Source organism: Cannabis sativa, chromosome X (genome assembly GCF_029168945.1).
Source record: "Cannabis sativa cultivar Pink pepper isolate KNU-18-1 chromosome X, ASM2916894v1, whole genome shotgun sequence".
In the NCBI taxonomy this organism is placed as follows: domain Eukaryota; kingdom Viridiplantae; phylum Streptophyta; class Magnoliopsida; order Rosales; family Cannabaceae; genus Cannabis; species Cannabis sativa.
The window spans coordinates 57,895,529-57,967,617 of NC_083610.1; the positions used below are offsets into that span (position 1 = coordinate 57,895,529).

Consider the following 72,089-nt stretch of genomic DNA (forward strand, 5'->3'; position numbering starts at 1 on the left):
TGAAAGTGCAAAAAATTGTATTTGTGAAAAATAGATAAAATAGTTGAGAAAAATGACAAAACCCAAACTATTGTGGGGCCCATTAAGTGGCCGGCCATCAAAGGGGATTTCACTCTATTTTTTTAACTGTTTATTCCTAATAATTCAACCTTAACCCTATTGAAGAATAATATGAAAGAAAGACTATGGTCTCATTATCCAACTAATGCCTCCAAAGCTAAAAACCTAGTTTTCTCTCTAGGCTGATGAGAGCTCTTCCTCTTCTTCTTTTTCAATTCAAAACACCATAGCCTCTTCTTCACAAACAAAAATTCAGCCATTAGTGATTGAGTACATGCCCACACATAACAAGTTGGTCCTCAATTATAGTGTGTAATACTGTGAAGAATCCAAATTCAAGAGAAGGAGTTTCGGGCTCAGATCTTGGTGATACTCTGCTACAGAAAGGATACAAGGGTTAGAGATCTGAGTGAAAGGAGCCATTATAATTCTGATGCATCCACTGTAAGGTTTCTCAAACTTTATATGTGTTTATTTACATTGTTTTAAAAACTCATATTTAGGATGTTAAATAACATACATGGTAGTAAATCTAGATCCTAGTAAAATATAATCCAACAACTGGTATCAGAGCCATGGTAATGATTTACTTTCATGAAATATGGATTAAAACGATGTTTGTGCTAATTTGGATGGTTTCATGATGGTTTATGTGCTCATTTGATGATTGTATGGAAATCGCAATGTATGTTGAAAAATATTTTTTGTTTTGTTCTGGAAATATTTTTACTGAAAATTAGACGAAAACTTAATGAATTTAGGCTTTTACAGAAATCAATTTGGATTTTTTATGAATTAGTTATGATTTTTTGAATTTGGATCAAAATATCTGAAACCGAGCAACACGTTGTGCGCGCGCGGATAAGGTCTGACACGGCTTCAGACACGCCCATGTTTGAATTCACTCCGCCAAGGGCTGTCCTAAGCCCCTCCGGACCGAGGTTTGCCCCCCAAGAAGCTACTAGCAGCCCTTTTCTCACCCATGTGCAGCCTATTGTGCGCATGTTTATATGTTCAAAAGTTTAATTCCTTGATTTGTCAGTTCACTGGATTTAGACTGGCATGATAATCAGCGATAGGTATACTTACACCTGGGATAAGTGTTATGTTCTTTCCAAGGAATTTGCAAAGTTTACCAGTATCAAATGTATGGAGTATACATTGGAAGGGACCGATATTGAACTTGGATTAGATATGATAAATTTACCGTAATATCTATTCAATTCAATATCACCTGTTTGATCTAAGATCAAATGATCTTAATCTTGACATGGTTAGGTTTGATCTCAAGAGCACTATTTATGTTCTTTGATTTGTTAGTTAAGCCTACTTTTTGGTCAGGGTGATACGTACATTTTGGGAACATGGTAGTACAATTGAGTGGGAGCGCTAATCATAAATATGGAATCTATAGCTTCTATCCAGACATAGAAGTGAAACGATGATTTCCTTCGAGCTAGGCTAAATAGAGATAAATGATGGAGTCCTCATTTTAGTGATTATATTAGTTCACTAAAATATCATTTATAGATGGCCAAGTATTTTAAGGATAAAATACATTGAAAGGGTGTAACGGTAATTTTGTCCCTATACAATGTAGATCATCTATAGAGGATCATTGATTATTGGGATTATAACAATGGATAATTAATAGAGTATCTATATCGTGGAACATATAGAGCGTTCTATGTAACTGAGACTGCAATTCCAAGTTCTATGGTGGATGCAATGAGGAATTAATAAGGTAGTGAATTTACTTGGTAAATTATATCGTGGAACATATAGAGCGTTCTATGTAACTGAGACTGCAATTCCAAGTTCTATGGTGGATGCAATGAGGAATTAATAAGGTAGTGAATTTACTTGGTAAATTCTAGATCTGCTTATTGAAAGCTCGGTTATATAGGTCCATGGTCCCCATACTAGTTGAGACAAACTGCTTGTAAGACTCAGTTAGTTGATTTTTGTTAATCAATTATGATTCTAAAATTAGACTATGTTTAGTTTATGAATTTTTCACTAAGATATGGCTTGATTGTGAAGAAATAGTGTTTTGGGGTTTATTTTGTTAATTAAGAGACTTTATGGAGTCTAATTAATAAATATTATAACTGACAATTTTATTTGATAGTTATTTTAATTATTAAATAAATAATTTTGGTATTTATAGGGTTGAAAGTGCAAAAAGTTGTATTTGTGAAAAATAGATAAAATAGTTGAGAAAAATGACAACCCAAACTATTGTGGGCCCCATTAAGTGGCCGGCCATCAAAGGGGTTTTCACTCTATTTTTATCAATTTTTTATTCCTAATAATTTAACCCTAACCCTATTGAAGAATAGTATAAAAGGAAGGCTATGGTCTCATTATCCAACTAATGCCTCAAAAGCTAAAAACCTAGTTTTCTCTCTAGGTTGATGAGAGCTCTTCCTTTTCTTCTTCTTCAATTCGAAACACCATAGCCTCTTCTTCACAAACCAAAATTCAGCCATTAGTGATTAAGTACATGCCCACACATAACAAGCTGGTCCTCAATCACAGTGTGTAAGACTGTGAAGAATCCAAATTCAAGAGAAGGAGTTTCGCGCTCAGATCTTGGTGATACTCTGCTACATGAAGGATACAAGTGTTAGAGATCTGAGTGGAAGGAGCCATTATAATTCTGCTACACCCACTGTAAGGTTTCTCAAACTTTATATGTTTTTATTTACATTGTTTTAGAAATTCATATTTAGGATGTTAAATAACATACATGGTAGTAAATCTAGATCCTGGTAAAATATAATCCAAGAACCCTTTCTTAGAGCAGCTCTCCTTTTGTTATGTACTTGATGATGAGGTCCATCCAGTCCAGTTCTTGATCATTGGTAGCCACTATCTCTTTGGTTTTGATGCTAGGTTTTCGACAAGTACCACCCCCAGCCTTTCTACCTCGTTGTCCGAGGCTAGGTTAGCTAAGTAGTCTGCCTGAGCATTCTTTTCTCGCGGGATTCGCTCCACTTTGTATTCTTTAAATTCTTAGAGCAATTTCCTGACAACCGCCACATAAGTGGCCATCTTTTCTCCACGGGTTTGGTATTCTCCTAACACTTGGTTGACCACTAGATGTGAATCACTGTAAACTTCTACTTTTTTGGCTCCTACAACCTTGGCCAATCTCAATCCTGCGATTAAGGCTTCATATTCGGCTACATTGTTAGAAGCTGGGAACGTGAGCCGCAGAGCGGCCTGGAGTCATAACCCATCTAGTGAGATCATTGCTATTCCGGCACGAGAGCCACTTTCATTTGACGCCCCATTGACATATACCTTCCATGCTAGTATTTTCTGAGCTGACATACTAGCGTTGGCCTCCGTCTCGTTACACTCCACGATGAAGTCCACCAGTGCCTGTCCTTTTATAGAGATGCGCGGAACATATTGTATGTTGAATTGGCTTAACTCCATGGCCCATTTAAGGATTCGTCCTGAGGCCTAAGGCTTCTGTAGAACCTGCCGGAGTGGGTGGTTCATAAATACTTTGATGGAATAGACCTGGAAGTAGGGCCTGAGTTTTCTTGAAGCAATCAGGAGGCAGAAAGCTACTTTTTCAATTAGGGGGTACAAAGTTTCGGCCCATATCATGCGTTTGCTAACATAGTATACCGGGTGTTGAACTTTTTCTTCCTCCAGGACCAGAGCTGCACTGACGACGTTCTCGGAGACGGCTAAATATAAGAACACGTCTTCTCTGTGAACTAGTTTCGATAGTATTGGTGGTTTGGCCATGTGCTCTTTCAATTTTCTGAATGCCTCCTCGCATTCTTTAGTCCATTTGAATTTTTGACATTTCTTTAAAATATTGATGAACGGGATGCATTTGTCAGTTGAGCGGGAGATGAATCGACTTAGGGCAACAACCTTCCCCATTAAGCTTTGCACATCCTTGTGTTTCTTCAGGGAGGGCATGTTTTGTTGGGTTTTATGCCCTAAATAAAACTCATTTCAATATAATCAGATTTACTTATTAATATAGATCAGAAATAACATTTAATGTTGCATGATTCACATGATTTATTTCATGATTATATGTACATAATGTATGAATTCGTCTGAAACCCTTTTCACATACTTGATCCTGTTTATTGTGTCGTCAACACATTGGAAAGTAAACATGACTATGTGAATAAAGTTTCCTAGATTTATCAGACACAGGGTTTTACTGATATGATAATCTACAACAGAGTTTACTTGCATTTGGAGAAGTGCTATGTTCTTTCCAGAGCATTGGTTAAAGTAAAGCTCAGGTTGGATGCATGGAGTATGCATCGGAAGGGACCGATATTGAACTTTGACTTAGATTTAATTAAACCTACCGTAAAATCTATTCAAGTCAATATCGCCTAGTTGATCCTAGATCAAATGATCTTAATCCTGTTATGATTAGGCTCAATCTTGAAAGGCTATTCGTGTTCTTTGATTTGTTAGTTAAGCCTACTTTTAAGTCAGGGTGATACGTACATTTTGGGAACACGGTAGTGCAATTGAGTGGGAGCGCTATCATAAACATGGAATCTATAGCTTCTATCTGGCGAATAGTAAGCAAAGGATGATCTCCTTCGAGCTTGACCAAACGAACATAAATGGTGGAGTACTCATTTCACATAAGCTGAAATATCATTTATACGGGGTCAAGTGTTTTAAGGAATAAATACATTGTAGGGTGTAACGATAATTTAATCCCTTTACAATGTAGATCATTCATATAGAGGATCATTGATCACATTAGGATTATAACAATGGATAACTAATGATGTGTCTATATGGTGGAACATATAGAGCATTCTATATACTGAGAGTGTAATTCTAAGTTCTATGCGTGGATTCAACGAAGAATTAATAAGTTAGTGAATTTTAGTGCTAAATTCTTGATCTACTTATTGGAAGCTCGGTTATATAGACCCATGGTCCCCCCACTAGTTGAGATAATATTGCTTGTAAGACTCATATAATTGGTTTTGATTAATCAATTATAATTCTCAAATTAGACTATGTCTATTTGTGAATTTTTCACTAAGTAAGGGCGAAATTGTAAAGAAAGAGTTTATAGGGGCATATTTGTTAATTATGATACTTTGTATGGTTCAATTAGAAAATATGATAAATGACAATATTATTTAATAATTATTTATAGTTATTAAATAGTTAGAATTGGCATTTAAATGGTTGAATTAGGAAATTGGCATTTTTGAGAAAATCAGATACAAAAGGTGTTAAAATTGTAAAATTGCAAAAAGCAAGGCCCAATCCATTAGTGTATGGCCGGCCACCTATTGTAGTATTTTAAGTTGATTTTTTCATTATTTTAATGCCATATAATTCAAATCTAACCCTAGTGGAATGCTATAAATAGATAGTGAAGGCTTCAGGAAAACCACTTCTTCTGATTCAGAAAAACTGAGCCTCTCTCTCTCCCTATCTTTAGATACCACTTCTTCTTTCTCTTCCTTTGAATTTCGAACTACCTTAGTGTATGAGTAGTGCCCACACACATCAAGTGATACCTCAATCATAGTGAGGAAGATCGTGAAGAAAGATCATCAGCAAAGGAGTTTCAGCATCAAAGAATCAGAGAAAGAGATCCAGGTTCAGATATTGATAATGCTCTGCTACAGAAAGGAATCAAGGGCTAGATATCTGAACGGAAGGAGTCATTATATTCCGCTGCACCCAATGTAAGGTTTCCTAAACTTTATATGTGTTTATTTCATCGTTTTAGAATGTTAATATTTAGGGTGTTAATCAACATACTTGTGAGTAGATCTAAGATCCTGGTAAAATAATTCCAACATGTTTAACAAGGCCTATATTTTTTTAGGGTTCACCTCTATCCTAGGCTGACTTACGATGAACCCCAGAAATTTTCCTAATTTGACGCCAAAAGTGCAATTTTTGGGATTAAGTTTCATCCCATACCTCCAGACTACCTTAAAGCACTTTGTGAGGTCGTCTGCATGGCCCATGCACATTCTAGATTTGACCAACATGTTGTCTACGTATACTTCAATGTTCCATCTCAGGAGACCTTTGAGTATTTGGTTGACCATGCGCTGGTAAGTTGCTCCAGAGTTCTTTAATCCGAAGGGCATGACCAGGTAGCAGTATACCCCCTTGTCGGTCCTGAAGCTAGTACATTCTTGATCAGTGACATGCATTTTAATTTGATGGTAGCTCGAATAGGCATCCATAAGGGATAGCAACTCAAAACTCGAGGTGGCGTCCACCATCTGATCAATCTGGGGCAACGAGAAGCAGTCCTTTGGGCATGCCTTGTGAAGATCAGCAAAGTCTATAAAGACTCGCCATGTCCCATTCGATTTAGGTACCAGAACTGGGTTGGCCAATCATTCTGGGTAGTATACATCCCGGATGAAGCCGTTGGATAACAACTTATCCACTTCTTTTTCCAGGGCATCGACCTTCACTGGATTTAGCGGGCGTCTTTTTTGTTGTACCGGAGGCATATCTGGGTTGACATTCAGGACATGAGTGATTACGTAGGGGCTTATCCCGATCATATCCCCATGGCACCAGGGAAAGACGTCCGTAGCTGCCTTTATAGTGTCGATGATCTTACTCCGCTCCTCTGATTCTAGATTTTTTCCTAGACGAATAACTTTAGATGGGTCGAGGTCGCACACTCTCACTTCCTCGATGTCCTCCATAGGTTGTAAAGTCACTTCGGACCCGATACGGGGGTCCAATTTGTCATGTTCTTCTGCAAAAGGCTCTTCGCCCCCTCATACCACCAAAACTAATAGATGTACGACAGTGTTGTAACATTGCCTTGCTTCTCCTTGGTTCCCCCACACTATTCCTGTTGGAATTATTTTACCAGGATCTTAGATTTACTAACAAGTATGTTATTAAAATCCTAAATATGAACTTCTAAAACGATATGAAATAAACACATATAAAGTATAACAAACCTTACAGTTGTTGCAGCGGAATATAGTATCTCCTTCCACTCAGATCTCTAACCCTTGTATCCTTTCTGTAGCAGAGTATCACCAAGATCTGAGTCTGAATCTCCTTCTCTTGAAACTGGATTCTTCACAGCCTTACACACTATGATTGAGTACTACTTGATGTGTGTGGGCACTCACTCATTTACTATAGGCTCGGTTTAGAGAAGAGGAAGAGAGAGAGAAGGTGGTTTCGGCTAGGGTAGGAAGGAGGCTCAAATTTTATCTGAATGAATGAGATGCATCATCTTTTCCCTAAAGCCATCACTACCTATTAATAGGAAACAACCTAGGGTTAAGTTAAATTTAATTAGCATTAAAATATTAGAAAAATAAATGGTAAAATCCATACATAGAGGCCGGCCAAGGAATGGATAATGGGCCCCACTTTGCAATTTTTCTATTTTGTCATTTTTCCATCTTATTTTCTCAAAAATGCCAATTTTCCAATTTAACCACTTAAATGCCAATTCTAATTATTTAATAACTAAAAATTAATTATTAAATAATATTGTCATTTAATATATTTATTAATTAGACTAATCGAAGTCTCTTTATTAACAAATTAAACCCTAGAAACTCTTTCTTCACAATTACGCCCTTGCTTAGTGAAAAAATTCATAAACTAGACATAGTCTAATTTTAGAATTATAATTGATTAATTAAAATCAATTAACTGAGTCTTACAAGCAGTACTGTCTCAACTAGTATGGGGACCATGGGCCTATATATCTGAGCTTCCAACAAGCAAACCCAGAATTTACCAAGTAAATTCACTGACTTATTAATTCCTTGTTGCATCCACCATAGAACTTGCACTCTCAGTTATATAGAACGCTTTATATGTTCCCCGATATAGATACGCTATCAGTTATCCATTGTTATAATCTCAATAATCAATGATCCTCTATAGATGATTTACATTGTATAGGGATCAAATTACCGTTACACCCTTCAATGTATTTTATCCTCAAAACACTTAGCCACCTATAATTGATATTTTAGTGAACTAAACATAATCACTGAAATGAATACTCAACCATTTATCTCTATTTAGCCAAACTCGAAGGAAATCATCATTTCACTTCTATGCGCTGATAAAAGCTATAGATTCCATATCTATGTTTAGCGCTCCCACTCAATTGCACTACCATGTTCCCAAAATGTACGTATCACCCTGACCAAAAAGTAGGCTTAACTAACAAATCAAAGAACATGTATAATACTCTTGAGATCGAACCTAACCATATCAGGATTAAAATCATTTGATGTAGGATCAACTAGGTGATATTGAATTGAATAGATATTGCGGTAAGTTTAACATATCTGAATCAAAGGTTCAATATCGGTCCCTTCCGATGCATACTCCATGCATCCAACCCAAGCTTTACTTTAACTAATGCTCAGGAAAGGACATAGCACTTGTCCAAGGTGCAAGTAAACTATGTTGTAGATTATCATATCAGTTAAACCCTGTGTACTGATAAATCTAGGAATATATATTTAATCACATAATCTTGATTACTTTCCACTGTGCTGACGACACAATAAACAAGAATATAAATTTGATAAGGATTTGGATGAATTTGTAAATCAAATAAACAAATATATGATAACATGAACCAAATGACACACAAATAAGTGATGAAAATACTTCAGTTTCTTTATTGATATTTAAATAATAAAGATTACATTGAAATGGAGTTTTATTTAGGGCATAAAACCCAACAAACTCCCACTTGCACTAATATAAAACAATCAGTACATTTCAATTAATCCTAAATTCTGATGGTGCTTTTCAAATGCAGTTCCTGCCAAGACTTTGGTGAATGGATCAGCTAGGTTGTCCTCTGTGTCCACTTTCTCCACGAGTACATCTCCTCTTGCCACATACTCTTTGATGATGTGATATTTCCTTTCTATGTGCTTGCTTCTCTTGTGGCTTCGAGGCTCTTTACTGGTTGCTATGGCTCCAGTGTTATCACAAAGCAAAACTAGTTATTTTTCCATTCTAGGGACGACACCAAGTCCTGTGAAGAACTTTCTAAGCCAGACAAGTTCTTTTGCAGCCTCTGCAGCAGCTATGTATTTTGCCTCCATGGTAGAGTCTGAAATTGCAGTTTGTTTAGCACTTCTCCAAACCACTGCTCCATCCCCAAGAGTAAACACAATCCCAGATATAGATTTCCTGTCATCAAGACATGCTTGGAAATCTGAATCGGTATAGGCTACGGGATTTAAAGCACCACCCTTGTAGACTAACACAAATTGTCTTGTACTCTTCAAGTACTTACAGATATGCTTAACAACATTCCAATGTTCTTGTCCTGGATTTGTCTGACACCTGCTCACAATTCCCACCGCATAACAGATGTCAGGTCTAGTGCATAACATAGCATACATAAGACTTCCAACTACAGAAGCATAAGGAACCCTTATCATGTCCTCTATCTCTTAGGGATCAGTGGGACACTGTTCCTTAGATAGACGGATACCAAATCTAAAAGGCATGGTTGCCCCTTTGGTGTTGGTCATTGAGAATCTCTCTAAAACCTTATCTATGTAAGTTGTTTGAGAGAGAGCAAGGGATCTGTTCTTCCAATTTTTGATAATCTGAATACCAAGAACATAGGCAGCTTCACCCAATTCTTTCATTTCGAATTGGTGTCTAGCCATTCCTTGATGTCAGTCATTTTCTTGATATTGTTGCCAATAATCAAAATGTCGTCAACATAAAGGACCAGGAATGCTACCACTTGGTTTTCCTTGATTTGGTAAACACGAGGTTCATCTTCATTCTGAAGAAAGCCATAGGTCTTAATGATTTCATCAAACCTTTTGTTCAAGGAGCGAGAAGCTTGCTTAAGTCCATAATTGGACCTATTGAGTTTGCAAACCTTTTTTTCGTGCCCTGGAAGAACATAGCCTTCTGGTTGCTCCATATAGATGGTTTCTTCAAGAATTCTATTAAGGAAAGCTGTCTTGACATCCATTTGCCAGATTTCATAATCGAAAGCTGCAGCTATGGAGAGAAGAATTCAGATGGATTAGAGCATGGCGACCGGACTAAAAGTTTCCTCATAGTCCACGCCTTCTCTTCGCGTGTAACCCTTGGCAACCAGTCTAGCTTTAAAAGTTTCGACTTCGCCTCCAGCGCCTCTTTTCTTCTTGTAGACCCACTTACATCCGATTGGACGATAGTCATCGGGTGCGTCTACATATTCCCAGACTTTGTTCTTTTTCATGGAATCCATTTCTAAATCCATGACGGCTGACCATTGTTTCTGTTCTAGACTTGCCATTGCCTGTTTATAGGTTAATGGATCGTCATCAATACCGTCACCAACGACCCTATTGATTTTATCATCCAAGACATAATGAGATGGTTTAGTAGAAACCCTCCCACTACGATGAGGAGCGGTGATCTTCTGAACAGAAACTTTAGTGGTATTTCTCTCGATTGTATCAACTTGTAAAGGTTCAACCGAGGAAGTGGGATTATCCTCTACTTGAGTAGAAGAGGATGGAACATTAGAAGGAGTTATATCCGAAAGCATTTCCTCCAATACTACTTTGTTTTGTGGTTTGAATTCTTAATATAGTCATCTTCAAGGAAAGTAGCGTTTGTGGAAACAAACACTTTATCATCCTTGCGACTATAAAATAGTCCACCCCTAGTCTCTTTAGAATTTCCAACAAACATGCAAACCTCATTTCGCTTTTCAAGTTTGCCATCTTTCTTTCTTAAGACATGAGCAGGGCACCCCAAGATTCTACAATGGCGTAAACTAGGTGTACGACAATTCCATAATTCTAAAGGTGCCTTCGGGACTAATTTAGATGGAACAACATTTAAAATGTCGGTTGTCATCTGAATTGCATATCCCCAGAAGGACGTAGGTAGAGTTGAGATGCTAAGCATGGACCTAACCATTTCCAAAAGCGTGCGATTTCTTCTTTCTGCAATTCCATTTTGATGTGGAGTGCTAGGGGCAGTCAATTGGAATTCAATGCCAAGTTCGATCAAATGATCTTTGAACTGCATATCCATATATTCTCCACCCCTATCAGTTCGCAAGATCTTTAAGGTTTTACCCAATTGGTTTTGAGCCAACGCTAGAAATTCGTGAAACTTTTCAAACGTTTCAGATTTCTTATGCATAAGGTAAATATGACCATATCTAGAGTAATCGTCAATGAAAGTTACAAAGTACTCATAACCACCTCTAGCTTTGACATTCAGTGGTCCGTAAAAATCTGAATGTATTATACCTAGTTGTTCTTTGGCACACTCTTCCTTTGCAGAGAAAGAACGTTTTGTCATTTTGCCTTTTAGGCAAGATTCACAAACTGGTAATTCACCTAAGGTGACATTTTTCAATGGACCACCTTTGGTTAATCTGTGAAGTCTATCATAGTCTATATGACCAAGACGTAAGTGCCATAGATATGTTTCATCATCATTATCGATCTTTTGCTTTTTGTGGTTTCTAGATTTAGCTACTTTAAACAGTTCGTTATGAAGCGCAAATGGTTCGTCTGGTCTTAGAACATAAAGCCCATGTTCCATGGATGCAAGAAAATTTGAATGTCATTTCGAGAAATGGTAGAACCAGAACTCAAAAAATCTAGTTTGTATTGTTGCAATTGTAAACATGAAACAGAAATCAAGTTTCTACTGAAATTTGGAATGAATAAGACATTGTCTAATTCCAAAATTCTGTTTTGAAACTTGAGTTTGGCTTTTCCTCTAGCTCTAACCGATACCATTTTGCCATTACCAACTTTAAGTTTCAACTCTCTGAATTTCAAATAATTCCAGTTTTCAAGCAATTGCAATGAACAACTTACATGGTTTATAGATCCAGGATCAAGAATCCAGATGGATTTATCATTCTCGAAAACACATGATTCAAAAACTAAAGCATCACTGCTTAATCGTTTTTAAATTGTTCTTATTGCTGGTTCAATCTATTGAGAAGGATAATCTGAGAAAGTGGAATCACTTTCTCGATTCTTTTCAACTGAGCTTGAAGTAGTACGCTTGTCGGAGCTATGAACTCTTTGCTCTTAAGATTGAACAATTTCCAGCTTAGCTACCTTCTGGAATTTCATGTTCATCATGAGCAAGTGTGAAGTATTACTCTGACCAGGAGTCATATTCACACCTTCAAGTTTATTCCTAAAGGCATATTCTAGATGAGTGTTGGGATGTGGGTTGTACATTTTTGGAACTACAAATATCAATAAATAAAAGTAAATCATTTGGTTCAATAAATTCATACACAAGTTCAGAAAATAACAAGTAATCAGATATGTTTGCGAAAATACTAAAACTAAACATATTTATTATTTTCCAAGGTTTCTAACGTAATGAAATACAGTGTCCCGGTAGGCGAGAGTCAAAGATAAAATTAGTTGAATAGAGTAGTCAGCTCATCTAAAATGGATACCATTTTAGCAACCTTTTATTCGATCAAAATGAGAATCCAACGTTGTCCTGGTAGGGGAGAGTTAAGGTTATTCTCATTTTATGAGCTTCTACCATTGTTTCATGTTTTGTAAATTTATCTCTAAGTAGTCACCGTAGGAGAGAGTCTAAGAGAGACGAAAACTTACAAAACACTTATCAAATGAGATCTTACGGTGTTAAATACTTTCAACGAATAACCATCCATAAGGGGGACGAAGTCTTGCGTCTCGAGATTATATTGAAAGCATTTAACTATTGTAAGACCAACAATGGAGATCAAATATCTCTTGATTAAAGCTCATTATTTAAAATAATGTATTTTTAATTAATCATTTATTTTAATCCATATATTTTAATAATGAAAATTAATTAATTTAAAGTTGGTCCAAAATTAATTAAAAAAAATTAATTTTCAACTTTAATTTAATTTTCATTATTTAATTTTCAAAAATCATTATATAATAAAATATAAAATTTCAAAAATTATAAAATATAATAAAATAAATACTTTGAAAAATATCTAATTTAAGTTGTTCTAAAATAATAAAACTTTCAACTTAAAATATTTTTCAAAAATTTAATTAAATAACAAATTAAGTTACTAACCACTTAATTTGAAAAATATTCCATTTTAAGTTGACCCAAAGTTAACAAACTTTCAACTTAAAAAATATTCCAAGAATCTCTCAATAACTAATTCCTAGAATTCCTCAACTTAATTTTGAAATTCAAAAAATATTTAAATTACCGTTACACCCTTCAATGCATTTTATCCTTAAAATACTTAGCCGCCTATAAATGATATTTCAGTGAACTAAACATAATCACTGAAATGAGTACTCAACCATTTATCTCTATTTAGCAAAGCTCGAAGGAAATCATCATTTCACTTTTATGCGCTGATAGAAGCTATAGATTCCATATCTATATTTAGTGCTCCCACTCAATTGCACTACCATATTCCCAAAATGTACGTATCACCCTGACCAAAAATTAGGCTTAACTAACAAATCAAAGAACATGTATAATACTCTTGAGATCGAACCTAACCATATCAGGATTAAGATCATTTGATCTAGGATCAACTAGGTGATATTGAATTGAAAATATATTACGGTAAGTTTGACATATCTGATTCAAAGGTTCAATATCGGCCCCTTCCGATGCATACTCCATGCATCCAACTCAAGCTTTACTTTAACCAATGCCCTAGAAAGGACATAGCAGTTATCCAAGGTGCAAGTAAACTATGTTGTAGATTATCATATCAGTTAAACCCTGTGTACTGATAAATCTAGGATTATATATTTAATCACATAATCTTAATTACTTTCCACTGTGCTAGAGACACAATAAACAAGAATATAAATGTGATAAGGATTTGGATTGTTATCCCAAATTTGGCATTCTGACGTGGCATCACGAGAATAGTGACACGTGGAGTCCACTTGGAGCATCTGCTCAGACCGATAGACCGAGCAGGACGCCTCACTGGCACATCACGAATGAAATATTCAACGAGCCGTGCAAGGCGGTCAACACTCAGCGAATTTAGCTTTCGCATCATGAGTCATCAGCTCAATCCCTACAATTCAGGGATCAACTTACGTGGATGTGGCATACACACGATCCCACTATCAATGTACTCAGCCTCAATCCCACGATCCTTGCATTCAGCATTGATCACACGATCTTTCTGTTTATGCGCATTGTAACGAGAGAGGAAACTCTTCCTCCTCAAGTTTCCCAGCCCTATAAATAGTGAGGAATGTTCACTGGGCAAAGGACCGAAAATTTGTAAGTCGATACGCAGTTAAGCTAAGGCTATATTATTATCTAAGAATTATATATTCAAAGATAATTTTGTAAGAGCTATAAGAAAAGGAAACTTCTTCCTTGTTCTTAAGTCAATACAAATAACGAGGATTAGGCTATTACCGAACTGCTCGAGGCTGAACCTCTATAAAATTCTTGTGTATTATTATTGCTTTCTTATATATATTCATTACGACATATTGTTTATTGCTTATTAAAAAGACTCATTTTCGTTGGCTAAAAGCGAAGTCAACATGGATGAATTTATAAATCAAATAAACAAATAAATGATAACATGAACCAAATGACACACAAATAAGTGATGAAAATACTTCTGTTTCTTTATTGATATTTAAATAATAAAGATTACATTGAAATGGAGTTTTATTTAGGGCATAAAACCCAACAATTCCTACTCTATCCTTGCGTGTAGGGAACTTAAGGCGCAAGTGTCGAATGGAGGTAATTGTTCCAAAGTCGACTAGGGTTGGCCTGCCAAGGATGACGTTGTAGGCGGTAGGGTAGTCCACCACCACGAAGATGCAATATTTAAAGGTGCTTTGTGGGGTGTCAGAACACAAGGTGAGTAGGAGTCTCACCTTTCCCATCGGGATGAGAGTTGTCCCGTTGAACCCTATGAGCTGTGGACCGTTGGGAGCTTGATGGTCGTGAAAGCATCTTTAAACGGAAAAATTCACGGAGCTTCCATTATCCACCAATATCCTGGCCACAACCTTATTGGGGATGGGAGTCTCTATGAACAGGGGGTCATGGTGAGGGAAACACATTGGCTTTGCGTCTTCCTCCGTGAAAGTGATGGGCTGATCCATGAGCCTAGGCCTCTGAGCTGGGAGTTGAGTGACCTCCCATACCTCTTCATCATGCTTTAGGGCTCCAACGTAGCGCTTAAACTCGTTCCTGGTGGTTCCTCTAACATGAGGCCCTTCGGAGATCATAGCAACTCTCCCATTCGACCGGGGTGGCAGTTCAGGCGTCTACTGAGGGGGCACTCCTTTAGGAGGCACCTGACCCTCGAGCGTACCCCCAGTTCCTCCTTGAGGTAAGGGACCTCTGACTTGGGCTAAATTTAAGTTGGGTAGCCTATTGTTGATCCACTCATACAAGTGGCCTAATCGGATTAGGTTTTCAATTTCATCCTTCAGATTTTTACACTCGTTTGTGATGTGGCCGATGTTGTTGTGATAGTCGCATCTTTTGTTGGGGTTCCTCTGGGAGCTATCCCTATACAAGGGTGGAGGCTTCTGATAATGCGTATTTTTTTAGGTGGCAAAGTACACACGTTCTTGAGAATCTGTGAGCTCAGTGTACTACGTGTATTGGGGAGTATACCCCCTTTGTTGCCTCGGTTTACGTGCTACCTTTAGAAGATCTCTTACTTCGGGAGCTTTGCTGAGCTCCTACCATACTGATGGCTGGTGCGGAGTGGGACGGAAGCTGGACGCTCACCCCAGAGGGATCGCTTACGGGCACCCCAAAGTGCGACAGTGCTGGAGTTAAGGTGAGGTTTTGGTTTTATCTGTTGGGTTATGTGCCCTAAATAAAACCCATTTCAATATAATCAGATTTACTAATTAATAAAAGATCAAAAATCATTTTATGTTGCATGGTTCACATGATTTATTTCATGATTATGTTTAATGTATAAATTCTATTAAGTCCAGAACATATGTAAATATGTATATATTTGTTCATGATTATAGTGTCTTCAGCACAGTGGAATATAATCATGATTATATGTTCAAAATTTTAATTTCCATGATTTGTCAGTTCACTGGATTTAGACTGGCATGATAATCAGCGATAAGGTATACTTACACCTTAGATAAGGGTTATGTCCTTTCCAGGGCATTGGCAAAGTTTACCAGTATTGGATGTATGGAGTATACATTGGAAGGGACCGATATTGAACTTAGATAAGATATCATAAACATACTATTATATCTTTCTAAATCAATATTAGTGGTTGATCTTAGGTCTATGGATCTTAATCATGATATGGTTAGGTTCAGCTTAGTTGTATTATTTATATTCTTTGAGTTGTTCGTGGAAGCTAACTTTTAGTTCTGGTGGATACTTACATCTTGGGAACATGGTAGTTCAATTGAGTGGGAGCGCTGATCATAGAAATATGGAATCTATAGCTTCTATAGGTATTTAGAAGTGAAACGATGATTTCCTTCAAGCTTGACTGAATAGAGATAAATGATTGAGATCTCATTTCAGTAATTATATTAGTTTACTGAAATATCATTTATAGGTAGCTAAGTATTTTAAGGATAAAATACATTGAAGGGTAGAACGGTAAATTTATCCCTATTAAGTGTAGATCATCTATAAAGGATCTTTGACTATTAAGATTGTAATAATGGATAATCATAACATATCTATATCATGGTATATATAGAGCGTTCTATATAATTGAGAGTGATATTCAATTCCAAATCTATAGTGGCGCAAGGCAAAATTAATAAGTTGAGAATTTACTTGGTGAATTCTATATCTACTTATTGAAAGCTCAGTTATATAGGCCCATGGTCCCTTCACTAGTTGAGATAATACTGCTTGCAGACTCAGTTAATTAATTTTAATTAATCAATTATAATTCTAAAATTAGACTATGTCTTATTTATGAATTTTCACTAAGCAATGGCTTAATTGTTAATAAGAGAGGTTTTGGGGTCAATTTGTTAATTAAGAGAGTTTGTATGGTCTAATTAATAAATTACATAAATGAAAATTTTATTTAGTAATTAATTATAATTATTAAATAAATAGTTTTGGCATTTATAGGATTGAATCGGAAAATATGGTATTATTGAAAATAAGAATAATTGGTTGAAATAAAGTGGAGAAAATCTAACTAGAAATTGGTCCATTAAGTGTACGACCATGAAGTTGATTTTTGTATAATATTTTATTCTTTTTTAATCCTTATAATTCAACCCTAAGCCCTAGTTGAAACACTATAAAAGAAACATGATACCCTCACTCATGCAACTTTTGTCAACTTGACTATTCAACCAACCTAGATGAGAGAGTTCCTTCCTTAGTGATTCAAACCTCCTTCATTGTTCTTCACCTATTTGAAACCTATAGTGAATGAGTGTCGTGCCCACACATAGCAAGTCAAGTACTCAATCATAGTGAGTAAGACGGTGGTAACCAAACCCGAAGGAAAGAAAGAGATCCAAGTTCAGATCTTGATAATGCTCTGCTACAGAAAGGAATCAAGGGCTAGAGATCTTGAACGGAAGGAGTCATTATATTCTGCTGTAATCAATGTAAGGTTTTCTTAAATCCTTATGTGTTTATTTTCATTGTTTTAGAGAATTCAAATTTAGGATGTTAATTCAACATACTTGTTAGTAAATCTAGATCTTGATAAAATATTCCCAACAGTATCTTGGAGTAGCAGAGAACTATTTTCCGCTTGTTTGGGGAGTGGCAGGAGGTGGAGCTCTAAGAAGTTGTGCTCCTGGTGTATCGTGACACTCCCATCGGGTAATATCCTCCGTAAGCCACAATCTGGGCCTCTTCCATATTAATGTATTTCTGGACTCTCTTCTAAAAGTCCTGGAGGCTAGCCGCTCCTTCCTATTGCAACTCATTCCAAAAAAGGGTTCCTGTACAGATTCCAGCTTGAAGCAGGGCCAGCTATTGTCCATCATCCACCTTTTTGGTTTTCGAGGCCTCCTCCTTGAATCTCTTTATGAACTTCTTCAGGGTTTTCGCAGGTAGTTGTTTTATATTGGGTAGGGCACTGACCTCAAGGTTGATCTTTCGTGCCGCCACGAACTGCTGCAGAAAACTCACTTGCAACTTGTTCCAACAGTCTACTGATCTTGGCTCCAGTTTCTTGAACCATTCTTCGACAGACCCGCTCAGTGTCAGTGGAAAGCATAGACGCTTTGCATCATTACTAACCCTCATGATGGTAATTACCCTATTGAATCGGGACAAATGGTCACTGGGGTCTGAGTCTCCTATGTAGGTTGCCATTTCAGGCATTTTAAAATTTTTGGGGAGTTCCGCCTCTAGGATGTTTCAGACGCAAGGCTCCCGGTCCTCGCAATCAAAATCTGAGTCATCCCCCTTTTATCTCCGGGCGACTCTAGCAATGTCTTTGCGGAGGATCACCAACTCGGCAAAGATTCCCTCATTCAAGGCGTCCCTTGACACCGGTACCGCATACCTTTTCTTTTCGAGGTGGTTTCTCAAGTCACCATGTTTTTCGTTAATTTTTTATCTTATATCAACGGGGGTGCCTTCGACCTTTCCTCCCCTTTCCCTGGGCTCCTAGTGCACAGACACGCTCTTTTGATCCTCTCGGTCCTGAGGGCCAAGACTCTCTCAAGGGAGCTTGCCCCTCTGCGGACCTTTTCCTTTCGGGAAATCAGAGCGCACCTTTCTAGGATCTTGGGCCTTTTTATTTCTCCTAGGGATTGAAGTGGGATTTTTCCTAGGATTTTCCTCAAAAGGGTACCGTATAGGACTTGGCTCCCTAGTTTTGGGCCTTTGGGTTCTTGGCAAGGACTCTTCTTGTGTTTCTTCTAGTCCTGCAGGCACGACTTTGGGATTCACATGAATTCCAGCTATATCCATGGCCTTTTGCATGGCAACCATTATTTCTTATATCCTTCTACTTTTCTCTTTTTGGGCAGCCAGTTCGGCCTCATGATCAGCCGCTTTTTGCATTAGGACTAATAACTCAGTGTAGCTACTATCGTCATAAGCATCGTACCCTTCGGGATTTTCTTCATACTCCTCATCGTTTGACTCATCTTGTTCCTCAAAGCCCACATTTACTCCTGAGGTCGCCTCTTCACTTTTGGGTTCTAAGGATCCTGGGAAGACGAGGTTGGCCTGTGTGGTTCTGAGTTTCAACCATTGAAGCTTAGATTCTTGACTGTTGTTTCTCGAACAACGTTTCCCTCAGCTCTTAATGAAAGCACTAAAATATTGACTGAGATTTTCGGTAACCAATTAAATGAGATAATAATGAGAGCTTTGGGATAATTAATGCTAATAATTTTTACGTGGTTCAAGCATTAATGAGCTGTAGTCCACGAGTCTCTGTTATTAATGAGAGTACTTACTTAAAGAGAATGTTCTTTGTGTGTTTTTTCTCTCTTTTTTCTGATCCCCTTCCTCATTTTCTCAAGGGTATTTATAAAGATTAGTGGGAATAGTCGAAAAGGGGTAACTTGTCTTTGAGAGCCAGCTATGGATAAGCGCAAGTTTCCAAAAGATACAAAATAAGGCATGCATAACCTACATAGTAGGCATCGTAGAGGTTAGGTGAGATTAGCCTTCATCCTTCCTTGATTGATGTGATTCTTCATAATGGAGTCGTCACTAGCTCCTTTGATTATAGTGTAATCGCCCTAAATCAGGCTTACGATGTCTGACATGTTCTCTTATGGGCGTTTCCAGATGCTTTTACCATGCTGCATTAAATGCGAGGTGACTGTTCAAGTAGCTCCTTGTCATCCTGGAGGTACCTTCCTATATCTTAACTCCCAGAGGAGAAGGCGTGCCTTTTGCACTTGTTCGGGAGCTAACGCCATGAACCATACTTGTTGCCTCTCCATACGACTTTTAACTTATCACCGGGTGAGGTGTCTTCTTTGTCCGCATGTCATATATAGCAGTGACCACGTATATTAGGAATAAACTGAGGCAACAATTAGGATTATAACAATGGTTAGTGTATCTATATCATGGAGCATATAGAACGCTCTCTATAATTGAGAGTGCAATTCTAAATCTATAGTGGTGCAAGGAGGAATTAATATTGGGTTTTATGTCCTAAATAAAACTTCATTTCAATGTAATCTTTATCATTCAAATATCAATAAAGAAACAGAAGTATTTTCATCACTTATTGTGTCATTTGGTTCATGTTATCATTTATTTGTTTATTTGATTTATAAATTCATCCAAAGCCTTATCACATTTATATTCTTGTTTATTGTGTCATCAGCACAGTGGAAAGTAATCAAGATTATGTGATTAAATATATATTCCTAGATTTATCAGTACACAGGGTTTAACTGATATGATAATCTACAACATAGTTTACTTGCACCTTGGATAAGTGCTATGTCCTTTCCAGCGCATTGGTTAAAGTAAAGCTTGGGTTGGATGCATGGAGTATGCATTGGAAGGGACCAATATTGAACTTTGAATCAGATATGATAAACTTACCGTAATATCTATTCATTTCAATATCACCTAGTTGATCCTAGATCAAATGATCTTAATCCTGACATGGTTAGGTTCGATCTCATGAGTATTATACATGTTCTTTGATTTGTAAGTTAAGCCTACTTTCTGGTCAGGGTGATACGTACATTTTGGGAACATGGTAGTGCAATTGAGTGGGAGCGCTAAACATACATATGGAATCTATAGCTTCTATCAGGGCATAGAAATGAAATGATGATTTCCTTCGAGCTTGGCTAAACAGAGATAAATGGTTGAGTAATCATTTTAGTGATTATGTTTAGTTCAATGAAATATCATTTATAGGTGGCTAAGTGTTTTAAGGATAAAATACATTGAAGGGTGTAACGGTAAATTAATCCCTATACAATGTAAATCATCTATAGAGGATCATTGATTATTGGGATTATAACAATGGATAACTGATAGTGTATCTATATCGTGGAACATATAGAGTGTTCTATATAACTGAGAGTGCCATTCCAAGTTCTATGGTGGATGGAACAAGGAATTAATAAGTCAGTGAATTTACTTGGTAAATTTTGGGTCTGCTTATTGGAAGCTCATATATATATATAGGCCCTGTTGGAATTATTTTACAATGATCTTATATTTACTAACAAGTATGTTGTTTAACATCCTAAATATGAACTTCTAAAACGATATGAAATAAACACATATAAAGTATAAGAAACCTTACAGTGGTTGCAGCGGAATATAATGTCTCCTTCCACTCAGATCTCTAACCCTTGTATCCTTTCTGTAGCAGAGTATCACCAAGATCTGAGCCCGAATGTCCTTCTCTTGAATCTGGATTCTTCACAGCCTTACACACTATGATTGAGATATCACTTGATGTGTGTGGGCACTCACTCACTCACTATAGGGCTTCGGTTTTCAGAAGAGAGGAAGAGAGAGAGAAGGTGACGGCTAGGGTATAGGAAGAAGGCTTTGAATTTTTCTTTGAAGGAATGAGATGCATCCTCTTTTTCATGAAGCCATCACTACCTATTTATAGCAAACAACCTAGGGTTAGGTTAGATTCATTTGGCATTAAAATAATGAAAAAAAAATAAATGATAAATTGCACTATAAGTGGCCGGCCATGTATGGACAATGGGCCCCACTTTGCAAATTTGCAATTTTGTCATTTTTCGGTCTCATTTTCTCAAACACGCCAATTTTCCAATTTGACCATTTAAATGCCAATTCTAATTATTAAATAATCAAAAATTAATTATTAAATAATATTATCATTTAATATATTTATTAATTAGACTAATCAAAGTCTCTTAATTAACAAATGAACCCTAGAAACTCTTTCTTCACAATTTAGCCTTTGCTTAGTGAAAATTCACAAACTAGACATAGTCTAATTTTAGAATTATAATTGATTAATCAAAATCAATTAACTGAGTCTTACAAGCAGTATTGTCTCAACTAGTATGGGGACCATGGGCCTATATATCTGAACTTCCAATAAGCAAACCCAGAACTTACCAAGTAAATTCACTAACTTATTAATTCCTTATTGCATCCACTGATAGAACTTGGAATTGCACTCTCAGTTATATAGAACGCTCTATATGTTCCACGATATAGATACACTATCAGTTATCCATTGTTATAATCCCAATAATCAATGGTCCTCTATAGATGATTTACATTGTATAGGGATTAAATTACCGTTACACCCTTCAATGTATTTTATCCTTAAAACACTTAGCCACCTATAAATGATATTTCAGTGAACTAAACATAATCACTGAAATGAGTACTCAACCATTTATCTCTGTTTAGCCAAGCTCGAAGGAAATCATCATTTCACTTCTATGTGCTAGATAGAAGCTATAGATTCCATATCTATGTTTAGCGATCCCACTCAATTGCACTACCATGTTCCCAAGATGTACGTATCACCCTGACCAAAAAGTAGGCTTAACTAACAAGTCAAAGAACATGTATAATACTCTTGATATCGAACCTAACCATGTCAGGATTAAGATCATTTGATCTAGGATCAACTAGGTGATATTGAATTGAATAGATATTACGGTAAGTTTAATATATTTGAATCAAAGGTCAATATCGGTCCCTTCCGATGCATACTCCATGCATCCAACCCAAGCTTTACTTTAACTAATGCCCTGGAAAGAACATAGCACTTATCCACGGTGCAAGTAAACTATGTTGTAGATTTTCATATCAGTTAAACCCTCTATGTACTGATAAATCTAGGAATATATATTTAATCACATAATCTTGATTACTTTCCACTGTCCTGGCGACACAATAAACAATAATATAAATGTGATATGGATTTGTATGAATTTATAAATCAAATAAACATATAAATGATAACATGAACCAAATGACACACACAGTGATGAAAATACTTCTGTTTCTTTATTGATATTAAAAAGATAAAGATTACATTGAAATAGAGTTTTATTTAGGGCATAAAACCCAACAAACTACCACTTGCACTAATATAAAACAATCAGTACATTTCAATTAATCCTTGATTCTGACAGTGCTTTTCAAATTAGTTCTTGCCAAGACTTTGGTGAATGGATCAGCTAGGTTGTCCTCTGTGTCCACTTTCTCCACGAGTACATCTCCTCTTGCCACATACTCTTTGATGATGTGATATTTCCTTTCTATGTGCTTGCTTCTCTTGTGGCTTCGAGGCTCTTTACTGGTTGCTATGGCTCCAGTGTTATCACAAAGCAAAACTAGTTATTTTTCCATTCTAGGGACGACACCAAGTCCTGTGAAGAACTTTCTAAGCCAGACAAGTTCTTTTGCAGCCTCTGCAGCAGCTATGTATTCTGCCTCCATGGTAGAGTCTGAAATCGCGGTTTGTTTAGCACTTCTCCAAACCACTGCTCCACCCCCAAGAGTAAACACCATCCCAAATGTAGATTTCCTGTCATCAATACATCCCTGGAAATCTGAATCGGTATAGCCTACGGGATTCAAAGCACCACCCTTGTAGACTAACACGAATTGCCTTGTATTTTTCAAGTACTTCAAGATATGCTTAACAGCATTGCAATGTTCCTGTCCTGGATTTGTCTGATACCTGCTCACGATTCCTAGTGCATAACAGATGTCAGGTCTAGTGCATAGCATTGCATACATTAGACACCCAACTGCAGAAGCATAAGGAACCCTTCTCATGTCCTCTATCTCTTAGGGATCAGTGGGACACTGTTCCTTAGATAGACGGATACCAAATCTAGAAGGCATAGTATCCCCTTTAGTGTTGGTCATTGAGAATCTCTCTAAAACTTTATTTATGTAAGTTGTTTGAGAGAGAGCAAGGGATCTGTTCTTCCGGTTTCTAATAATCTGAATACCAAGAACATAGGCAGCTTCACCCAAATCTTTCATTTTGAATTGAGTGTCTAGCCATTCCTTGATGTCAGTCATTTTCTTGACATTATTGCCAATGATCAAAATGTCGTCAACATAAAGGACCAGGAATACTACCACTTGGTTTTCCTTGAGTTGATAAACACAAGGTTCATCTTCATTATGAAGAAAGTCGTAGGTCTTGAAAATTTCATCAAACCTTTTGTTCCAGGAGCGATAAGCTTGCTTAAGTCCATAATTGGACCTATTGAGTTTGCAAACTTTCTTTTCTTGCCCTGGAAGAACATAGCCTTCTGGTTGCTCCATATAGATGGTTTCTTCAAGAATTCCATTAAGGAAAGCTGTCTTGACATCCATTTGCCAGATTTCATAATCGAAAGCGGCTGCAATGGAGAGAAGAATTTTGATGGATTTGAGCATGGCGACCGGACTAAAAGTTTCCTCATAGTCCACGCCTTCTCTTTGGGTGTAACCCTAGGCGACCAGTCTAGCTTTAAAAGTTTCGACTTAGCCTCCAGCGCCTCTTTTCTTCTTGTAGACCCACTTACATCTGATTGGACGATAGTCATCAGGTGCGTCTACATATTCCCAGACTTTGTTCTTTTTCATGGAATCCATTTCTGAATCCATGCCGGTTGACCATCGTTTCCGTTCTGGACTTGCCATTACATGTTTATAGGTTAATGGGTCGTCATCAATACCGTCACCAATGACCATATTGATTTCACCATCCAAGCCATAACCAGATTGTTTAGTAGAAACCCTCCCACTACGACGAGGAGCGGTGATCTTCTGAACAAGAACTTGAGTGGTAGTTCTCTCAGTTGTATCAACTTGTAAAGGTTCAACCGAGGAAGTGGGATTATCCTCTACTTGAGTAGAAGAGGATGGAACATTAGAAAGAGTTATATCTGAAAGCATTTCCTCCAATACTACTTTGCTTTGTGGTTTGAAATTCTTGATATAGTCATCTTCAAGGAAAGTAGCGTTTGTGGAAATAAACACTTTATCATCCTTGCGACTATAAAATAGTCCACCCCTAGTCTCTTTATAATTTCCAACAAACATGCAAACTTCAGTTCGCTTTTCAAGTTTCCCATCTTTCTTTCTTAAGACATGAGCAGGGCACCCCTAGATTCTATAATGGCGTAAACTAGGTGTACGACCATTCCATAGTTCTAAAGGTATCTTAGGGACTGATTTAGATGGAACAACATTTAAAAATGTTGTTCGCCATCTGAATTGCATATCCCCAGAAGGACGTAGGTAGAGTTGAGTAGCTAAGCATGGACCTAACCATTTCCAAAAGCGTGCTATTTCTTCTTTCTGCAACTCCATTTTGTTGTGGAGTGCTAGGGGCAGTTAATTAGGATTCAATGCCAAGTTCGATCAAAAGATCTTTGAACTGCATATCCATATATTCTCTACCCCTATCAGTTCGCAAGATCTTTAAAGTTTTACCCAATTGGTTTTGAGCCAATGCAAGAAATTCCTAAAACTTTTCAAACGTTTCAGATTTCTTATGCATAAGGTAAATGTGACCATATCTAGAGTAATCGTCAATGAAAGTGACAAAGTACTCATAACCACCTCTAGCTTTGACATTCAGTGGTCCGCAAAGATCTGAATGTACTTTGCCTAGTGGTTCCTTGGCACGCTCTCCCTTTGCAGAGAAAGAACGTTTGGTCATCTTTCCTTCTAAGCAAGACTCGCATACAGGTCATTCACCTAAGACGACATTTTTCAATGCACCGTCTTTGGTTAACCTATTGAGTGTGTCATAGCCTATGTGACCTAAACGTAAATGCCATAGATATGTTTCATCATCATTATCGATCTTTTGCTTTTTGTGGTTTCTAGGTTTAGCTACTATAAACAGTTCGTTATGAAGCGCAAATGGTTTGTCTGGTCGTAAAACATAAAGCCCCTGTTCCATGGATGCAACACAAATTTGAATGTCATTTCGAGATATGGTAGAACCAAAACTCGAAAAATCTAATTTGTATTGTTGCAATTGTAAGCATGAAACAGAAACCAAGTTTCTACTGAAATTTGGAATGAATAAGACATTGTCTAATTCCAAAATTCTGTTTTGAAACTTGAGTTTGGCTTTTCCTCTAGCTCTAACCGATACCATTTCGCCATTACCAACTTTAAGTTTCAACTCTCCAAATTTCAAATAATTCCATTTTTCAAGCAATTGCAATGAACAACTTACATGGTTTGTAGATCCAGAATCAAGAATCCAGATGGATTTATCATTCTCTAAAACACATGATTCAAAAACTAAAGCATCACTGCTTAATCGTTTTTGAATTGTTGTTATTGTTGGTTCAATCTGTTGTGAAGGATAATCCGAGGAAGTGAGATCACTTTCTCTATTCTTCTCAACTGAGCTTGAAGCAGTAGGATTGTTGGAGTTATGAACTCTTTGCTCTTCAGATTGAACAATTCCTAACTTTGCTGCTTTGTGGAATTTCATGTTCATTATGAGCAAGTGTGAAGTATTACTCTGACCAGGAGTCTTATTCACACTTTCAAGTTCATTCCTAAAGGCAATTTCTATATGAGTGTTGGGATGTGGGTTGTACATTTTGGCACTACAAATATCAATAAACAGAAGTAAGCTTTTGGTTCAATAAATTCATACACAAGTTCAAAAAATAACAAGTAATCAAATATGTTTGCAAAAATACCAAAAACTAGACATATTTATTATTTTCCAAGGTTTCCAACATAATGAAATACAGTGTCCCGGTAGGCGAGAGTCAAAGATAACATTAGTTGAATAGAGTAGTCAGCTCATCTAAAATGGATACCATTTTAGCAACCTTTTATTCGATCAAAATGAGAATCCAACATTGTCCCGGTAGGCGAAAGTCAAGGTTATTCTCATTTTATGAGCTTCCACCATTGTTTCGTGTTCTGTAAGTTTATCTCTAAGTAGTCACCGTAGGGGAGAGTCTAATAGAGACGAAAACTTACAAAACACTTATCAAATGAGATCTTATGGTGTTAAATACTTTCAACGAATAACCATCCATAAGGGGGACGAAGTCTAGCGTCTCGAGGTTATATTGAAAGCATTTAGCAATTGTAAGACCAACAATGGAGATCGAATATCTCTTGATTAAAGCTCATTATTTAAAACAATGTATTTTTAATTAATCATTTATTTTAATAATGAAAATTAATTAATTTAAAGTTGATCTAAAATTAATTAAAAAATTAATTTTCAACTTTAATTTAATTTTCAATATTTAATTTTCAAAAATCATTATATATAAAAAAATATATATATAAAATTTCGAAAAATATTTAAAAAATAATAAAATAAATATTTTGAAAAATATCTAATTTAAGTTGTTCTAAAATAACTAGATTTTCAACTTAAATTATTTCAAACAAAAAATTTAATTAAATAACAAATTAAGTTGTAACTACTTAATTTAAAAAATATTCCATTTTAAGTTGATCTAAAATTTAACAAATTTTCAACTTAAAAAATATCTTAAGAATCTTCAATAACTAATTACTAGAATTCCTCAACTTAATTTTGAAATTCAAAAGATATTCAAATTTAAGTTGATAAAAAAAATTAGTTAAAAATAACTAATTTACAACTTAAATAGGAATATTTAATGAAATAATAAAAAAAATAAGCTTCAAAAGGAATCTAGTTAGTTATAATTCTATATTTAATTAAATACAAGAAAAATACATATAGTTTATCTTGAATTAATTTCATTAAACTAAGTGTGTTTTTCTTAAATTAATCTCAAAATATTCGAATGAAAAATAATTCCATTTATTTTGAAATTAATTATGTTGTTAATCAATTTTATTACGTTAAACTAATTTAATTAACCTAGTACAGTCATTCAAATCAGGCAAATGGACCTTCACACTTGGGGTTGTTCATGTGAGGGAGGGTTGGGTTTAGTATGTCGTACCCACTGCTATTGGCCCCCTAACTCCCACACAAGGCCCAAAAGAGAGGAATTTAACCTTAAAATGAACAACTGTTATTAATTGAATAGGCCTAAATAAAATCTATCATGGCTTGACATTTTATTTAGCAACCTAGTCCATTTTAATTAAAAATAAATGAACCACATATATGCATCTAAACATAATGTAAACATATAGGCTCACACAGGCACACAAATTTAGATGGATCCTATCATGTTACTAGGTCATACACAGATGAAAGAAGAATGTAAAATTTACCTGTTACAAATTATTATCTTGACCTATTGACAATTGAACCATGGGTTAAAATCACATCAATGGATCTGTCAACAAGTTAACCATGGCAATTTAGATCAAGTAATGATAGGTTTTATAAAACTTACAAACAAGTTAAAACACATACTCCTGCAACAAGTTGGATAGTTGGATATAGGATTTATTTAATTTTAAATTAATTAATTTATTTAATAATTTTCGAAAAATAAATAAATAAAAAAAATATATTTTTTTCGGTCAAATTAAATAATTAAATAAAAAAAATTTAACATTAAACCTATAATTTTGAAAAATTAGGTTTCAACTACCCTAAATATCTTTTTCAAAAAAAAATGCTAACTACCTTTCAAATTTCATGTTATTTAAAAAATTAAATATTCAATAAAATAAAATGATAATTTAATATCATTTTTCTGATTTTATAATTTAATTTAAATGAAAAAAAATAAAAAAAATTTAAAAGTTAGCATAATATCCTATTTCTATTCAAAATATCATGATTAAACTAATCTTATTTTAAATTTAAATAAGGTCAAATTATTTAAAAAATAGAATAATTTTTTTAAAAAAAAATATCTGACCTTAAATTTAAAAAATAAGATAAAATAATCAAATTTTAAAAATAAGATAATTAATTAAGCAAAAAGATAGATTTTTACCTATTTCAAATTCAAATTTCACTAATATCTTAAATTAATTTTTTTGAAAAAAATAATAATTTAATTCTGATAATTAGATTTGAAATTTGAAAAGTAAAAATTAAAATACAAAACTACACAAAAAATCGAAAATTAATTTCATGAAAAAGCATGAAAAAATGAAGAAAAACGAAAAAAATTGTGAGCTGTACGGATGGTATGCACAGCATACCACCTGCGCGCACACAACAGGTGACACAGCTAAGAAACATCAGTGCTGGAGGCTACACGCAGCCTTTCCGCACGCGGACGAGGGGCATTAGGACAACCCGAGCATGTTTCCTCGGACAGGGCCTGTCCGAACATGCTTCTGACCGAGTGAAGCTCGGTGTCCGCGCGTGTGAGGGTGTGTCACCACCCCTATCTTTTTTCAAAACTTCAAAAAATCATAACTAATTCAAATAAAATCGAAATGAAGTTCTGTAAAAAAGTGAATTATTTAATATTTCCCAAACTATCCAACAAAAATAATTCTAGAAACGAAAATTCAATTATTTTTCATAAAATTTCACAAGCATCAATCAATCATCAAATAACACACAGATTAACATGAAACCATCCAAATCACACACAAATCGTTTTAAGTCCAAATTTCTTGAAAGTAAATCAATTACCATGGCTCTGAGGCCAGTTGTTGGAATTATTTTATCAGGATCTTAGATTTACTAACAAGTATGTTGTTTAACATCCTAAATATGAACTTCTAAAATGATATGAAATAAACACATATAAAGTATAAGAAACCTTACAGTGGTTGCAGCGGAAGATAATGTCTCCTTCCACTCAGATCTTTAACCCTTGTATCCTTTCTGTAGCAGAGTATCACCAAGATCTGAGTCCGAATTTCCCTCTCTAGAAACTGGATTCTTCACAGCCTTACACACTATGATTGAGATATCACTTGATGTGTGTGGGCACTCACTCACTCACTATAGGGCTTCAGTTTTTAGAAGAGAGGAAGAGAGAGAGAAGGTGACGGCTAGGGTATAGGAAGAAGGCTTTGAATTTTTCTCTGAAGGAATGAGATGCATCCTCTTTTTCCTAAAGCCATCACTACCTATTTATAATAAATCACCCAGGGTTAGGTTAGATTTATTTGGCATTAAAATAATGAAAAAATAAATGATAAATTGCACTTTAAGTGGCCAGCCATGTATGGATAATGGGCCTCACTTTGCAATTTTGCCATTTTATCATTTTTCCATGTCATTTTCTCAAAAACGCTAATTTTCCAATTTAACCATTTAAATGTCAATTCTAATTATTTAATAACCAAAAATTAATTATTAAATAATATTATCATTTAATATATTTATTAATTAGACTAATCAAAGTCTCTTAATTAACAAATGAACCCTAGAAACTCTTTCTTCACAATTTAGCCCTTGCATAGTGAAAATTCACAAACTAGACATAGTCTAATTTTAGAATTATAATTGATTAATCAAAATCAATTAACTGAGTCTTACAAGCAGTATTGTCTCAACTATTATGGGAACCATGGGCCTATATATCTGAGCTTCCAATAAGCAGACCCAGAACTTACCAAGTAAATTCACTAACTTATTAATTCCTTGTTGCATCCACTCATAGAACTTGGAATTGCACTCTCAATTATATAGAACGCTCTATATGTTCCACGATATAGATACGCTATCAGTTATCCATTGTTATAATCCCAATAATCAATGATACTCTATAGATGATTTACATTGTATAGGGATTAAATTACCGCTACACCCTTCAATGTATTTTATCCTTAAAACACTTAGCCACCTATAAATGATATTTCAGTGAACTAAACATAATCACTGAAATGAGTACTCAACCATTTATCTCTGTTTAGCCAAGCTTGAATGAAATCATTATTTTACTTCTATGTGCTAGATAGAAGCTATAGATTCCATATCTATGTTTAGCGCTTCCACTCAATTGCACTACCATGTTCCCAAAATGTACGTATCATACTGACCAAAAAGTAGGCTTAACTAACAAATCAAAGAACATATATAATACTCTTGAGATCGAACCTAACCATGCCAGGATGAAGATCATTTGATCTAAGATCAACTAGGTGATATTGAATTGAATAGATATTACGGTAAGTTTAATATATCTAAATCAAAGTTCAATATCGGTCCCTTCCGATGCATATTCCATGCATCCAACCCAAGCTTTACTTTAACCAATGCCCTGGAAAGAACATAGCACTTATCCACGGTGCAAGTAAAGTATGTTGTAGATTGTCATATCAGTTAAACCCTTTGTGTACTGATAAATCCAGGAATATATATTTAATCACATAATCTTGATTACTTTCCACTGTGCTGACGACACAATAAACAAGAATATAAATGTGATATGGATTTGGATTAATTTATAAATCAAATAAACATATAAATGATAACATGAACCAAATGACACACAAAGTGATGAAAATACTTCTGTTTCTTTATTGATATTAAAAAGATAAAGATTATATTGAAATAGAGTTTTATTTAGGGCATAAAACCCAACAGGCTCATGGTCCTCGTACCAGTTGAGACAATACTACTTGCAAGACTCAATTAATTGATTTTGATTAATCAATTATAATTCTAAAATTAGACTAAGTCTAGTTTATAAATTTTCACTAAGCAAGGGCTTAATTGTGAAGAAAGAATTTTTAGAGTTAATTTGTTAATTAAGAGACATTGATAAGTCTATTTAATAAATATATTAAATGATAATATTATTTAATAATTAGTTTTTAGTTATTAAATAATTAGAATTTGCATTTAAATGGTTAAATTGGAAAATTGGCATTTTTGAGAAAATAAGATGAGAAAATGAGAAAATAGCAAAATTGCAAAGTGGAGCCCAACATCCAAACCATGGCCGGCCACTCTATCGCAATTTACCATTTAATTTTTTCATTATTTTAATGCTAAATAAATCTAACCTAACCCTAGGTGGTTTCCTATGAATAGGTAGTGATGACTTAAGGGAAAAGATGATGCATCTCGTTCCTTCAAATAAAATTTTGAGCCTCCTTCCTAACCCTAGCCGAAACCATACTCTTTCTCTTCCTCTCTTCTAAACTAAGCCTATAGTGAAAGAGTGAGTGCCCACACACATCAAGTAGTACTCAATCATAGTGTGTAAGGCTGTGAAGAATCCAGTTTCAAGAGAAGGAGATTCGGACTCAGATCTTGGTGATACTCTGCTACAGAAAGGATACAAAGGTTAGAGATCTGAGTGGAAGGAGACATTATATTCCGCTGCAACAACTGTAAGGTTTCTTATACTTTGTATGTGTTTATTTCATATCATTTTAGAAGTTCATATTTAGGATGTTAATAACATACTTGTTAGTAAATCTAAGATCCTGGTAAAATAATTCCAACAATTAATAAGTTAGAGAATTTACTTGGTAAATTCTAGATCTACTTATTGGAAGCTCAGTTATGTAGGCTCATGGTCCCCATACTAGTTGAGACAATACTGCTTGTAAGACTCAGTTAATTGATTTTAAATAATCAATTATAATTCTAAATTAGACTATGTCTTATTCATGAATTTTCACTTAGTTATGGCTTGATTGTGAAGAATAAGAATTTTAGGGTTTATTTGTTAATTAAGAGACTTTGAGGAGTCTAATTAATAAATAATATAAATGATAATTTTATTTGATAATTAATTAAAATTATTAAATAAATAATTTTGGTATTTATAGGATTAAAATTAAAAAAATATGGCATTTGTGAAATAATAGATAAATGGTTAAAAAAATGGCAAAAGTATAATTAGTGGGGCCTACTATCATGGCCAGCCACTTATCTCTTATTTTTGGTCAATTTTTATCATTTTTTATTTCATATAAATCAATCCTAACCCTAAGTGAATTAGTATAAAAAGAAAAGAATAGTCTCATAATCAAACTAATGACTCTAAACCTAGTTTACAACATGTCAAACAACTAGAGAGTTTTGAGACTTCTTCTTCTTCTTTCTAATTTCGAATCCTTGAGTGTTCATCACAAATAATTTCGAGCCTTAGTGATTGAGTGCATGTCCACCCATAGCAAGTTAGTACTCAATCATAGTGTGTAAGACTATGAAGAATCCAAACAACTGAAGGAGAATCGGGCTCAGATCTTGATAATACTCTGCGATAGAAAGGAATAAGGGTTAGAGATCTAAGTGGAAGGAGATATTTTTTATATTTTGCTGCAACCAATGTAGGGTTTCTTATACTTTATAAGTATTTAAGTTTTATTGTTTTAGAAATTCATATTTAGGATGTTAAAAACATACTTGTTAGTAAATCTAGATCCTGGTAAAATATATTTCAACAATAATTAGTTAGTGGTTATTATATTGTTTATTAAATTAAAATGTGTAGGATCTAATATTAAAATGCAATAATAATAATAATAATAATAATAATAATAATAATAATAATAATAATAAATACACAAAAATAATAAAAAAAAATTATAAAAATACGGTTGTACAAAATTTTAATATTTTTTTTTGTAAAAAATTTAATCTTTTTATGTATTTTTATGTTATATTCTTGTTAATTTGTCATTAATTTTTTTGTTATTTGTATGTTATTTTTGTTGTTGGTTTAATGTTATTTTTTTAGTTATTTTATTTAGTTATCCTAATAATGTATCACTTTTGGTTGCATATGGCATTTGGCATTTGGCATTTGACATTTCTCATTCTCATCTACAACCGGTCCACAACTACAAGTGGCCAACTTAATCCACGCGGTGGCTAAAGTGAGGAATGTGTAAAAATCGACCCTGGGCGAATTGTCTCCTTCCAGGCGCCACATAAAATTTGCACTGTGAAAAAAGAGAGGGAGGGTAACCGAGGGTCCCACAACACATGCATTCATTTGACCACGTTGGCCTAGAAAGCATGAGCTTACGCCACCCGGCGTATGTTAGCCTTATCCAAACAGGACCCCTCTTCGTCTTCACCAGTTTCTTCAACCAATTTCTACAACAGGAAAGTTCTTAGAAATTGGCCAATTCTAACTACCTCTTATTTTCGCTTCTTTGTTCACAATTTTCTCGCCTAGAAATTCTTATTATTCTTTGGGATCATTTTTTTTTTCCTTTTTCCTTTTCTCTTATAGTTAAAACGAGAAATAACTAGTGATTTTGCTTGCTTTTTATTATTTCAGGTTTGTAAATCTACATTTTTTTAATAATTCATTTCTGTCTGGTTATTTTGTTGTTATAAACTCTACAATTTTATGATTAGCTTGTTTAATCTTTAACATTTGTATGTTTTTATAGTAAATACTAGCTTCGTAAAAGAAATTAGTTAATTTTAATTTTAGGGTTTCAATTTGGTCCTAGAGTATGGGAGTTCATCGTGAGTATTGAGGTTTAGTTACTTGCAGACTCGTTCTGTTTGTATTAGAACTTTTAAATCAAATTATTATCGTTTGAATTTATGTACTTATTTAGATTAGGTAGAAAGTTTTAAATTGGGGTTATTATGTTTTAGTTATTTAATCAAATTAAGTAGTGAATTTTTTATGGTCGAAATCCTATTTTTGTGTTCCTTTCTGGGAGGGGGTTAAGAAAAAGAGGTTCATTTTTGCATTATTACTTATTTGTGTGATGATATACGTTGCTTACATAAACTAAGAGTTTGATATCTGAATTCAACTTGTTTATCTTATCAGATATCCCAAATAAAAAATTGGGTTCAAAGTGTGATTGCAAAAAATAAATAAAAAAAAAAGAGTAAAGAAAAGAATTAGCGGCTTCTGCACCTGGATCTCATGATGGTTCATGCGGGTTCCATTCGTTTGCCTCGGGACTGGGGGATCCAAAATAGTCTCATTCACACTGGCCATGGATGTTGTAACCATCATAATACTGTATGCCATATGATTCATGTTATGATGTTTATTGTTGTGAGTGTATGACTCTGTTTTTTCAGGTGAACTAAGGCTAACTTGTAATCTTCTTCCCCTTCCCCCCCCCCCCCCCCCCCCCCCCCTTTTTTTTTTTTTTCCAGCATTACGTGGTGGGGAAGAGTCGAGTACATTGTATTGGTGTCAATCTTTCTTCACATAATTTGGTATGACATTTATTTATGTACAGAGTCATGTGCATTTTTTGTTGTATGTTTATGCTGTTTCGGTGGTGGTTATGCTTGACCGATTTTTTGCTGGATCTTCCTCAAATATGTTCTCGTAAATATATTCACTAACATTTTAGGCAGTCAGAGTACAATAAAGGTATATTTTAGCAATTATGCGATTCAACATTATGCTTTTCTTATCCTAACATATAGGATATTTGTTGTATTGTTTGATGGTGTTGGTAAAAGTTGAGAGATGTTATTAGAATCTGAAACCAAAGTTTTTTTCTTTCTTTCTTTCTTTTGGTTGTCAGCGACAAGATGCTTGGAGTCTTCATCTCTTAGGCAGCATTCGTGGTCCAATAGGTCCAATCTCTTCCAGATGTAAAGTTTTATTCTGCAGATCTGTCTTAGTTCCAAGTGGAGGAAATGAGGTTCCTATTATGAAATCTGCCGCTGTAGTTTTGACAAGGTATCTTTTTTCTTTTCAAATGGCACTTTATGGAAGGGGTTCTTACAGAATGTTTGGGAACAAGTTCATATGCAAGAATTTATTTCTTTTTAAACTATGATTTTTCTTTCTAGTACGTATTGTATGAATTAATATTTTATTATTCTTTGTTCTATTATCAGGGCAGGATAATATTGCACTGTCTTTCTACCTTAGTGCAATATATATATATATATAAATATATATGTATGTATATATTTTTTGTTTCCTATTCATTGTTTAACATGATTATGTTTCTCTGTGTGGAAATCTAAAGCAACTTCTGTATTAACATTCATGTAGATCATTATATGTTTGTTTCCTATTCATTGTTTGACATGATTCTATTTCTCTGTGTGCAAATCTTAAGACACTTTTGTATTAACATTCATGTAGATCATATGTCGCTGTACGAGAAAGTCGTCTTGTACTGCAGTTGATTCCAGCAGTTGGTATCATTGCCTTTGCTGCTTGGGGTCTAGGGCCACTCGTGCGCCTGGGAAGGGTTTTGTTTTTTAATGTACGGACTTTATTGTCCTCTTTATTCCATATTGCAGTTTTGAAAGTTGACAAATGTATTTAATTTCTTGGTTTACTGACTATGCCTATTTTGCAGAGAACTGATAGTAGTTGGAAGAAGAGTAGTTCACATTATGTGATGACATCTTATATCCAGCCTTTGTTGCTATGGACTGGAGCAACACTTATCTGCAGGTCTTAACTTGCTGCTTTAGAAAAAATATGGAGTTAGATTTCACTTGCAATAATGTCATTGTTTTTCTATTAACTACATATGATGTGTTTCAGAGCGTTGGATCCGGTAGTCTTATCTTCAGAAGCCAGCCAGGCTGTGAAGCAACGACTTTTAAATTTTGTACGGTCATTGTCAACTGTGCTAGCATTTGCTTATTGTCTGTCAAGGTAGGATGTAGTTGCTACACTTCTCAGAACAAGTTACTACAACTTTGTGGATATTCAAATTATGTTCAAATTAAGCACCTTTATTGTGTTAATTAAATTTTCTGCGAATATCTTTTTGTTCTAGTTTTCTGGCATGATTTTTTTTACCACATTTTTGCTTGCTTCACGTGGGTGGGGTGTAAAACTGGACAGTATGCTATCATTATCTTTGTTCTTGTTAGGTGTTTAGAATTCCAATATATGTGTTTGCTCAATCTTATTGATTATTCTGTTATTCAGTATAATGCATCTTGTGTTAGGGTCTGACAACTGTTGTCTTCCCAGCTTGATTCAACAGGCACAAAAGCTCTTTGTGGAAACACATGATTCAAGTGCTGCAAGAAACGTAATTTTTATTTTAATTTCTTTTTTTTTCCCATTATTTCAAATTACTTTGAATAATACGATGATAGTTTTATGCTAATGCTATGTTTACAATTGTGGTGCTACATTAGTATCTCCTTTAAAAATCATCATTATTATTGTCATTATTTTACTTTCACGGCTCCATATTTCCAAAGGGAAATTATGCATTTTAATAGGGCATATCTATATTTATAAAATGAGTCACCATTTGTGTTTCTTTATAAAATAAGGCATAGTTTGGTTTTGTTTGCATTTCCTTTAGATTTGAAAATCTGCAAAATTTTGAAGGAAGTGATACCCCATGAAAACTTGATTTTTGACGTCAACAAACAATGGACTTGCGATGATCTCATGAAAACTTGATTTTTGACGTAAAACATGATGCTAATGCGATGCTCCCATGGAAACTTGATATTTGAGGTCAAAACGATGCACTTGTGATTATCCCTTGAAAAGTTGATTATAAGGGAAAAACATGCTCCTGCTATAGTCTTTTGAAAACTTGATTTTTGAGTTCTAAATGATGCACCTGCGATGCTAGTGATAGTCCCACAAAAATTTGATTTTTGAACAAAACAATACCCCTGCGATGCTATAGTGATTGTCGCACAAAAACTTGATTTTAGCATCGTTTTGTGCCTCAAAAATTAAGTTTTCTAATATAAGATCATTGTTGCTACATCACAGGAGCATCGCTAGAGCATTGTTTTTGGCCTCAAAAATCATGTTTTAATGGGAGCATTGCAAAAGCATTGTTTTTTTCATAATTTTGTAGATTTTTTAGATCTTAAAAATAAAAATCAGATGCGTTAAATTATTTTAAAGTGCATATAGAAATGTATTGTTTCCAGTTCCACGAAGGCACCCTTTAGAAGCTGTTACCTTTTTGATCAAGCATTAGAAAACTAGATTATGATCAGTGTCCTAGTGTGCTTCTTGATGCTTGACATAATTTAGTGTTTGCCTTTTTAGAGTACTAGATAACCATTACAATTTGTTCTGTTTCTCACTTCTGTTTCTTCCTTTTCCTAGATGGGGTTTGATTTTGCTGGGAAAACTGTCTATACTGCAGTATGGGTTGCTGCAGTGTCGTTATTTATGGAGTTGCTGGGGTTCTCTACCCAGAAATGGCTAACTGCGGGGGGTCTTGGTACGGTGTTGCTCACCCTTGCTGGCCGTGAGGTGCAATTCTTCTTCCCCCCTTCAATTTTTCCATTTCCTTGCATTGGCATTTGAAGTAGTTTATTTATTTTTATAAATTGTTGGGGCTTTCTACCAAGTGTATACAGCTATTTATTTATTTTCTTAATTCAGATATTTACAAACTTCCTTTCAAGTGTAATGATCCATGCGACAAGGCCATTTGTTGTGAATGAGTGGATTCAAACTAAGATTGAAGGCTATGAAGTTTCTGGTACTGTTGAGGTTTGTATATATTTTTCTTTATTCTGAAGCTTAGAAAGCTGAATATTAGTTATAAAACTAATAATTGGAAATTGGTAATGTTCACTCAGCACTAGTTACTAGTTAGATTGATCAAGTTTGTTCTTAAACAACTAAAATGATTTTCTCACTTGGCTTATTTTTTATTTCGTATATGTGCTGTATTATTCCAGCATGTGGGTTGGTGGTCACCTACTATTATACGAGGTGATGACCGTGAAGCAGTTCATATTCCGAATCACAAGTTTACTGTAAATGTTGTGAGGAATCTCAGCCAGAAGACTCATTGGCGCATCAAGACTTACCTAGCCATCAGTCACTTAGATGTCAATAAAATTAATGTGAGAACACAAATCTGTTGACTTCTTGTCAAACTGGCGCATGTTTCATCTTTTTTTTTTTTTGCTGGAATGTTTCATCTTATATGAATTTGGTTCATTTCTTTTTTGTGTGCAGAATATTGTGGCTGATATGCGCAAGGTTTTAGCCAAAAATCCTCAAGTAGAGCAACAAAAGTTGCACAGGAGAGTTTTTTTAGAAGATATAAATTCAGAAAATCAGGCTCTTAAGGTACATTTATATACGTTTAGGTTTAATTTGTTAATATTTATAAAAGAAGTCCTGAAAAGGCTTGTGTCATAATGTCTTGTGTACATTCTATAATTGCTAATATCCTCTATTTAACAATGGTTTGCAGATTTTGATATCTTGCTTTGTTAAAACCTCACATTTTGAAGAGTATTTATGTGTCAAGGTAATGATTACGTGCCTGCTTTGCCAGAAATGGATTTTTTTTTTTCTTCTAGTGATTGTAATAAAACTGAAAATAATTTCTTAAATGATACAGGAAGCAATTCTCTTGGATCTTCTTAGAGTGATCAGCCATCATAGGGCCAGGCTCGCAACACCTATACGTACAGTTCAAAAAATATATGGTGAGCCTGACTTTGACTTGGAAAATGTACCATTTGCTGACAGCATTTTTACTCAGTCGAGGGGAACTGCCAATCGGCCATATTTGCTCATCGAACCATCGTATAAAGTAAATGGTGATGATAAAACTAAGGCCTCAAATCGTTCGGCTCGTACCAATGAAGATAAGGAAGCTCAGGCAGAGACAGCCTCAACCTCCGACTCCAAAACAGATGCCAAGGTAGCTGCAGGGAAGGATACAGCTGCAGTCGATTCCAAAAAGACATCTCCCCTAGAGGAAGCATTAAAAAATCCTTCAACTACTACATCTGTACCTGGCAGTGGAAAAACTGACTCTCCTTTGACTAGTTTACAAGCAAAGCAAAATGGCGAGAGACCTAATGCCTCTTCATCAATAACCACACCTCCGTTGGAAGAGAATATTGTTCTTGGTGTTGCTCTGGAGGGCTCAAAGCGAACACTACCCATTGAGGAAGACATGACTGTGTCTCCTGCTGAATCAAAAGAATTGTCTGCTCGCAGTAGTAACAGTTCCCCACCTGCTACCAAAGATACGAAAGATAGTGGAGTTCCTAGAGCTGCACAATAATTTGCAGCAACAAAGAAAAGCAATAGTTTATAGTTCATTGCTGAAGTATGTATCTATTCCCTCATGATGTTCTTATCCGAGTGAGAAATGAATGCAGCTGTGTTTTTAAAGCTGCTATTACATTGTCTTTGGTTGTAAATAACCATTCAATTAGATTAATGAAGAATTAGCGAGCCTTCCTTGGAAAGGTTCTTATTATTTCTGTAACTTTTCGGGGAAGGTGAAAAAGTTGACATAACATCCTCTACAATGGCATTTAAATATGGAACGCAAATTCACTAAAATTCTAATTGGCTTGTCCACTTTCATTGAAAATTACAGAAATTTAACAAGTTTTTTTTTTCTTAAAAAAGAGCAAACACAGATTCAAAAAAAAAAATAGACATCACAATCATTACAGATAATATTTTTCGAAATCCTAGATTAAACTGGACTCCACTTATGGTAAAAAAAAATTGACACTTATTAATAATTAAGGTTGTTTTTTTTAGTTGTTATGAATTTTTTTATTATATTTAAATTTATTTTCGAAATAAAAATAATTACTCATATTATTACAAAAATATCAAAAAAAAAATTAATATTTAATATCTCACTAGTTTTATAAATATGTGTGGATTGGATTGAATCGGTTATCACACAAGTGCACATTATGAATTTTTCTATTCTTTGGATTGGATGACTATTTGAGGAACACCCCCTAAAACACCATCAAACCATCTATCGACTCAAAATTTGAGAGACTAGTGGTAAGGTCTTGATTCATTGTACAAATGAGCTCTTGGGCCTTCATTTTCTTTCAGTTTGGGATGATCTGCTCAATTTCTATAAAGGGAATTCAAGAAGTCTAAGGGTTATTTTCTGGCAAGGAGCAGCCCAAATATAACGTCAGTTTTCAATCCAAGTTTCCTTTGCTCTGTTTTCTAGTACCACTAATGACGTTCTCTGTTGCATTATAGTATACGGAGAGAGAGGGTTATGCAATGTATTGAGTATTCACTCTTTGCGCCTAAGGGCTCGCATAGCTTGTAATTGTTTTTTTCTCATATATTTAGTTTCTACTGTTTGGCTACTACTTTGCTATTGTTTTTTTTTTTCTGAAACGTTGCTATTGTTTTATTGGTGTTCTTGAGTTTAGATTACTCGGGTCTTATCATATAGTTATAAGGTCATGCACATATATGAAATTAGGATATGAATCTTTTGATTAGTCATTCTAATAAACAGTTCTTTAAACTTTAATCCATTTGAATCAGAAAACAGAAATATTCAGTATTCAATTTTTTTTAATTAAAAATCAAATCAAATCAAATCAAATTAGTATTACGTTTATTTAAGTCATATTTCAATATCACAGTTTTTTCAGCTTCTAAATTTATAATTTACCAAATTGGCAATAATTTTATATTACAGTAGTTTTTTTCTTAGAAAAGGTTAGTTATAAAATTGTGTTTCACATGCAGAAAACAAAACACAACCTCGTTTCGTCTTTGAATTCACTAAGATGGACACATGCAGTCAGGAGCAGGATATGTATAAATAGATTGCTTCTCTTTTCTTAACCTGATCTGCCCTTGTCTACTTTTATGCCCATTTAGAACAGCCTGTTGAAACTCTGACCACTCCATGCTTTTATTCAAGAAAAGTTGGCTTAACAATCCCATGTTGGGTCTTATAGTCTTCAAGTTCAGAAGAGCTCGATGTCCCACCTGATAATAGTGATACAAAGGCAAATTCATCGAAAGTCAGAATACTAAAATGTTGTTAAGTAAATATTCTCTGGTTTTCAAAGTTGGATTCTAAACTGTCAGTTCCATGTTCCTCTAATTATCTTATTTCTTATGAACCATATCAGAATGAAGTTGATCACATTTTCCGTACCAGAGCATTGTGCATATTTCCTGGAGAAGCAGATATGAAGATATCACTGTGCATGCTCACAAAGTAATCAACTGCAGCTAACAATGAAGCTTTGCCTTCAACCCTCTCTCGCTCCTCAGATGAGGAAAGACCCTTCTTATCTTCCATTAGTGGAAACAATTTTCGCAAAGCTGATATCCGTGCTTCTCCACCGTAAACCTAAAAATATTAAATGAAAGAGAAATTTATTCTTCTATTTCTCAAAACCTTCATCTTAAACTCAACTAACAGCTCTATATGAGTTTAAAAGGAACCACTTTGCTGGAAGGTTTAATTTTATGACATAGGAAAACCTTGTGGGAAGCCAGATAGAGACGAGTACTATTGCTGAATCCCAGAGCTGCTAATAGAAGTCCTATCTCTTCCGGTGTCAATGGACAACGGCCCTGATTTCTTAACTCATTATCTGTGAACTGAGAATTTAGGACCCTTCCTTGCCAAAGCACCTGTCGATATTTCGCAAGAGCCAACTTCTCAGCTTTACCACCACCAAAATCACAAGCAGAATGAGCAGCCATATCCTGCATGAGTAAGAACAGGTGAAGAGATATTAGAAAGATTCTAGTTAAAACCACCTTTCATCGCGATGTAAAATTCTTTAGTAAAAAACTGTTAGGGAGGACAATGTTTCCAAAACTAAAGACTAAAGTCTGGTGACTTAAAATTTATCATCCTTAGAATACTTAAAGCAGAGATGATCATACTTTATCAAAGCGAAGATGCAATACAACATACTTCCCAGCTCCCTGCATTTTGACTTCATTATTTCCTTCTTGCACGTGCTCGGTACCTAAAATTTGATTTTCGCTAGAAGGGAAGCGTAACCGATGAACAAGGGTTTCTCCCAATTCCTTGATATGAGGAACAAAGTCCAAAGCTTGAAAGTTAACTTTACAACGAAGACGCTGGATGTTTAAAGGCAAGTTGTTGAAAGTCAAACGATGCGAGAATGGGGCAATAGCAACAACCCCATAACTGTGTAAAAGAAAGGCTTTCGGAATTAGTTAATCATTTCTGAACATTACTAATACCTAAACAGTATGCAGATAATGATTACTTTTTATAGATAAATATGTGTCTGTGCCTGAGCTTGCATGTACTTTGTGAAAGAATGTTTTTACTATTTGAGTTTTTCAACATGATACTAGTTAAAACATACAAGATCTGCCACAGTGACACGATAAAATAGGCAAGAATTCATAAGCAATAAATGTATTTCAAAAAAAAATAAGCAATAATGAGTTCTTTTTCTGTTCTTCATCTCAGCCTCCATTTAAACTAGTAAGGCAACAATAATTCTATGACTACACTATACATGTTTATGTAACTTCCAGATCTCCAAGATAATGGCACTATAAAGATCAAGACCTTTATAAGAGCAATTTGGGCGAGACACTACACAGCTCTGACCCAATTTGTTTCGTTGACACGAATTACAAACAAAAATATATAAACAAGGACTTAAGTCAGATCTAGACAGCTAATAACACATTTAGTTTACTGACCTCTGCAAGACAGGCAGGACATTTTCCAGGTACCAGTCAGCTGAAGCATGAACAGGTGCTGTTTTGATTCTAGTTGCTCGTATGCCTGTAGCATAATACTCTCTTGTGCTCCAGGACAGTTCACCAGGTAGCTCTTTAACTATGGAAACTTCATCACGAAGGACTGATATAAAGTGATCCACATCAAAAATTTCTGCAAATGAACTGCACTCGCAGTAGAAGTCTTCAGATTAGTGGCTCTAACTAGGACCGACAATGTGTTACAAATATTGCAGGAAAAGGCTACTTAGCTCAGTGAAATACCTTGAATCTTGCCACACAGGATTTACATCAAGGTGTGGGATGACTAGTGTTGCATTTAAGATTTTTGCAACAGCAACTGCATCACAAATCTATTTTTTTTTTTTTTTGTCAAAGCAACATCAATTTTGATTAGATCATCTACTTTTAATCAGCTATACTTCAACGACAAAGAAAAATACAAATCAGCCAAATGGGCAATTTTTTTACCATTTGAAATTGCTACACAAAAACAGACACCCTCAAAATCTCATTGGTTGTATATTAGTACCTTATTACTCATTATTAATATTACCTACCCCCATCTTTTGCTGGTTTAAGCCTCCATCAAGGAATACCTGGATATAACCCTTAGATTTTTTCAATGATACTGCAAAAGATTGACGAATTTTGAAGATTAGAGTAAGAAGTACTCTTCATTACAAACATGAACATATAAGGGAGAAAAAGAAGAAGAAGAAGAGAATGATAACATAAAGCCCCATGTTCACAACTCACAACTAGGTACATCTTTAGGCTCTTCAACGTCAAGACAAGGTCTCCATCCTTGGTGAGCCAAAGGAGACCAGAGGCTTCTCTGTTGCTGAACAGACTAAATCAACAAATACGAATCAAATTAATCATATTCAGCAGCAAACCCACTTAAAATGAAATAAATAAATAAACAGTACTCACGATTGGGTGTTGTAAAGCGGCTTTGAAGAGATGGAAATGCATGGATTTCGGAGCGTTCCATTCCTGCAATTTGACTAGTTTATCAGTACATACAGTACAATGTTGAAAATGATAAAATGTGGAAAGCAGAGCGAGAAACTTACGGAGAAGATGGAAGGGAAAGCTCGGCCGAGAGGGGCGAAGAGATTGGGGGAGAAAGCAGGCAAAAGAAGCAGCAAAGCCGCGGCCAAAGCGACTCTGTGGGAGTGGTTAGGCCAATACTCGTGGAAGTGATGAACCTTCATTCAACAATATTAGCTTTTTCCGATCGAATCGAATCGAATCTAATGACTCTTAAAGTTAAAAGTCTTAATATTGCATTGTCACCATCTTCTTAACGGTGATGCAAAACAAATCTTATGCCTCTGCGTTTTCTAACATTTGTATTTTTTTTATTTTTTAAATCAAGAAAATCAGAGTAGAATTTTTGTTTTTTTTGTAAGGGCGCGTTTGGAAAGCCACTTGAGAATTGGAATTTGATGTAATTGGAGGTAATTACACAGTTTGACGTGTTTGTGTGGCCACGTAATTACATAATAACTGTGTAATTAGAGGTAATTGGGAGGCCTCAATTACTCTTTCCAATTCTCACACCCCATGAGAATTGGGTGTAATTACACTGTGTAATTCCATACCAAAAATAAATTCAAATTATTTTAATTATTTGATATGATATTTTAATTATTTTTAATGTATTGACTTTTCCTTTTTCTATCAATCATCAAAAAATAAGGTTGGATTGTATTAGCATGTTGTGTACTTCACAACTTTATTCGCAAGTGGAATTGGGATGATGAATTTTTCGAAGAGGACATGGAAAATGAAATAGGAAATTGTGAAAGTTTGAACAATATTGATTTTGATTCAGATTCAGATGAAGAACTTGGTGACGAGCCAATAGATGATGACAAGCAATATATGTTTAATTTTAGAGATATAATAGCTCAAAATATATGAAACGCAAGAGCAATTAGATAGTCTTAAAAATTATTTTAAATATTTTCTACTAAATTGTTATAGTTTTGACTTTATTTTATGAAGAGATTATTATTTATTTATATATTATTAATTGATGAAATTTATTTTTAAATATTATAATATTAATTTACTGTGTAATTACTAACTATCATGCCAAACATGATATTAGGAATTCACATGTAATTACCACTTGACATCCAAACACACCTTGTATTTTAAAATACAATGTAATTACTATACAGTGTAATTACTACCATAGTAATTACACTACATAGTAATTACACAGTTATTTCCAAACAGACCCTAAAAGTAAAAATTTTTTTGTAATTGTTTTTAATTTTTTATATTAAAAATAAAGACAAAAATGTGTTTTTTATTATTAAATTTATTTAAGTAAGGACCGATTCGGATTCGGGACTGGGGCCGAGGTCCAAGAAGGGGACGAAGTGTAGGTTGGGTTTTGTCGAGTTCAGGCTAGTGGTCGAGGGTCGTGTTTGGGTCAGGGGTCGATATCCATGCTGGGGCTAGGTGTAGGAAGGGGTCCAATTTGGCCTAGGTGTCGTGGTCTTGGGTCCAGGCCGTGTCCGGGTCCGAACTGGGAGTTGGGGTCGGGGTTCTGGTCCGATTCTGGCCCAAGTGTCGGGGTTCTTAATCCAAGCCCAATCCAAGGTTTAATTATGAGATTAGGGTTCAAAATATTGAAAAAAAAAATAATACAAATGGACTATAATTAAAAAAAAAATTAAAATAATATCTTTTTTCTTTTTCAAAATTTGATTCTCATTTAACAAAAAAAAAAAAGAAAAATAGTGTTACGAAACATATTTTTAAAAAATATTTTTACTTTCAAATTTTTACAAATATATCCATATAAATTTTAGAAATTACAAAAATATTGTGGCAAGGGAAAAATATCATTTATACTAATATTTACAAAAATATTATTTTTAAAGTTTATTATTTTAAATAGTATTGTTAAGATAATGCCTAATCAAAGAAGGAGAGAGTAAGACTCACATATGAACTATATGTGTGAGTAAAACTCACATACAAATGAAAGATAAAGCCATCAAAAATGGTTAATGTGCGCAAAGCTATTGCGTCAGAACACGATAAAGGCCACAACATGGCAAGTTTAGGCAAAGTAGCGTAACGTAGCAGTAACACAAAAACAATTAAATAACAATAACAAAACAACTTAATAAAAGTAAATTTTAACCCTTAGAAAACAAAATTGGAATAGTTGAAAATGTAGGGAAGATAGAAAATTGAGTTGATAGAAAAGAAATTGTATTTCTCTTTATGTTATTTGGTACGAGTGAAGGAATAAAAATGTAAATATTTAATTACAGTTTAATAATTATATATATAACTTATTTTAATTAAAAATAAGGATAGTCAAGTATTTTAGTTAAAATATAAATTGTGAATTATTTTTTCTTCATTATTTATTATTATTATTATTTTATTTATTTTTGTATTTGGAGAGAAAAAATTTTGTGATGCATACTTACATTTTTTTCCCATTCATTTATTTCTTTCATCCACTCTTCTTTCCAAACTTCTCTTTCATTCCCATTTTCTCTTCAATTAAACATATGGGTACCGAAAATACAAATTAACTACATCAACTTATTTCGTCAGCACTATAAAATAGGCCGGCACATAAAAACCGCTAAACCGTGGGAACCGCCCAACCTATTAGAGTCCGCCCGTATGGAAACCGCCCATTAAAAATCCGCAAAAATTGGGTTGGGTTAAATTTTAACCCGCTGTTTGGCGGGCGGGTACGGGTTCGCCTAAAAAGGGGCGGGTCCAACCCGTACCCGTTATTTATCATTATTAGTTTTTTTAATTTATACCTAAAAAAACTAAAACAAAAAAAAAACCCTAAAACTAATTGTCTGAAGCTCTTAAACCGCACAGTCGCTCGTCCCCCTTCTTCTCTTCTCGTTCCATTCTTCTCTTCTCCCATCGTCGACAATCTGCCGCCCAGCCTCAAGCCATCAACGACTCAACCCACTCAAGTCCCTTCTCCACTTCCAAATGGGCCGTAGACGGCCGTGGAGAGCGCCGCACCTTCATTCAAATTTCGAACGACGAAGCCACAACGCCGGCCCACAGCTTCCCGTCCACTTCGCCGACCTTCATCCAAACCTACAACGATACGAAACTCCACAAATTCACATCTTAATCGATCTCTTCAGTTCGATATTATATATATATTATTTGATTTTTTTTTATTTGTATTGTGAGAATAGTTTTCGAGTTTATAAAACTCTCGGTTTCGAGAAAACTGGAGTTGAGAAAAATACCACCAAAATGGACAAAGCTCGACCAAAGTTGGAAGTTTTTGATTTCCAAAAAGGCCAAAGAGGAGATCTCCAATATTACTGAGGACCTCTCTGTATGTAAACCAACACTCGTTTTTACTTTTACCGTTTAGAATTGGATTGTTTCGTGTAATAATGCCGGTTCTAACAACTTGTCTATTTCATGGCTTTTTAAGATCTGAATATTTTTCCATGTGACAGATAATAGGTAGAAATTTATAACATTTATGCATTGGAAAACAGAGTTGAAGATGCATTTTTTTTTCTATCCTTTTATTTTTATTTTTTTTATTGCACATTTGATTAAGTTCCCACATTTTATTTCGGTGGATAAATTGTGTTATTACTAATTAGTTTCTAATTAAATGGTTTTCAGTTGTGTTTTTTTTTTCTTTTTTTGGAATTCTTACATACATAAAACTATATCAAATTGTTCTTTATTGAATTTTTCTATTAATTTCATGATTTCAAATACTCTCCAAGTATCGTTGAAGAAAAGGCAAGATAGGTATTCAACAAGCTAAAAGGTATAATGGGATTGAATGTATACATTCTCGCCTCTTTGTAAGCTTATGAACTTCGCTCTTATTACAAGCCAACAACAATGGTTTTTATGATTGTTTTTCTTTTGCCTTCATTTTATTCTCGTATAAATATATATATATATAATATATATATATATATACTATGAATGCTATTATGAGTCTCTTAAATATATGGTTAGAGAGGCTTGACTTGGACTCAAGGGATGGATAGTATTGACTTGTTTTCAATCTGAGAAAAAAAAATTTGAAGCCTGTTATATAAATATAGTTTCTTTTAGATGATTAAGTCTTTGTGTGAATGCATGTGTTAAATTCCTTTGTTTTTTAGATTTTTACTCTGTTTTGATTGCATGTGTTAATTTTATTTATATGTTAATAATTTTTTTTATTATTTTACAGAGTTGCATTTCATTTGGAGCCAACTTTTGAAGTCACTTTTGTTTTAATTGTAAAGACTTTATGAATTATTATGAACTTAGATTGTGTTATGGACTTAAATTATGGACTTTTTTTTTTGGATTGTTATGAGCTTGTATGGACTTTTTAAGGATCTTTTCTAGATTGTTATGGAGTATGGACTTGAATTGCTATGAAATTTTCATGGATTATTATTATGCCTTGTTATGGAGTTTATAAAAATTGATATGAAATTTTAAGGACTTTTATGCATTGTTATTAACATGTATAAATTTTTCATGGAAGTTTTGATTTTTAAGTAACGCAAACCGCCCAAAAAACCGCATAAAACCGCCACCTAAAAAACCGCCCAACCCAAACTTTTATTGGGCAGGTATGGGTTGAGATTTTGAAAAACCGCCAAATAAAAAAACCGCCAAACCGTCCAAAAACCGCCCAACCCAACCCATGTGCAGCCCTACTATAAAACCTTATAAATAACACAACAATAGCTTAAAAAACTAAAGAATTATAACTAAAAAACATACCTATTAAAGACCAAATACATTATCATTTTTTTATTAACAGGAAAAATGACAACAAACAAACAACCAAAAAATAATCCAACTTTATAAAAATCAATAAGATATCAACACATTGTGTCAACTAAAAAGAAATTAAAAAATAACACAAAAATAATCTTAAAAACTAATAATAAAAAAAAGCTTAAAAACAACTATTATACCTAATTTTTGCAAAAAAAATAAAAATAAAATTCTACCCATCATTTTACATGAGGGTCCATAAGACAAGAATACACCTTAAAGACACAAAAGTTAACAAAGAAGACCTTGACTAAGTGACAAAGGGTGAAGCAAAGTGCCATGTGGCACAAAGAGGGAAGCATGCGACTATTGCCCTGAAAGGGTCGAGTGTCAGTAGTCGCACCCCTAGGGTGTGTCTCTCTAACAAATCTGAGAAATGAATACTCAGTTCAAAGCCCTAATTCGAGAAAAAATCCAACAAGGAGGCTAAAATGTTTAACTTTTTGAGAATAAAAGAGTACAATGGATAAGATGACATCACCAAATACTAAGGGAAATGTGATACATGACTATTGACACTTCCTAATGTTAGTAGTCGCATACTAAGATATTCCCAAAGAGAATTGACACTTTGAGCAAAATATCACATGCATACACTAAGACTTGATCCCTAAACTCAAAATTGCACAAAGAAAGGAGGAAAATGATAATACACGAGTACTAACACTCCCTAAGTGGCAGTACTCACATAGCACATGAGTATTGACCCTCAGGATGTGTCTGTACTTGCCTAAGAGGAAGGATGAAGAGATTGGTGACCAAATGGTTCTTTCCAACATTAATGATCACATAACAAATATGTGAAGTCCCTAAAGGGTGTAGAAGTATCTTACACGAGTACTGACACTCCTTTTTTTCGTAGTAATCGTGTGGGCTAGTTCAAAGAGAAATCTTGGGTGTTTTGACGCTCAAATCCTATAAAATGTCTACCAATCTTCAAAGACTTGTCAAAGACAACTCAAGATGCCCAAATAGAGAAGTTTCACACGAGTACTGACACCAACATAGTGTCAGTACTCACCCAACTATGTACCATATGAGTACTGACACTCTCCCAGTGTTAGTACTCGCCCAAGGACACTTTTCTCCAAGGATGGAGCCCCAACAACATATCACACAAGTACTGGCACCTCCCAAGTGTCAATACTCGCACATATGGTGTCTTACACGAGTAATGGCACTAATCTGGTGTCAATATTCACCCACAGTGGTACTCTTCCTTCCTTCAGCATTTTCTCAACATATTTCTTGAAGATGGAAGCTTATAGAAGACATTCAAATAATTAACCACCCCCAAAAATAGAGAAGATATTTAATTTTTATGTAATTTCTTTATTGTTATTAAATGTAAAGCATTAAACCATTGCAACCATTCTCGCAGATTTTAGGGAAATGGGTAGTGAAACCCTTGTCCTGTATAGGCATATCATCTAGACCTAGGGAGAGGGACCTAAAACTTAAGATCCAACCTCTAATTCATTATCTCACCAAATCTTAGAGCGCCTATCTTAAGATCTATTGGGATTTTTTTCCTAAATAAAACTCATTTTAGTTATTTGTTATCAATAGAAGATTAGAAGTCATTTAAGTTAGCATATTATTTTCATGATAATGGTTTAATATACAATTTCTAATAAATCCAGAACATATTGTTATTCATAATTACAGTGATGTCAACACAGTGGAAGGTGATTGTGATTATATGTTTCAAAGCTTATGTCCCATGATTTATCAGTGCACTGGATTTACACTGATGTGATAATTAGCGATAAAGTTCATTTACACCTTGGATAAGTGTTATGTCCTTTCCAGGGCATTGGTAAAGTATGCTAGTATCAGATGTATGGAGTATACATTGGACTGGACCAATATTGAATTTGGTAAAGATATCATAAACTTACTGTTATATCTTTCAAAGTCAATATCACCAAGTTGACCTTAGATCAAAAGATCTTAATCCTAATATAGTTAGGTTCGATCTCAAGAGTGTTATTTGTGTTCTTAGAGTTGTTCGTTAAAGCTTACCAATTGGTTCGGGCCAATACTTATATCTTGGAAACATGGTAGTACAATTGAGTGGGAGCGCTAATCATAGATACTAAATCTATAGCTTCTATCTAGACATAGAAGTGAAATGATGATTTCCTTCAAGCTTGGCTTAATAGAGATAAATAGAAAATCTCTTATTTCAGTAATTATATTAGTTTACTGAAATATCATTTATAGGAAGCTAAGTGTTTTAAGGATAAAATACATTGAGCGGTAGAATGGTAAATTTGTTCCTACTCGATGTAAATCATCTAGAGAGGATCTTTGATTATGTAGATTATAACAATGGATAATTAATAACATATGTATATCTTAGAACATATAGAGTATTTTATATAATTAAGAGTGCAATTTTGAATCTATATTGGCGCAAGGAGGAATTAATAAGTTAGAGAATTTACTTGGTAAATTCTAGATCTACTTATTGGAAGCTTGATTATACAGGCCCATGGTCCCAACTAGTATAATACTGGTTGTAGACTCAGTTAATTGGTTTTAATTAATCAATTATGTTATCCCAAGATATAGCAAAACGGTCAAGCAGCAACCGAATGGAGTGAAATGAGCCCTCAAGGAGTTGTACCAACATCCTTGGTCGGCCAAGAGAAGCCTATAGGCCGACCAGGGTGAGCCTATAGGTCGACCAGGATCTATGCACAAGCTGGCCAGCCAAGAAGTAACTTTCGAACCAAGGGAGCTTTCGCTCGACCAAGGGAATCTAACCTTTAGAAGGAAACGATATACAAAGTTATCCTCAACTTGTAAAAGGTTGGCCTCCACATCCAAAGGCTGGCCTCTTCTTGGTAAAGCTATAGTGACCTGCCATATCCTTACAGGGACATGACCTTCTAGATCCTGGCAAGAAGATGACCTGCCAGATCCTGGCAAGAACATGACCTGTTAGATCCTTGCCAGACCTTGGCAGGAGCATGGCTGACTAGGATTGACCTGGCAGGAGCATGGCTGGCCAGGATTGACCTGGCAAGACCATGGCCGGCTAGGATTGACCTGATAGGAATTTCTGGACAACTCTACACGTGGACTGCTAATTGGGTTGCGAATTGGGCCCTAAAAGCCCAATAAAACAACTAGATAATATCTACTTTCAAGGGCACTTTAGTCTTTTGTAATTATCTAACAACCTATACAAATATCCAAGGATTTAAACTGTAATCTAGGGTTTAGGCCTCCTATATAGAGGCCTTAACCCTAGCCTAGAAACCTAAGTTACTTAGCCTCCAAATTACTTTATGTCTGAAAGCCCTATTCTCTCTTCTATCTTCTCTCTCTCTCTCTCTTGATCACGCCCAATAGGGCTCTCTCTTCTCTCTTTTTTCACACACCTCTAAGGCAATCTCACTCTCTCATTAAAGATCTGCCTACTGATTCATGTTTGTATCCATATAGAGAGCTATATTAGATCCCACCTATAGTGATCTAAATAGTATTATTTCTAGGTATCAATACAACCAAAAAGGGGAGTAGGTCATTACCCGCTATCACATGGGGGTCGAATCTCTATAACAAATCTTTGTGTTTATACTTTTTCATTTTGTTTGTGTAACACATGGCAAGCATCAGATCCATACGACTCTGCTGTCAGCTGATCACTTTTGAGGTCAACAATTTGGTGCTTTCATTGAGATTGTGGATATCATATCTGATCAAACTCCATGGTGAACACAAGAAGAACTCTTATCATACTATACGTATCTTCAAGTCTCCTTCAAAACCCATAGATTTCAGATCCAGATACTCAGGTTCCCGTCACAAGTGGAATCTCCATGAACACTACATATGTGATGAGTCTTGTCACCACAACAAGCGCCATAAGTCTAGCCTCCTCTTGGCGAAGCTATAGTGACATGCCAAGTCCTACAAACCTTGGCCTGCCAGATCCTACAAGCCTTAACCTGTCGGATCCTGTACACCTTGGGTGGCCAGACCTCCCCTGTAGGTCTATGGGCGGCCAGGATTACCTGGCAGGACTCTGTAGTGGCCAGACTGATACAAGTGGCATGTTGGGTTTTATGCCCTAAATAAAATTTCAATTCAATGTAATCCATTTTATTCAACATCAATAAAGAAACAGAAGTATTTTTCATTCATTTGTGTATGTTTTGGTTCATGTTATCAATTGCTTGTCTATTTGATTTATAAATTCATTCAAACCCTTTTCACATACTTGATCATGTTTATTGTGTTGTCAACACATTGGAAAGTAAACATGACTATGTGAATAAAGATTCTTAGATTTATCAGACACAGGGTTTTACTAATATGATAATCTACAACAGAGTTTACTTGCATTTGGTATAATGCTATGTTCTTTCCAGAGCATTAGTTAAAGTAAAGCTTAGGTTGGGTGCATGGAGTATGCATTGGAAGGGACCGATATTGAACTTTGGCATAGATTTAATTAAACTTACCGCAATATCTATTCAAGTCAATATCGCCTAGTTGATCCTAGATCAAATGATCTTAATCCTGATATGATTAGGTTCAATCTCAAGAGTGTTATTCGTGTTCTTTGATTTGTTAGTTAAGCCTACTTTTGGATCAGGGTGATACGTACATTTTGGGAACACGGTAGTGCAATTGAGTGGGAGCGCTAACATAAATATGGAATCTATAGCTTCTATCTAGCGAATAGAAAGTAAAGGATGATTTCCTTCGAGCTTGACCAAACGAAAATAAATGGTGGAGTACTCATTTCACATAGCTGAAATATCATTTATACGGGGTTAAGTGTTTTAAGGATAAAATACATTGTAGGGTGTTACGGTAATCTAATCCCTTTACAATGTAGATCATTCATATAGAGGATCATTGATCAAATTAGGATTATAACAATGGATAACTAATGATGTGTCTATATGGTGGAACATATAGAGCGTTCTATATACTGAGAGTGCAATTCTAAGTTCTATGCATGGATTGAACGAAGAATTAATAAGTCAGTGAATTTAGGTTATAAATTCTTGATCTGCTTATTGGAAGCTCGGTTATATAGACCCATGGTCCCCCCACTAGTTGAGACAATATTACTTGTAAGACTCATTTAATTGGTTTTGATTAATCAATTATAATTCTCAAATTAGACTATGTCTATTTGTGAATTTTTCACTAAGTAAGGGCGAAATTGTGAAGAAAGAGTTTTTAAGGCATATTTGTTAATTAAGATACTTTGTATGGTTCAATTAATAAATATGATAAATGACAATATTATTTAATAATTATTTATAGTTATTAAATAGTTAGAATTGACATTTAAATGGTTGAATTTGAAAATTGGCATTTTTGAGAAAGTAAGATGCAGAATTGATAAAACTGCAAAATTTGCAAAAGTGAGGCCCAAATCCATATAGCCTTGGCCGGCCACTTTTATAAGAAATATCATCTGATATTTTCATTATTTGAATGCCAAATAATTCAAGGCTAACCCTATGTGGTATGCTATAAATAGATAGTGAAGGCTTTGTTGGATTTTGTGCCCTAAATAAAACTCATTTCAATATAATCAGATTTACTTATTAATGAAGATCAGAAATAACATTTTATGTTGCATGGTTTGCATGATTTATTTCATGATTATATGTATATAATGTATGAATTCTTTTTAAGTCCAGAACATATGAGTTTGTTAAAGATTATAGTGTTGTCAGCACAGTGGAATATAATCTTAATTATATGTTCAAAAGTTTATTCCCTGATTTGTCAGAACATTGGATTTAGACTGACATGGTATAATCAGCGATAGGTATTCTTACGCCTTGGAAAAGTGTTATGTCCTTTCCAGGACATTGACAAAGTTTACGAGTATCGGATGTATGGAGTATACATCGGAAGGGACCGATATTGAACTTTGATTAGATATATTAAAACTTACCGTAATATCTATTCAATTCAATATCACCTGTTGATCCTAGATCAAATAATCTTAATCCTGATATGGTTAGGTTCAATCTCAAGAGTGTTATCCGTGTTCTTTGATTTGTTAGTTAAGCCTACTTTTGGGTCAGGGTGATACGTACATTTTGGGAACACAGTAGTGCAATTGAGTGGGAGCGCTAACATAAATATGGAATCTATAGCTTCTATCTGGTGAATAGAAAGTAAAGGATGATTTCCTTCGAGCTTAACCAAACGAAAATAAATGCTGGAGATCTCATTTCACTTAGCTGAAATATCATTTATACAGGGTTAAGTGTTTTAAGGATAAAATACATTGTAGGGTGTTACGATAATTTAATCCCTTTACAGTGTAAATCATCTATATAGAGGATAATTGATCACATTAGGTTATAACAATGGATAACTAATGACGTGTCTATATCATGGAACATATAGAGCATTCTATATGACTGAGAGTGCAATTCCAAGTTGTAAGTGTGGATTAAATGAGGAATTAATAAGTTAGGGAATTTACTTGGTAAATTCGGTTCGACTTATTGGAAGCTCGGTTATATAGACCCATGGTCCCCATACTAGTTGAGACCATACTGCTTGTAAGACTCTATAATTGATTTGTGATTAATCAGTTATCATTCTAAAAGTTAGACTATGTCTAATTTGTGAATTCTCACAGTTTAAGGATGAAATTGTAAATAAAAGGGTTTCTAGGTTTAATTATTAATTAAGAGACTTTGCATGTCTAATTAATAATTATTTTAAATGACAATATTATTTAATAATCTATTTTAGTTATTAAATAATTAGTTTTGGCATTTAAATGGTTAGAATTGGAAAAATAGCATTTTTGGAGAAATAGAAATAAAATTGAGGAAACTGCAAAATCTAAATGAGGCCCATAACACACCATGGCCGGCCACCTCTTTGCTTGTTTCCTAATTATTATTTTCAATTTTAATTGCCATGTAATTGCTAATCAAAGCCTAGCAATAATAGGAAAGTGGTGGATCACACTAAATAAGGCAGTTAATCAATTACACAGTAAAAGAGGAAACTGCTTATTTGGAAAGTTGAGCTCTTCCCTTTTCCTATATATAGCCGCCCCCTCTCTCTACTCTTGGTGTGTCTTTGTATGCAATATAGATCACGAAAATAAGAGTGCAAAGAAGAGAGAAATTTCAAATTCCTTGTGAGAGAGTAGTGCCCACACACATCAAGTGGTATCTCAATCATAGTATGTAAGATTATGGAAATTCTGCATCAAAGAAGGAGAAAAGAAGATCCAGATTCAGATCTTGATTATGCTCTGCTACAGAAAGGAATCAAGGGCTAGAGATCTGAATGGAAGGAGTCATATTATTCCGCTGCACCCACTGTAAGGTTTTCTAACTTTATATGTATTTATTTTCATTGTTTTAGAATTCATATTAGGATGTTAATCAACATACTTGTTAGTAAATCTAGATCCTAGTAAAATAATTTCCAACAGGCTTCAGGAAATATACACTTTCACATCTTGTTTCCTTCAGAGAAAAACCTGAGCCTTCTCTTTCTAAACCTAGCCGCCACCTTCACCCTCTTCTTCTTCCTTGAATAATTTCAGACCTCTTAGTGATAGAGTAGTGCCCACACACAGCAAGTGATACCTCAATCATAGTGAGGAAGATCGTGAAGAAAGACATTCAACAAGAAGGAGATTCAACACTGAAGAAAGGAGAGAAAGAGATCCAGGTTCAGATCTTGATAATACTCTGCGATAGAAAGGATACAAGGGTTAGAGATCTGAACGGAAGGAGACATTTTATTCCGCTGCACCCAATGTAAGGTTTCTCATACTTTATATGTGTTTAATTTATAATCGGTTTAGAAGTTCATATTTAGGGTGTTAATCAACATACTTGTGAGTAGATTTAAGATCCTGGTAAAATAATTTCCAACATGGCAGGCCCCAGCCTCTAAGGGAGGACCCTCTATAGGCGCCTCCAACTGAAGGAAGAGTCCTTGAGGGCACCCCCTAAGAACAACAACCGAGTTTTTCCCCCGGTACTATGCAGGATAGACGAGACCAGGAATTGGCAAGCCCCGCGTGGACGTGGGAGAAGATCTCGAGTTAGCCAAACTTAAAGAGGCCGTCTGCCAAACAGGCTTAATTGAAGAACCACATGCTGCTGACTGCAATGTATTCACTCAGCAGAGACGTGAATTCCTTGAAGAACCACATGCTAGTGACTCTGATGTATGCCCTCAGTAGAGACGTGAATTCCTTAAAGAACCACGCATTGTTGGTTACGATGTGCTTGCTAAGTAGAGACACGAACTCCTGAGATGAATGGATGACCAAGAGTACATCCTTCGATCTTACCAAGTAGAGTTAAATTATCACAATAGAGAGGCCAGTGATATGATAAGGCGGTTCAACCAGAGAACCAATCGAAGTGGCCAGGATCTCATCAGAAATCCACTTCAAGGAAGACTTGCTAATAGATCAAGGAAGGTCTATCAATATGCTGAGCAACCCAGATCCTCAGGAACTAGGACATATCTTCTCTTGCAAGAGGAAGGACAGATCTTTCCTCAAAGGTCAAACATCAAAAACTGTCAGATCCCGGCAACTAGCGACATGGGGGACCGGCCAGGGATTTCAAGCTCAACAACAGGCCCCACTATCCATCCTGTGGCCAACTAACCACCTCTAGGAGTCCCCATGGCTGGCCAAACTCTTCTAGAAGTCCGTATGGCCGGCCAGGCGTACAGGCAAGTACCACCAACTCTGCCCAAACCTTAGATGGCAGGATACTTAGGGGTCGTCATTGATGGACCCCATATTGCAAGCGAGACCAACAAAGCCAGAGAGCACTATGCTCGGACACTCCGTCACGAGCCCAAAAGTGACTTCCTGGTAGGCAAAGAACGAGGCTCTAAGCAACCAAAGCTTGGAAAGCCCACACTCTCTTTCTCAAAAAGGAGATCCTACCCAAGACAGTTTCCCGCACAACGACCCCCTAGTCGTTAACGCACAAATCAAGAATATAACTGCAGCAAGATACATGGTGGACAATGAAGCCTCCCTCAACATTCATTTCAAAATCAACACATGAAAAAATGAGGCTGCAACTCGCTAACTTGGCACCATACAATCAAGTGATGTATGGCGTCTTTGGCCAAGGCATCACATACATTACGTATATCAAATTACCCCTCACTGTTGGGGAAATCCAACCACTAGATTTCTGATGGCGCAGTTTGTCGTAATCGACGTTCCCTCAACTTTCAATGCCATGATAGGCTGACCAGCCTTATACAACTTGAAGGAGTAACATCCATCTACCACCCTACTTGAAATTCCCAACAAGGCAGGGGTAGGATGTTGAAAGAAGACCAATAATATGTCCGTCACTATTACAACTTGCCCTTGTCCAAAGCTAAGAAATAAAAGATGCATCCATCAAATCAAGAGCACACAAGCTTCATGATGTTCAATGATCTTATTAACTGCAACATGGAGGTGTGCGTTGACGATATGCTTGTCAAGTCCAAAAGGGCTGGGGGCATATGGAGGACCTAGACAGAAAATTTCAAAATCCTTCGCAGCTACAACATGAAGAAGCTCAAACCCAAACAAGATCCAAGCCCTTTTGAACATGAAGTCTCCCACAACAATCAAGGAAGTACAAAGCCAAATAGGACACACTACTGCACTAAGCAGACTTGTGTCCAAGTATACAGATAAATGTGTACCCTTCTTCGACATGAAGTAAAAGCAACAACAAATTTGAGTGGATAAAGGAATGTGAAACTACATTCTAGGAGCTGAAGAAACAAATTGGCTCAGCCACCTGTGTTGCCCAAATCCCATGAAAAAGAAGAGCTAGGCGTGCACCTAGCAGTCACAGAACATGCTATGAGTGCTGCCCTCACAAGAGAAAAAGACGTACATCAAAGACTCCCTAGGATCCTAACGTCACCTTTGAGGCTGAGTTAATAGAATCAAAAGTGCGAACTATCTTAGGCTACACAGGTGATATGTTGAGGACCTGTGGAATCAAACTTGGGCAAGCATGCCAAGTTAGGTCAGTGTGAGCTGGTGAGTTTAGCTATTACCCCCTGTGCGCCTTACAAGCGAGACCCTTGAGGGAGCTAGTGGTGAGACCAGTACCAGTGGCTCGACTGGCATAGGTGCCTGATTTGTCAGAACACTGGATTAGACTGACATGGTATAATCAGCGATAGGTATTCTTACACCTTGGAAAAGTGTTATGTCCTGTCCAGGACATTGACAAAGTTTACCAGTATCGGATGTATGGAGTATACCTCGGAAGGGACCGATATTGAACTTTGATTAGATATATTAAAACTTACCGTAATATCTATTCAATTCAATATCACCTGTTGATCCTAGATCAAATGACCTTAATCCTGATATGGTTAGGTTCGATCTCAAGAGTACTATACATGTTCTTTGATTTGTTAGTTAAGCCTACTTTTGGGTCAGGGTGATACGTACATTTTGGGAACATGATAGTATAATTGAGTGGGAGCGCTACCATAAATATGGAATCTATAACTTCTATAGGAACTTAGAAGTGAAACGATGATATCCTTCGAGCTTGGCTAAACAGAGGTCAGTGGTGGAGATCTCATTTCACTTTGCTGAAATATCATTTATACGGAGCTAAGTGTTTTAAGGATAAAATACATTGAAGGTGTAACGGTAACTTAGTGCCTTTTCAATGTAGATCATCTATTAGAGGGTCATTGATCACATTAGGGTTATAACAATGGATAACTAATGACGTGTCTATATCATGGAACATATAGAGCGTTCTATATGACTGAGAGTGCAATTCCAAGTTCTAAGTGTGGATTCAACAAGGAATTAATAAGTTAGGGAATTTACTTGGTAAATTCGGTTCGACTTATTCGAAGCTCGATTATATAGACCCATGGTCTCCATACTAGTTGAGACCATACTGCTTGTTAGACTCAGTTAATTGATTTTAATTAATCAGTTAAAATTCTAAAGTTAGACTATGTCTACTTTATGAATTTTCACTAAGCAAGGGCGAAATTGTAAAGAAAAGAGATTCTAGGTTTATTTATTAATTAAGAGACTTTACATGTCTAAATTAATAAGTATATTAAATGGCAATATTATTTAAGAATTATTTTTAAGTTATTAAATAATTAGAATTGGCATTTAAAAGGTTAAATTGGAAAATTGGCATTTTTGAGAAAATGGGAATGGAAAATAACAAAATGGGAAAGTTGCAAAGTGAGGCCCAATTCCCTTTGTATGGCCGGCCACATGCACAAGAAATACCATTTATAGTTTTCATTATTTTAATGCCATACAATTCTAACCTAAACCTAGAGGGTATTCTATAAATAGAAAGTGTTGGCTTCAGGAAATAAAAAAAAAAACAAAAAAAACTTTGAACATTGGTTTCTTTCAGAAAAGCCACACGCCCCTCTCTCTCTCTTTTTCTTCTCTGTATTTTCGAAATTCCTTGAGTGATGAGTAGTGCCCACACACATCAAGTGGTACCTCAATCATAGTATGTAAGACTATGGAAAATCTGCATCAAAGAAGGAGAAAAGAAGATCCAGATTCAAATCTTGATTATGCTCTACTACAGAAAGGAATCAAGGGCTAGAGATCTGAATGGAATGAGTCATAATATTCCGTTGCACCCACTGTAAGGTTTTCTAAACTTTATATGTGTTTATTTTCATTGTTTTAGAATTCATATTAGGGTGTTAATGAAACATACTTGTTCGTAAATCTAGATCCTGGTAAAATAAATTCCAACAGGAAGAACCTATGCAAAGTCTTAAAACTTGTTGAATAGCAAGTGACCAAGAGACTTGCCTGCATGGTCGCTTAAGGGGCGCCCATACCGTACAATGCATTGAACCGGCACAAAGAACTTATGCAGAAATTTTAAGGCTTAAAATAAGCTACTAAACTTGCCTCTAAGTCGTGCAGGCATACTTCGGCTTGACATAGTAAATCTAGACCCTTACATGTCAAGGCCATAAGAAGATAGCTAGGACAATCATATGTCCGTCATAGATGGCTTTGAGGCTAAATAATAGTTGTGTTAAAAATAGAGGGCCTATAGGCCAAAGTAAGAACATGAAAGCCCTAAGGCCGGATATGAGATCGGTTCACATGCATAAGGCCAAGGCCCTGCTAGAACTGCATAGCCAGAAAATAACTAGAGAAAGCTTCTATAGGGGCCATGTACTAGGCTACGGCTAAGGCAGAGTTCCTTATGGGAACCAAGCCATGTTGAGTATTAAGTTAAACGTTCGACTATAATAGACTCACCATTAAGCTTCATACAGAGTTTCCAAGGAAACCACGTATGAGGCTAAGGTTGTATATGCCTACAAAGCCAAATTCTTGCCGAAGTAACAAGAGGACAGAACACTGGATACCCATATGGAACCAAAGCCCATGCTGGCCAAGGTTCTCAAGCCTTGAAAGGGTCGGCCACGGTCCCACGTCTCAGCCAAGAACTGGCCAGGGTCACCAAACCTAGACATGAATAGGCTAGCTTTATAGGGTAAAACCCTAAAGCTAGCCAACTCCCATGATTAAGCCTTAGGGCCGGCCAGGTCTCAAGCAAGACCTCCTAAACCGGCAAAGGTAAGTTTTGAAGCCCAATGTGTGTTTTTATTTTAAAACTTGAATATGAGCCTCATATTCTTTATGACTCAAAGAGTCAAGAATCATAGCAAAGGCTAAAATCCTTCATGTACTTCAAACAAGAGTCGTGCAGTCTCTTCTTTTATTACACATCTAAGCAATGACATGGAGAAGCCTCTCCTATACATCACACCTTCAACTATGATATACCGTGCAGCTTTTCTCATCATTATGAGCTTCGTTCCTATTGTTTGGAAGTTCTCTAATGTTCAGATAAGTTGTTGTGGGCGTCATTCAATTTGGTGTTGTATCTATCATTTCGACCTCTTCCGCACAGTTGATGCTGGGCTCTTCTAGGAATTGGATTGGGACTAATTTGGCCTTATTTGTCACTGTGCTGCTCGTAAGTCGTGCCAAGGCATCAGTAGTTGTATTTTCTTCCCTTAGAATCTTCTTGAGGGTGTAACCCTTAAATTGTGCGAGCGGATCTTAGATCTTACTTAGATAGGCCATCATCTTTTCTCTACAGGCCATATACTCTCTTGAGACTTGATTTACTATTGTTAACGCAGATTTTCGTTAACCAAAATTTGAGCCTAAATGATAAACTTGCACACAAAGATAAAAAACAATAAAGAAAATAAAAGGAAAGGATAAACACGAAGGATTTTTTATGTGGTTTTACAGTTAAAATTCTACATAGTCTACGAGTAAATCTGATTAGATTTTTGATGGTTTTTTTTAAGGGCCTTTTCTCTTACGAATTTTTCGTCCCTTTTTCAGTATATCTTGCCTCTATCTATAATCACATAGTAGGCAGTTAATTACAAGGTTGACTGTAATCTTTACAACGATTATCCCCTGAAATCGTCAGGTCTGATTACACATCACGTAAAATAAATGCGGTCATTATTTGTAGGGGTGTGCAGAAAGTCATCCAATCCAATCCCAATCGACCGATCCAATCCCAACCGATCCAATAGATACGGATATCCTATCATAATTGGATCGGATCGGATGCAAATTTTAAAAATCCAATTGGATCGGATCGGATGTTGGATGAGACATCCGATCCAATGGATAACCGAACCGACCCAATCCAATATCATCCAATGTCCATCCAATCATATTTAATATTTATAATTTTATATATTTAATTATTTTGTTTTAAAAAAATATATTAATTATTAATAGGTTTTACTGTGCACCTACACACATTGATTTAATATTTTATATAATATTTGCATTTGATGTATTGAACTTGTTTATTAAGACTTTTGCTTATTAAGTTAGATTTTTGTTATATTTTTATTATGAAAATTAGGTTGAATTTGGATTAAACTATTGTTTATTATTGGATTATTAGGTTTTAAATTATATTTTTTCATATTTTTTTTCTTTTGAATGAAATCAGCCTAAATAGTGGCTAAAATGGATTGGATTCATCCATTGAATTCATTGGATGGATCCAATTCAATCCAATAAAAAACCAATTAAAGCATCCAATGGATGGAACCGATCCAATCCAATACATCCATTGGATCGGATCGGATCAGATGACTCAATTCAATTGGATTGGATCGGATGGCAAAATCCAATATCAAATAAATAATTGGATTGTATCGGATGGGTCCAAATCCATTGGATGTGATCCAATGAAAACCCCCTAATTATTTGAATATCACACAGCTGTGATTAGTCCGCTTTTACTGGGTCAAAATAAACTGTATTAAATACGTTGCAAACCGTATTATATTTGGACGTCTTGCTAGGAATAGAGCAGCGATAACCTTGATAGCAAGCTAGAGCTTTTCCTATTTCTTTCCATGGTCTATAATATAAATCTTGTCACTTTTACTCTGGAAACATAGCACCCTATCTAATCGCCACTTTGGTGACGAGGTGATCTTTTTTCACGTGCATGTCTTCCAATGGCGAGGTGGACGCCTCGCTATCGCTTGCTTTGGTTCACCCGTCTTCTACACTTAGCCTTCATATTATACACTAAGTGTCTTCACAATCAATATATTTCATCCATGTAATCGAGGTTAGTGCCTCGTCTTATACACCTTAACTTACACGGTTTCTCGTTGATGCGCAAGGCAACAGTTTGTATAGCTTTATCTCGCATAAGACTATTCAGTCAACCGAGTTGTGAATATACTCTGTCAATTATGCTTTTAACGAGTTATTCCACCTCAAATGTAATTATAATTATGTGTCTTAGTCCGTATTCTTCCCTGCTTGACACGCGTTTTCCTCTGATGTGTTAGCTGAATTTCGGGTATAACAATTGCCCCTTAAAAAGTTCTTTTTAATAAAAAATGTGATTTTTAATAATTACAAAGGGTATATTTGTCATAATTCCTTTTTGAAAAAATGCATGTCCTTTGATTTTTGCGATTTTGCAGTTTTGAGGTACATCAACATTAAATGACCATCTTTTCCACTTCTACTTTGAATTCTGTCTGTAGGATCAAACATCTCTCTGATCCGACGAAACTGATTTCAAGAGTATAAAACAAGAAAAAGGAACCACCTTTGCATTATTTCCTCCATTTTAGAATTTCTGAGAAACTCTTAAGCTTCTTTGCTAAGAAACAGTATCGAGTTTGCCCTAGAATTTGCATGCCATCCCTGTCCTTGACATTATTTCTACAAGTTTCCTCTGACTTCACATTCTCGAAGAGATCCTCACTGCATTTAAAGATTCACAGGCCGAAGAGCTGTCTATCACCCCAAACCCTAACTTCAAACAGTAAGTAGCTTTTCTTCTTGATATCTTACATGCTTGTTACGTTGCATTTTTGGGTTTAATTGATGCATCATTTGTTTGTATCGTCGCCATCTCATTTGGTTTTAGTAATTTTTAGGGTTGAACTGTATTTGGGTCAACATTAGGGTTCAGGCAATATGTAGGTTTTTTTCTTTTTTTTTTAGAACCTTCAACTCACCACCTTCAGGTTTGATAAAATTCTTTCCAAGGATTGGGATTGCTTTCTCCTTGCAGCAATGTTCCAATCTGGTTCAGAAATTTATCGTCCAGAAGATTTAGAACTTGAATTTCCTACAAAATCAACTGTCCCTTATAAACCCAATCCTTCAAAACCCACATCCAAATTAGAGTTAAACGATGTTAGGGTTAGGGAACACTTAGTGAGAGCCTATTAGGAAGATAATGCTAGTTGCCACAGGCGCTTCTTGCAATAAATCATTGAAGGCAAACGCCGTTTCTTGCGAGATGCAGCTTGGCCAGAACCTCCCAGTGTGTCCTTTATTACTTTGGCTAAGCCTTTGTTTTTACCCAAAGTCACGATTGCTTTTGAACCAGGTGACTTGGACTTTGAAATAATGTCTCCCAAGCCACGTACATCAAAGACTCCCTAGGATCCTAACGTCACCTTTGAGGCTGAGTTAATAGAATCAAAAGTGCGAACTATCTTAGGCTACACAGGTGATATGTTGAGGACCTGTGGAATCAAACTTGGGCAAGCATGCCAAGTTAGGTCAGTGTGAGCTGGTGAGTTTAGCTATTACCCCCTGTGCGCCTTACAAGCGAGACCCTTGAGGGAGCTAGTGGTGAGACCAGTACCAGTGGCTCGACTGGCATAGGTGCCTGGAGTCTTGAACACATAAGTGCAGGGGCCACAATTCCCCTCTGTGACTACTTCAATGATTAAATAAACCACCTCGGGCTTTCCCCATTCCAACTAAACCCCGTCTCCTACAGGATTCTTGCCAGTTTGAAGGTTTTGTATAAAATTCTGAAGTGGGAGTGCCCTACGCTAGTGGAAATCGAGTATCTCTACTCTATTAAGGTCGTTCCAGCGAGGAAGAATGTTGCAGGGGGCTTCTTTTATCTTGGTACTCACTCTAGCGAGCCTAAAATTATTGTAGACTTGCCAAACAAGATATCTTTCAAAGATAACTTCTTTTGGACAACTGGCCTCTCCCCAAACGGCACAACCACCTTCTGCAAAATTCGTAAGTGATTATTTTCATCAGGCTCAGTAGGATTAATCCTTGTCTTTTCAGTTTAAGTTTTCTGACTAAGGTTTTGTTTTTTACAGCTCTCTCAAAAAGACCTGTCCCTACCCCCAAGATGGTCAATCGACATAGGCTCCTGCTGACTCTTCCCCACGACCTTAGGTTGTGCGAGTTCCTTCTAAATGAGGCCAATCTGAGATCTGTGGACCTCCTTACTGACAAGGAGTATACTTGTGATTATAAGTTTCCCAAGTATTCTTCTTGGCAGCAGGTTCCCGTTCCAGTGGAGGATAAGGTCTAGGATCGTGTGGCTCATGTACAATACCTTCAAAACACAGCCCCTCGGGAAGCCGGTGAAGGAGCATCCTGAGGTAATCAATGTGGTTGGTCACCCACAATACTTAGGGCTGAACGTAACACATTAGTTACTTTTCGAGATAGCCGCCTTAATTTTTATATTTGGAATTCCCTTCTCGTAGACTGAATTGCACATAGATTTTAGCCGCCTTAATTTTTATATTTAGAATTCCCTTCTCGTAGACCGAATTGCCCATAGGTTTGACAACTGGTACCCTAGATTCCACGTTCAGATTAACTGTAATGAGTCGTATTATGGTATAGCTGAACAATATGGCACCATGACAGATAGGGCCAGTCATATAGACACAAGTTGGGATTTAGAACCAATCGAGCCCTTTAATATGTTCAAGATTACAGGCTGTAGGGATTTTAGGGGATACACTACGGTCCGTCTACCCCCTCTTATAGCGATAGCTCTTCTTCTAGTGGTTTTGGTAAATTTTTTAGGTGGAAAATTACACTTCATGCTTCCCTTTCATTTGTCTTTAAATAATGTTAACACTTTATTTTGCCTCGCAAACATGCATTTTGAAGATGTTATGGATCGGAAAGGGAAGAAAAGGGGAACCTGTTGGAAATATTTTACCAGAATCTAGATTTACTAACAAGTATGTTTCATTAACATCCTAATATGAATTCTAAAACAATGAAATAAACACATATAAAGTTTAGTAAACCTTACATTGGGTGCAGTGGAATATAATGACTCCTTCCGTTCAGATATCTAGCCCTTGATTCCTTTCTGTAGCAGAGCATTATCAATATCTGAACCTGGATCTCTTTCTCTCCTTCCTTTGATGCTGATTCTCCTTCTTGTTGGATGGTTTTCCACAGTCTTACACACTATGATTGAGATACCACTTGATGTGTGTGGGCACTCACTCATTCACTCAAGGATTTCGAAATATTGAAGAAGAAAAGAAGAGGGAAGTGGCGGCTAGAAAAATTTCTGTGAAGGAATGAGAAGTATCATCTTTTTCTGAAGCCAACACTACCTATTTATAGGTAACCACCTAGGTTTAAGTTAGAATTATTTGGCATTAAAATAATGAAAAAATAAATGATAAAAGCCTATAAGTGTGGTCGGCCATGGGCCTTGGATAATGGGCCTCACTTATGCAATTTTGCTGTTTTATCATTTCTGCATCTCATTTTCTCAAAAACGCCAATTTTCAAATTCAACCATTTAAATGCCAATTCTAATTATTTAATAACTAAAAATTAATTATTAAATAATATTGTCATTTAATATATTTATTAATTAGACATATAAAGTCTCTTAATTAATAAATAAACCTAGAATCTCTTTTCTTTACAATTTCGCCCTTGCTTAGTGAAAATTCACAAAGTAGACATAGTCTAACTTTAGAATTATAATTGATTAATCAAGATCAATTAACTGAGTCTTACAAGCAGTATGGTCTCAACTAGTATGGGGACCATGGGTCTATATATCCGAGCTTCCAATAAGCAGATCAAGAATTTATATCTTAAATTCACTGACTTATTAATTCTTCGTTGAATCCACGCATAGAACTTAGAATTGTTCTCTCAGTATATAGAACGCTCTATATGTTCCACGATATAGACACGTCATTTGTTATCCATTGTTATAACCCTAATGTGATCAATGATCCTCTATATACATGATTTACACTGTAAAGGGATTAAATTACCGTAACACCCTACAATGTATTTTATCCTTAAAACACTTAACCCTGTATAAATGATATTTCAGCTAAGTGAAACGAGATCTCCACCATTTATTTTCGTTTGGTTAAGCTCGAAGGAAATCATCCTTTACTTTCTATTCGCCAGATAGAAGCTATAGATTCCATATTCATGTTAGCGCTCCCACTGAATTGCACTACCGTGTTCCCAAAATGTACGTATCACCCTGACCCAAAAGTAGGCTTAACTAACAAATCAAAGAACACGAATAACACTCTTGAGATTGAACCTAATCATATCAGGATTAAGATCATTTGATCTAGGATCAACAGGTGATATTGAATTGAATAGATATTACGGTAAATTCTAATATATCTAATTAAAGTTCAATATCGGTCCCTTCCGATGTATACTCCATACATCCGATGCTGGTAAAATTTACCAATGTCTTGGAAAGGACATAACACTTATCCAAGGTGTAAGAATACCTATCGCTGATTATACCATGTCAGTCTAAATCCACTGTTCTGACAAATCAGGGAATAAACTTTCGAACCTATAATTAAGATTATATTCCATTGTGTTGACAACACTATAATCATTAACAAATTGATATGTTCTTGACTTAAATAGAATTCATACATTACGTAAATAATCATGAAATAAATCATGTGAACCATGCAACATTAAATGTTATTTCTGATCTATATTAATAAGTAAATCTGATTATATTGAAATGAGTTTTATTTAGGGCATAAAATCCAACAAACTCCCACTTGCACTAATATAAAACAAAATGTGCATTTCAAATAATCTCAACACCTTGATATACAAATCAAGTGTAGTAGTAGTAAACTCCTCGTAATAGGATCTGACAGGTTGAATTAACCACAACCTTTTCTCCACCATTACTTTTCCTTAATCACAAAATCCGTGAAAATGTGAAATTCCTCTCTATATGTCTACTCTCTTGGGATACTGGATTCTATACCTTTGGCAACTACTTTTTGGTTAATCAGGAAATTAACACTAGTAGTTAAGACAGGTTGGAACGGTGCCACAAGTGTATAGAACTTTCCTTAGACTGAATAAGTACCTTTCCTGCAACTTTAACATTCAGTCTTTCTCTGGTAGACTAAGAGATTTCAAATAGGTTTTTACACTTCTCCAAAATCACTACTCCACCCCCAGAGTAATCACCATCTTATCAGTAGACTTTCTAGCACAAAGGCAAGTCTTGAAATCTGATGTGGTGTAGTCTAAGAGTTTTAAACACACCCTTATTGACTAACATATAGTTCCTCTTCTTAATCTTAAGATTTACTTGATTGTCTTCCAATGTTCTTCTCCTGGATTAATCTGATACCTACTCATTACTCCCACTCAACAGCAGGTGTCTGGTCTAAGGCATACTAAAGCATATCTGAGACCTCTCACTGTTGATTTAAGAAATTCTTTCATGACTTTATCTTTTCTGGAATAGTTGAGACTTTTCCTTAGATAAATAAAATCTATGTCTAAGAAGTTGTGAAGCTTCTATAGATTGCCATTAGAAAGAAAATGCTTCAGCATCTTACTAAAGTAAGTTGCTTGCATTAGAGTAAGTAATTACCAGGTATACCACAAGCCATAGGTTTAGATAAACTCAAACCTATAATACTAGGAACAGGAAGTTTTGTTAAGTCCATTGAATAGACTTATTAACGAAAATTTCCTTTTATGTCCTTGTAATAGAAAACTTTAGGTTATTCCATGTGAATAGATCAAACCATAGTTCTATTGGCTTTGCTTCTTAGTTTCTTATCTTGACAATCCATTACTTGTTTAAACTCACAATGGATTTTAATCACTAGTGTCTTCCAAGTCATAAGAAGTGAATTTCCTTCAAACTCTCCCACTACGATAAGGTACCGTGAATTATGTCTAAGAAAACTAAATGGTATTGACCTCTTTGGTTGTGACAAGACAACAGAGGCAGTGGGATCATCATATGTCAAATAAGATGATAGAACACTTTTGGAATCAAGAAAAATATCTCCTTTATTTTCTACTTTATTTTCAGACTTAGTCATTTTTCTTAGAAAAGTTGTATTTGTTTAAACAAACACTTTCTTATCTAATGACTATGGGATGGTCCACCCCTAATCACTTAGAATAGCTAACAAACCATGGTTAACAGTTCTAGCTTTTCTTATGATTTTGATTAGGTCATCCATGAATCTAGTAATGATTTACTCTAAGTACCCAATCATTGCATCATTCTGAAATTGTATTACCATAGAAGGATTTGGGCAAGGACTAGTAACTAATCATCAATATGCAAATCGAAATTTAGGGGAGGTGAGTTTGGATATAATTCAAAAATCAATTTAATGATCTCTGAACTGCATATCTACTAACTATTTCTCCACCCCTATCAGTTCGCAAGATCTTTAACCACTTACCTTAATGGTTTTCACCATTGCTAGAAATTCATGAAATTTTTCAAACATTTCAAATTTCTTTGCATAAGGTATAATCTAGAGTGATCGTTTTAAGAATGCAACGAAAAACTCATATCCACCCCTGAATGTACATCCATCTGCGAATGAGATGAACTTACTTTCAGTGGATATAGGCATGTTAGCTCTTTGCAGAGAATGATCTTGTCAAAAATACTATGAACAAGATACAAATGCCATAGATTAATAAAAATGTGGTTGTGTCTTTTTGATGACTTAGGTTTAGTTACATCAAAGAGTTCTTAGAATAGTGCAAGTGGATCCTGGTCACAGAATACTAAACTCATATTCCATACAGTTTGAATCCATTGATAGAAAATGGTTATTAAATACTTGTGAAAGTGTAACTGTATTGTATTCTGGAATTAGAAATATAAGAAAATTTCTGTTTGGAATCTAAAATTAAAGTCAAAGACTTAAATTTATACCAAATATAATGAGTAATTCTTTCTTGGACCACCACTACTAATTTAAACTCTAAGTCAGATTTGCCCATACAAGTAGGAGATTTCTAAGATTGAGGACTTATATCATTTTGGAATAGAATTTCGGGATTATAATCATATGCGTCATTTAATTTCTGAAGAGAAAAAATAGAATGACATTAAATGATATATAGACCATTCATCCAATGATATGTTATTGAGCTAATTCGAAATGAATAAGCTAAGAGGAATTAGGATGATTTCGTATTTAAATAAGAATCCAACGATGCTCTGATTAGCGAGAGTCAAAGTAATCTTATTTATACAATCTTCTTGTTTCATATTGTAAATACTAGTCTAAGGTGTCATCAATTGATGAACAGCTAGATGTTGCATTTACAATATTTATCTTTCGAGATCTAACACAATTATATATGTCTAATGGTGAAAATCCATTAGGGATTTGTCCCATTAAAACAACAAAACATGTTAGACCAACAATGAAGATTCGAAATTAAACTACAATTTAATAACAGAAAATAACATGGTTCAATATAAATTCATACACAATTCAAAAATTATCAAACATATAGCAAATAACAAAGACATGTGAAAATACAAAACAGGCACATCTTAAATAATTTCTAAGGTTTCTAACAAACTGATACAGTGTTCCGGTAGGCGAGAGTCAAAGTATCATTCATTGAATGGAGTTGTCAGCTCATCTAAAATGCAAACCATTCTAGCAACCTTTTATTCGATCAAGATTGGAATCCAGCGTTGTCCCGTTTAGGCGAGAGTCAAGGCTATTCTATCTTATGAGCTTCCACCATTGTTTCATATTTTGTAAGTCAAATACAGTCGCCACCATTAGGGTGATCCATACCATATAAAACACTTACAAAGCTACTTATCTTTCGAGATTAAACGGTGCTAACTTGCTAATGAACGTTCCTCCATTAGGGAGGATTACTTACTAAAACAAAAGCCATGTAAAACCAACAATGGAGATCGAATGTCCTAATAATAAAGCTCATTATTTAAAGTGTATTTTCTTCTAATATTTATTTTAATCTATTTATTTTAAATATATATATTTATTTAATTAAAATTTCCAATTTAGAATGACAAATTCTAAATATAAATTTTAATTTAATATTTATAAATTTTTACTTAGATGGATATGAAAATAACATGAATTATTTCCATCTTAGTAATAATTTCCAATAAATATTTAGAAAAATATTCAATTTAAGTTGTTACAAAATTAATTTAAATTAATTTACAACTCAAATTTAATTTTCTATAAATATATATTGCATTTCGAAAAATTGAAGTATTTAATAATACAATTTTCGAAATTGCTTGTTAAAATAAAACAAAAATAAATTTTGGAAAAATTATTCGAATTTAATGTTGGCCCAAAATTAATTAATAAAAT

At 35.1% G+C, this 72,089-nt stretch overlaps 2 protein-coding genes and 1 long non-coding RNA gene across 3 annotated transcripts; 2 read left to right on the forward strand and 1 right to left on the reverse strand.

Moving 5' to 3' along the window:
• Window positions 1-33,701: 33,701 nt before the first annotated feature.
• LOC115714646 (mechanosensitive ion channel protein 3, chloroplastic) lies at window positions 33,702-40,002 on the forward strand. The gene is made up of 14 exons (XM_030643396.2): window positions 33,702-34,100; window positions 34,611-34,808; window positions 34,949-35,011; window positions 35,329-35,486; window positions 35,901-36,024; window positions 36,121-36,218; window positions 36,312-36,425; window positions 36,750-36,810; window positions 37,863-38,012; window positions 38,145-38,255; window positions 38,447-38,614; window positions 38,730-38,843; window positions 38,971-39,027; window positions 39,121-40,002. Exons 2-14 carry the CDS (start codon window positions 34,710-34,712, stop codon window positions 39,793-39,795), a joined length of 1,992 nt encoding a protein of 663 aa, XP_030499256.2. The 5' UTR covers window positions 33,702-34,100; window positions 34,611-34,709; the 3' UTR covers window positions 39,796-40,002.
• Window positions 40,003-41,138: 1,136 nt separating this feature from the next.
• Window positions 41,139-44,635, reverse strand: LOC115714638 (O-fucosyltransferase 31). Its single transcript, XM_030643385.2, has 10 exons — window positions 44,339-44,635; window positions 44,196-44,258; window positions 44,019-44,112; window positions 43,820-43,890; window positions 43,524-43,612; window positions 43,221-43,424; window positions 42,420-42,690; window positions 42,009-42,236; window positions 41,677-41,874; window positions 41,139-41,504 (listed from the first exon to the last, which is right to left on the reverse strand). The coding sequence occupies exons 1-10, from the start codon at window positions 44,477-44,479 to the stop codon at window positions 41,295-41,297; spliced, it is 1,569 nt and encodes a 522-aa protein (XP_030499245.1). The 5' UTR covers window positions 44,480-44,635; the 3' UTR covers window positions 41,139-41,294.
• Window positions 44,636-48,032: 3,397 nt separating this feature from the next.
• On the forward strand, window positions 48,033-48,704 carry LOC133032756 (uncharacterized). Its single transcript, XR_009685340.1, has 2 exons — window positions 48,033-48,072; window positions 48,490-48,704. It is a non-coding gene; the product is annotated as an uncharacterized LOC133032756 (long non-coding RNA).
• Window positions 48,705-72,089: the final 23,385 nt, after the last annotated feature.

Bases quoted from the DNA above. Each gene is read 5' to 3' on its own strand.
- LOC115714646 (XM_030643396.2), top strand. From the start codon at position 34,710: ATGATGGTTCATGCGGGTTCCATTCGTTTGCCTCGGGACTGGGGGATC. The intron at 34,809-34,948 runs GTATGCCATATG...TTTTTTTTCCAG, and splicing joins GTTGTAACCATCATAATACT to CATTACGTGGTGGGGAAGAG. The intron at 38,013-38,144 runs GTGCAATTCTTC...TTCTTAATTCAG, and splicing joins TCACCCTTGCTGGCCGTGAG to ATATTTACAAACTTCCTTTC.
- LOC115714638 (XM_030643385.2), bottom strand. From the start codon at position 44,479: ATGAAGGTTCATCACTTCCACGAGTATTGGCCTAACCACTCCCACAGA. The intron at 44,113-44,195 runs GTGAGTACTGTT...TTGTTGATTTAG, and splicing joins CCGCTTTACAACACCCAATC to TCTGTTCAGCAACAGAGAAG. The intron at 43,425-43,523 runs GTATTTCACTGA...CTGCGAGTGCAG, and splicing joins CCTGTGTGGCAAGATTCAAG to TTCATTTGCAGAAATTTTTG.